This window comes from Polypterus senegalus, chromosome 11, assembly GCF_016835505.1.
Source record: "Polypterus senegalus isolate Bchr_013 chromosome 11, ASM1683550v1, whole genome shotgun sequence".
Classification (NCBI taxonomy): Eukaryota; Metazoa; Chordata; class Cladistia; order Polypteriformes; family Polypteridae; genus Polypterus; species Polypterus senegalus.
In genome coordinates this window covers 26,756,007-26,814,510 of record NC_053164.1, presented here as the reverse complement: position 1 = coordinate 26,814,510, position 58,504 = coordinate 26,756,007, and the positions used below count along the sequence as shown (strand labels likewise).

The 58,504-nt window shown below is 38.2% G+C and overlaps 1 protein-coding gene across 1 annotated transcript; it reads right to left on the bottom strand.

Moving 5' to 3' along the window:
• Nucleotides 1-17,246: 17,246 nt before the first annotated feature.
• Nucleotides 17,247-57,557, bottom strand: LOC120538764 (cytochrome P450 2B4-like). The gene is made up of 9 exons (XM_039768221.1): nucleotides 57,313-57,557; nucleotides 57,053-57,215; nucleotides 51,772-51,921; nucleotides 31,769-31,929; nucleotides 31,483-31,659; nucleotides 28,989-29,130; nucleotides 21,250-21,437; nucleotides 20,494-20,635; nucleotides 17,247-19,416 (listed from the first exon to the last, which is right to left on the bottom strand). Exons 1-9 carry the CDS (start codon nucleotides 57,481-57,483, stop codon nucleotides 19,235-19,237), a joined length of 1,476 nt encoding a protein of 491 aa, XP_039624155.1. The 5' UTR covers nucleotides 57,484-57,557; the 3' UTR covers nucleotides 17,247-19,234.
• Between the last annotated feature and the right edge of the window lie 947 nt (nucleotides 57,558-58,504).

Here is a 58,504-nt window from a genome sequence, read left to right as displayed (position 1 = left end):
GTATCAAAAATAAGGTAAGTGAGTTGGAGTTGTATGTAGCAGAGCACAATTATGATATTATAGCAATAACGGAAACCTGGCTAAATAACAAAGATGGGGATGAGTGTAACATAGAGGGATACACATTTTTAGGAAGGATAGACAGAACAGAAAAGGAAAACTCAGCACTGTCAAACAGAGGTTAGTGCTGCTGCCTCCTATGTACCAAGTTTGAATCACATGTCAGTTTGTGTCTGTTTGGAGCTTCCATATTCTCTCAATGTCAGATGAGCTGGTCATGTCACCCCCTCTAACACCCCATAGACATGCATGTTAGGTTAACAGGTGATTTTTAAATTGTCTTTGCATCAGTGTAGCATGAGTGGACCCTGTGAAGGACTTCTCTCATGTTTGGGGCTTGTATTTACCTTGTTACAAATTTGTTACTATATACTCCAATGCCTGTGACAATGAATTGTATTGTGAGGTTTTAGGAATGTTTTGTTGAATGGGATATGTGATCTGGAATCATTTGCTTGAGGTGCTTATAACAAAAGTGCATATAATGTGTTAAGTGTTTCTCTTTTCTTACTTTCCACAAACTCCTCACCATCCAGGATCAGCAATCAGAGGTTCATTTCACAAGCAAAGGCCCAACACAGTAATGTTTATATTCATATCTGCTACACTGCCAACCCTGTTCTGAATTCAGTAAATATAGACAACAATTTCTGCACAAGATTCATTTTCAATAGTAGACTGACCACATTGCCTGTTAGTTTTGGTACTAATTGATATATTTCTTTATATTGCAGGAAAGCGCATCTGTGCAGGTGAAGGTCTGGCCAAGATGGAGCTCTTTTTGTTTTTCACAACCGTCCTGCAGAATTTCTCATTTTGTACCACAGAAGATCCTGACAGTATTAGCCTATCACCAGATTCTAAGTTAGTTTTTAAAACTCTCAGGCCATATAAGTTTAAGGCAATTCCACGATAATGTAGTAACCAGAAAAGTTCAAGACCTTCGTTCAGCTATTCTTATTTTCTGGGTGACTTTTACCCATGTTCAGTTGTCTAGGTTGTTAGGCACAGTAGGAGTGAGGGTTAGTTTTATTGCTCACTAACTTGGTGTATGGGTGCATGCTTAAAGCGGTCCATATCCTGAGCTAGAGTAACAAACTTTTAAGAAGCATCTAAGTATCTAAGAAGTATCTTTTAAAAAGCATCTAAGTGCAATGCTTACATACCACTGAATGCCTTTGTATACTGGTTATTTATTTATTGTGGACCAATGTTTATCCATGTTGAGTGAAAAAGCACAACAATAATAAGCAAGTAAATGTTTAAACGCTGAGTAACTTAAAATACAAGATGAGATTAAACATGCGAGCAAAGACAGTGTAAGAATACTCTTAAGTTTAACAATTTTTAATTTTATTAACTGAACTTGCACTACTTCCACTGTCTGTCTGTCCTTTTGCTGTGTTCTTTTGTTTAAAATGTAATTTACTTTACTGTGAAAGGTGCTATATAGAATAATTACAGGTAGGAAACTAAAATACAAAAACTATTTTCAGATTGCATTATCTGACTACTTCGTCTCTGGTTAATTTCAGTTAGACAAAGCCCCCAAAACATATCATGCTCTGGATTTTTCAGGGAAATCGCAATAAACTGTATGCTTGCCTTTTGTGCAGCAGCTGAGGTTCTTCTGGGTATTCTGAAACTTCAGTGCAATCTTGCTGTTAAACTCCATTCAATTTTGTGGTTTCCATGTGAAAAATGCTAATACACATTTTTTTTGTAACCACATTAGTGGCATTTTGCCTACATATATAGGTGTCCCATTTGTTGGTTATGGTCCATAATGTCCCCAAGAACCTAAGTCTGATTCTCAGGTTATTATGTTTGTTGGGTTTACATCAGCGTTTCTCAACCTTTATGTATTTGCGATCCGAGTTTTCATAACAGTTTTAATCGTACCCCCCTAATGTTTTTTTTTTTTTTTTTAAAGGAGCCCACTAATACCAATTTGTTCTTTTTTAATTAATGATATATCATAGATGCACATTTTATTATACCTAATTAACTTTTATCGACATTTATCTATCTCTATATTTATTTTGTCTAGTATCAGAATGTAGTTTAAGTTAATTTGTTTTGGTTTCAATAGATGTATTTTTCATATTTTCGATTTTTGTTTTCTTTTTTTTCACATCTCCGTGCCCCCCTTTTTGTTACTTCGCCCGCCCAACAGGTTGAGAACCACTGGTTTACATGTCCTCTTCTTGTTTGCAAACATTTTCTAGAGATCTCAATTGAGTATTTTTCAGTTGTTGAGTTGTCAAGTACTGTGGATAGACTATAAACTTCGGACTAAAGTAGTGACCATGGGAACCAAGTCATCATAAACATTTTTTAGGGAGGAGGTATAGGTTAGCATAGAATAGGCACTGACTACCCCAGTCGTTCAGTAAAAGTAGAGAAACGTTGTAAAGTCCATACAGGCTGCATTTGACTACATCTTGCCTGAAGAAGGGGCCTGATTTGCCTTGACAGCTTGCATATTGTAATCTTTTTAGTTAGCCAATAAAAGGTGTCATTTTGCTTGGCTTTTCTCTACATTCATAATGGCTAACATGGTACAACACCCTAGTACTACAAGCTTATGTTTGAAAATATCCTCTCTATTTTTTCCTGTTTGAGCATAGACATACCGTCCTGATAATATATGGACATTGCAGCTTCTTTCTCACAGATCTTCTGTCTGCATAGTTGACTTATTATAATGGTCCTCTTTGCCTTCTTTAAATGTGTACACTCTAACCAGACCAGAAACAAAAGATATAAATAAGTGAAGTGCCAAGAGGATTGCCGTGAATCATACATCGGGGAAACCAAGCAACTACTGGCGAAGCGGATGGCACAACACAGAGTCGTTAGGCCAGGACTCCTTTTCACTCTTTCAGTGATGAAGATGTGCACATCCTGGACCGGGAGGAACGCTGGTATGAGTGAGGAGTCAAAGAGGCCATTTATGTGAAAAGGAACGACCATCTCTGAACTGAGGAGGGGACCTAAGGGTACATCTTTCACCATCTTACAATGTGGTGATTGCAGCCATTCCCCAACTCTCTGTGAATGGTACTCATGGCCATTGATCAATGGACAATTTGCATATAATTGATCACACGGCCCATTGTTAGTCAATGGTGCTAGTTTGGTCATTAGGCCAAGGTACTGTTTATAAGGTTGGGAAAAACCTGCAGTCAACTGAGACTGAGGAAGTCACTTGGATGTGTGATGTAACGTATTGGAAAAAAATATGTCCAGATGAACAGAATCAACTTTCTGGAAAGAGCTTTATACTCTTTCTTCATGTGCAGGCCCCCACTTAGGTGAATAATACAATTCCAAACAAGGCACAGAGCGGATACAATTTCATGCCAAGTTTAAAACACAGAAATAGTGTGTGTTGCCCATTTTGCAGTTGTCCTTAACTTTCCTTGTCTTAAAATGCTTTGCCTAGCAGTTCTAAATGTTGGGCCCCTGTACTAAATCTGGTTTTGTGTTAGCTGTACATGTGAGAGGAAAAGAAAAACTGATTTAAAATATTTGCACAGAGCACAGTGACATATTAAACTTATATTCTGATTACATAAGTAAATACAGGAAGTAGTATAAAGAGTAAATTCAGCATGACTGGGGTCTGATATAGCTATGATGGAAGCAATGGGGTTCATGTGAAATGACACCAGCAAATCATGTGATGTCTAGTATACAGTATGTCTAGGCTTATGAGTAAAAAAAATCAACATGTTGAAGGAAATCAAAGCAGCCTAGTATTGGCAGAAATTCAGAAGTCAGTGAACAGCAGGGAGAATCCACGTGAACATTTAAGTCACCTGAAAGATGATTTCTGAAATTGACAAAAATGTTATCCGAAGCAATTCAACAAATTCTGACCTGAAATTGGTGACAGAACAACAATATTAAGATTTATACTTAAATATTCAAAAGATGCAACCTCTAAAAGATTAAAAACTGTTATTGATAAGTGTTCATGTCAGCCTATAGCAAGATCAGCGCCCATACAATGCAGTCAGGGCTTAACGAAGTATTTGTAGCCAAGTTGGAGGAAAGCATGTTCAGGTGCGTATAGTCAAGCTTCACAGGTAAAATAAAGTCTAGTTTATTTTAATAAGTTAGTTAAATGAATAACAGAGATTTGTTTGGTATTGAACAGTTGAAAATAACCTTAGTAACATCTGGGGTGATTTTCCTAAAATAATGATTGATCTTTGTAAATAATGAAAAATTTAGTGAATGATGTAGGTTAAAAAAAAATGTTTTGAGAGTGATTCCCAAAGCCCTTCATTTTCCAGCATTGGGAAGGTTGCCAGTTCAAATCCCAGAAGTGACTCTTCTCAGTTGGGCTCTTGAACAAGGCCTTTGAGCAAGGTTTTGTCCTGGGTATGACGTTAATCTGCATCCAGCCATGCAGCAGGTCCTCCAATTTACAGAGAAATCTTGGGGGTTGGTGACAGGATTGGCACTCCAGCCACTGTAAAAAGACCTTACACTGTTTCAGTGTGATGCTGAGGTGTCATCCTAGGGTCCAAATCCAGGTGGTTTATCGTGTGGTGGGTGCAGTAACGCACTATTAATGTATGCTTTCAACTTCTGTCTCTCCTCCCCTGTAACCACATCAGAAAAGCACCAATCCCATGTATTCCTACTGTCAGTTGTATACTACATTGTCACACCAGACATGTGCAAATATTAACATATAAATTAAAGAAGGCAAAAGCACACATTTCTACTTCACTTGTTCTTCTGTTGAGGTGCGACCTCTCAACCATGATAACCCTGTGGGCAAGAAGGCAGCAAACTTCCCACACCAGGTGCTCTAATATGTACTTCGATCACTCAAGATATAAAGAGAAAGTATAAACATGTAAAAGCAATGTGGTATTTATAAGTGTAATAGAAAATAAAATAGATTGTAAAGGTCTGGATATAGTCTTCGAAAAGCTTATTGCAAGAATCAGCATTGTCTAAGGTGAATATTGGCATGTCTTTTAATTTAACAATCTATGTGATGCATAAGCTACGCTCATTGTCGTTCAGACAAAAGTGTCTCTCTTCCCCTTTCTTTGACGTTACTTGGTTTCTGACATTGCATTCTATATCATTCCTCTCCTTTGTTTCTCCTTCTGTCATTCAGCTTGTTGGTCCTTCAGACAGGCTATTCTCTTCAGATGGGAAATTCCACATGGGGGCTCTAGGACATATAACATTACACCTTTGTTTGGCTAGCTGTCCTTCTAATGAATGCTGCTCATGGTTTTCAGTCCTTTTTGCATCTTTACATTATTTTCCATTCCTGTTATAAACTCAACAAAACAGCTTTTAATCCTTTTAATCTACCTATAAATTATAAACTGACCGATGAATTAATTTATAAATTACTAGTACAATACAAATTCAATGTACAAGAGCGCATTCTTTCAATGCTAATTGTCCCTATAAGAGTTTTGTAAATTCAGTTCATCCTGGTTTGTTTGAGCAAAATTTAAACTTAATGTAAGCAGTCAGTAATTTCAAAATATGATGTTTTAACACACCAGGACAAAATTATTAGTTGAAAATCTAGAAATGGGCTCAAAACATAATAAGGATTCATTGCAAAAAAAGAATAATGGAGAACAACGAGGAAAAGGAAGCAACAGCTTACAAAAAGAGAAGTTGGGGGGGGGGGCAATGTTGTGCAGTGGCTAAGGTTTTGGAGTTCAAACCCTGAATTTGTGGGTTCAAATCCCACTACTAACATTGTGTGACCATGAGCAAATCACCTGACCTGCCTGTTGTAAGTCACCTTGGAGAAAGGCATCAGCCAGATAAATAAATGTTATGGAGCAGATAGCTTGTAGAAGCCCCTGAAGACTTCTGCTGGCACCAGGATTGCATCTTCTGCATGCCCAGACCATGCTCTGTAACAATGCGTGTGGTTTGGTGTGTAGTGTTTTAAGTCTCCTCAGCTACAGTTTGAGGATTTATGACTAGATCTAACAAGTATTTGTGGAAAGGATACCTACTGTCTCCCAGTAAGCAGCCACCAGCAAACCAGAATCCCTTGTCATCTGACACATACCATAGTTGAAGGAGATATAAGCATCATGGATACTTTTAGGCCTCTTAACCACAATGTCTGTAGATAGTCCCTGCTAGTTGCATATCACCTAGATATTTAGCACCAAGAATCCCTTTGACAGGAGTAGATGGGATTCAATAGCTTAGAAGTGTAAAAAGTGATAAAAGTTACATCCACTGCACCTACAATGCCAGATACACCAGTAGTGGCATGAAAACAAATTTTAATTTCATGCAAGATGTCCCTTACTCCTTGAAATTGCATGTAACTGCATGCATGACACAATAATCTGGCCACTGCATGCACACATTTGGACACAGCAGCCTTATGATGCCATATGCATCACTGATAGTCTGCAGGAATCCACTGGTGACATAAAAATGGAAAGCAGTTAGAAGCTGCACAATGAAAATGAGGGAACAATTTTGGTGTTCTCTTTTTTTCCAATTCATCCTGCACCAGACCAAGGTGGGTCATTATTTAACCCCTGGTCAGCCTGTATTTGTCAATTACTTGTTGATAACTGAAATGGTTCAAAAGTTTCATTTCCATTTATAACACAATATTTAGACTAGTGACTAGGCTTCTTGAAGTGTGCTGTCACAAACGGTGTCTCTAGTTGAGGTGCACAGATATCTGGATAGCTGCCATTACTGTTGCTGTTACTAGGTGTGTATTACCTTCTCACTTTAAAGGATATGACTGATGACATAGTCAGTCAGATTAATTAACTTATTATCCATCCATCCATCCATTTTCTAACCCGCTGAATCCGAATACAGGGTCACGGGGGTCTGCTGGAGCCAATCCCAGCCAACACAGGGCACAAGGCAGGAACCAATCCTGGGCAGGGTGCCAACCCACTGCAGGACACACACAAACACACCCACACACCAAGCACACACTAGGGCCAATTTAGAATCGCCAATCCACCTAACCTGCATGTCTTTGGATTGTGGGAGGAAACCCACGCAGACACGGGGAGAACATGCAAACTCTACGCAGGGAGGACCCGGGAAGCGAACCTGGGTCTCCTAACTGCGAGGCAGCAGCGCTACCACTGCGCCACCGTGCCGCCCTTAACTTATTATGTACTCACATTTTGTACAATTATTAAAACTACAAAGAGACCCTTTTGGACTGAGTTACAGTATACACTATCTTCTTATACAGTATAATACACTACTGTGGCTGTCCGTTTGTCTGTCCAGGATTTTAAATCACCTGTAGCTTGCAAACCGTTTGACCTGGAATTTGGAACACATATACTACGTGACGTCTACTATCTGCTTTAGGGGTGATGATTGACTTCCAAGGTTACTCCTCTTTTTATTTTATTTTATTGTAGAACCAACTCTTGGTAGCGGCCAGCTGGGCAGCCATGTGGCGCATGCGTACGAGCGCCGTTCTCATTCCCAACCACCTTCGCCATCACGTCCCCTACCTCTTCATATGTTAAATCATTCTTGAGGCAGATTGAAGACTTAAGTGCCAGCTTAAGTGAAAAATTAAGGAAACTTAGTAAGTAATTGCAATCACAAACACTGACTTAATCAGTTTTAACACGAAAAGATGCCAACGAAAGAAGAGAAGAAGCGGGCTGCTAGGGTGGAGAAAAGAAGAGCTGCTCAGGAAGCAGTAAGCGCATCAACCTCTGAGCAAATAATTGCAAAACATACAGAGAAAGAGAATAAAAACTAGTAATGCTCAAGTCAAGTGTATTCACTGCATGTTATCATACAGTTGCCGTTACTGGTATCATTATATTTCAGAATTGACCTATTATTATTAATATTGTCCAAGTAAGAGTGCCAGTGTGTTTTTGTGATCTATTTATGGGTACCTTACGCATCACTATGGCAGAATCATTGGCTAAAGTTCAAAAAATAATGACTGGGTTTGTTTACTCATTAATTTCCAAATGAGTTTACACTCTGCTTTAGTTACCAATGGTTATGGGAAACACTCACTAAATTATTAGTAATGTTAAATGTGAGATAACAAAGTACTTAGCATGACAAAGCTTTTGGGAAATCCACATTTGATTAAAAAAGTCAACTTTAGATATTCATCCAAGCAAATAAATGTGGGACTCTGCCTTTGAGGAAAAACTTGATCTGATCTTTTATTATACCAAAATGATGGAATGTAGTCATCAGGAATGTTGTTCACATTAAATCATGGGTCAGATCGCATAATCCACTGTGCAACGCAGAGTCTATAATCTTCAGACAACAGCAGACCCGAACAGTTCAGATGCAGTAGTTTAGATGATGTGCAGGTCAACACCATCAAACACTAATAACTGAATTTCCAGTGGAAAGTACGATTGTAGCACTATTCAAATTCCTAAATACACCCTGCAGATCTAGGTTATTCAGTCCAAGCTTAAGAAAATTTTATTGAATTTATCGTTCAACACACAGCCAAGTAAAGGCCAAATTATCCGGCAGCCTTGAAATCCACCACTACCCAGGGCTTGGTATTAGAATGTGGTAAACACAACCTATCCAAAACAAACACTGGGAGTGAATAACCCAGAGAGAAAGTGTAGGCTTTCTCACAAAGATATGGCAAACAAGAAGTAATGGGTCTGTGAAAGCTTGTGTTAGGCCAACAAAAAAATGACTACTGTAACCCCAGGTTTGCAGATCCAAATCCATTACTCTTGTTTACTAACTTTCTACTGTAAAAGTTGATCTTTATACAGCTGGCCAATACGGTCACATAATCCAGAGGTATACAGAGATAGCTTTCTAATCATTTTTCCACTTCAGTTTATTTTTGGTTCACAGTTGTTTATTTGAACATCCAGAAACAGCTCATGAAAAGCAGTTTACAAACACTTCAACGTGCATTTATTATTTTATACAGGTTTGCAGATAAATTGTTCTATAACTATAGGCACCACAGTGGTAACTGCATATTTATGGAATTTAATTGTTTGTTTTGTAATAATTTCACTACTGTAATCCCTCGTTTGGATAGGTTCCAAGGCCGGCTGCAATAATTGAATTTCCACAAAGTAGGGACACCACATTTATTTAATTATTTAACGTGTATTTGGACATTTTTAAACCCTCCCTGTACTGTTTACCATCTACCCTTTAGTCTATTAATAACAGGGACCTACCTAACATTTCCTGGGGCACCTCTTCCACGGTTTCCAAAGGTGTATCCGTAGTAGTAGTAGGAACTGGCTCTTTTTTGCGAGGCTGCAAAAACATTGTGATCGGCAGTTGCTGCCGCTGCTTCTTTTTCCGGTCGAAGAGCAACTTGTAGGCGGTCATGACGTCGTCGACCTTGTTGCAAAATTGGACCGATCAAACGGTGTTAAGGCTCAGCACCAGCCTTGGAAGAAGAAGTACATTTGGGAGCCATTGCAGGGGGTGAAAATTGAAGTGAAGTTCAACACAAAGAAACCACATAAAAATCACACACAGTACAGTGTAAAGTAAACCGCTCGGCGAGAAAGCTTGAAGCGAAACGGCCGCGACAGAGAGACAAGGGGAGATGCTGTGGGATCTGGGCATCAGTCAAAGCACCAATCACGGGCCTGATTAGAAAGTGGGAAGCTGTGATTTGTCATCTCCCTCCCATGTACCACTCACAGCCCGTGTTACAACGCACTTAGTCACCGAACTTGTTTTGTTGTTCTTAGACTAGGAAATACTCCTACAATATTTAAAAACCCGCGAAGTCGTGATACCGCAAAAAGTGTACCGCGAAGTAGCGAGGGATTACTGTATTGTAATAATTCTTATTGCAACATCTAATTCTTCCAAAATGTTTTTGTATATTGGAGATATATCAACATTTAAGGATGTCTCAAAATTATTGTAAGATTTCTTGAAATTTACTGAAACCTATTTTAAGATATCTTAAAATCCATTTTACATATCTCAAAATGGTTATTTCATGACATCGTAAAATTAATTTTGAGTATTGTTGCAGACAATAAATAAAGAAGAGTCTTGAGCCATTATTATAAAAGAAATGCAAACGTGGATGACTTTTATTTACATCATTTGGTGGAGTCCCACCACTCTTGTTAATGTAGCATGGCAGACTAAGAAACTTCACGTTAGAGTTTACAAAGCCGATGTGACCATCATGGTATTTGTTCATAACACTCCTCAGTAAGCGTTGTTAGTATTCAATGATTTTCATATCTGTAGTTGATAGGTATTGTTGATTTCCAAAACTAATGTTAATAATAATTGGCTCCAGCAGACCCCCGTGACCCTGTGTTAGGATATAGCGGGTTGGATAATGGATGGATGGACCGATGTTAATAATAGCATGTAATGCCTAACTAATTGTGTTTCAAAACAAAAAATCAGTGCCAATGACAGCATTTCCTGGAAGTTATGGAAGCCTTGTGATTTCAAGAAGAAGCATAGCAGGTCCCAAACTTTAAAAAAAGCATTTGACATTGCTAGAAACATCTTTACCTTATGAATTCAGTCTTTCAAGGTCAATCGGTATCTAAGTCATCTTAGCCACATCATCACATAATAATCTATTTTTTTTAAATAAAAATGACAGTTCTCCTCTCTGTACCATTCATAACCATTCTTTCATGTACAAAAGCACAGCTTGATTCACTAATTCATTCACCCGGTCTCCTCTGTCCCTTAACAATCAAAGTAAGCACAAATTCCACCTGATTCATTTTATACTTAACAATTCTACCTCAAGAACCCACAATTCACCCATTGTTAGTATTGTCAGCCATAACAGCAATTGAAATTATCAGTCAAATCTTTAGTTTTGTAATACACATGAAACAAGACACACATTTACTTTTGATATAATTTTATCAATTATAATATTAACAGTGATAATAATTACAAGAGGCAAAATGGGAATATTTATTAGAAATGACTGAATATTAGGGTCAGAGAGATGTTATGATTTATATTATTGATGCTCGTACATGAAGTTTTATGCATTCTACTAGTGGGCATGTGAAACATATAATGTATAGTTTAATTTCTCAACACTATTTTGGGCACAGTCTTTTAAAATACATTGATGATCCACAAAGATTCATTGGTGACAAGCTCAGTTCACTCAGATCTCTATAAATGAGGATTTGAAATTCCAAGTTTACATTTGCAGTTCAAATGAAACCCTGCATGTGGTTCAAAAATCCGAGCTGACGTGCACAGTTCCAATGAAACTCTTTGCATGGTTTCACTTTTTTGAATGCTGGTCCAGGTGAATTCAGGCCGTTCTGCCACAGTACAATGGCAGAATGAATGAACCTAAATGACGATGAAAAGAAGATGGACTATTGTAAATATAGTATATATGTGAGCTGCCATCCACAAATTATTCATTGCATTTTTGATGTTAATTTAATTCGAAATTATTCCAGAAATGAAGAGATGTCTCTTATGCGATCCTTTCATAGTATTTCTGGAAATTATTTGTCAATTTATGTTAAAAGTATATGACATCTAATTGGAATTTATTTTTGTGACTCTTTATTCTGAGATGACCTCCAGGTTTTAAACCTGATCCGGTAGCTCTGTGGCTAAGGATTTGTGCTGGTACAGTAAATCCTCGTTTATTGCGGTTAATCTGTTCCAGACTCTACTGCGATAAATACATTTCTGAGAAGTAGGATTCTTTATTTATAAAACAAATATTTTCACAGTTAGAGCACAGAAAACCTGTTTATGACCTCCTAAATAAATTTTTTTAACATTATTAGAGCCCTCTAGACATGAAATAACACCCTTTAGTTAAACGTTTTAACCGTGCTCCATGACAAGACAGAGATGCCAGTTCTGTCTCACAATTAAAAGAATGCAAATATATCTTCTCTTCAAAGGAGTGCCCGCATCAGGAGCAGAGAATGTCAGAGAGAGAGAGAGAGAGAGAGGGACAGAGAGAGAGAAAAGCAAACAATCAAAAATCAATAGGGCTGTTCAGGCTTTTAAGTATGCAAAGCATCGGCGGACAAAGCAGCTGCAAGGAAGGGAGCAATGTAAAGGTAGTCTTTCAGCATTTTTTAGAGGAGCATCCGTATACTCTAGGCCAGGGGTCCTCAATCCCAGTCCTGGGGCCTCATGTATAACGCCGTGCGTAGAACTCGCACTATAACATGGCGTAAGCACAAAAGCCGAAATGTGTTTACGCACAGAAAATCCAGATGCAGGAATCTGTGTACATCAACTTCCACATTCTTCCGTTACATAAATCCCGATCAGCGTGAAAACTAACGCTCGCACGCCAGCATTATGTAATGCCCCAAATCCTCCCAGAATTACGCCTATTTGAATATGCAAATCAATATAAATCGCCCTTAAGCGCAGCCTTCTGTGAAAAGACAATGGGAAAAGCACGGGGAAAATATAAGAATTTCAGGGAATACCAAGTGGAGGCAAAGGAAAAACATACTATTTGTTCAAATAAACCGTGGTATAATCAACAAAATGAAGTTGATCAAGTGACATAGCGTGTTGGAGAAACTTGAAAGCTCACATTCACAAAATCGCACAGTGCCGGAAATAAAAAAGAAGTCACATATCAAAGTTGCCGTGAAAAGAAGAGTTGTAGCCCACCGTCTGAGTGTCATATGAAAGTTTATTAGGGTACAGAGAAAAAAGGCACACGGTGGGGAAAAATAACAAAATGTCAACTTCAATCTCGACATTTCCACTTTAATCACGTAGTTTATTTTGTCATTTAGTAGAACATTATAAACTTCATGTTAAAATCGTTTAATTAACCAGTTTCTCAAATCACATCGTAATTAAAGTAGCACGTTAAATGCTTTGTTTTGTATTTGATCTTCTACTCGTATGTGATCTATGTGTGTGAATCACTACTTGCTTCTTAAACTGGCTCTCTTCCTCCAACTGGACACAGAGTCCATGACATTTGTGATATTACAGCTCTCTGAATAACTAAAATACTGAGATGTATACGTGATGTCATTTTCATGACGATAGGAGCTAAAGCACATTATTAAACATGTGTTTCATGAGCCTCGTGCTCATGACAAGCATTTATCTTTTGTCGTAATTTGTCGCTGCGTTTTTAGCTGTGTTGTTATTTTCTCTTTCTGTTTTATATTCAATATATATTGGCGTGGCCGCCCCAAGAGTCCTTGCTTTTCTTTCCCCAAGTAACCGATCGCCATACAATCAGCTCTGTAATAGACGTTAAGCCATCTGTAAGCTTAGCGCCGATTCTTCAAAACGTTTAAAGAAATATCTTCGTAGTACATGTTTAATTATTCTATCCTTCACGACACTCCCAGTGAAGAATATAGATTATTTAAATGAAGTTAAAGTTTTATCTGTATAATTTAACAAACATATTTCGCTGCATTTCACCTTAAAAATGATATCGTCATCATATGTAAATACGCGCTTTATAAAGTGGCCCAGGTTGTGAGATATTATAACTGTAGTGCAAGTTTACAGTGGGGTGATTGCACTTATAAGTACAAACCGTTTTACAAGGAGAAATTGATTGAGTGCATTTAAAGTTCTTGGGATTAAACTGTTTCTGAACCACGAGGTCTGTACAGGAAAGGCTTTAAAATGTTTTGCAGTGGCTGAGACAGCGTGTCCTTAAAGCTGTATACCGATAATTCTCTTTCCTATCAGCTGCTGCTGTGATTCACACTCAGATACAGTGATATAAATACTCCGAGTCATGCAGTGAGAGTAATATGGAAAAAGATGATCCGCTGTGGCAACTCCTAACGGGAGGAGCTGAAAGAAGAAGAAGAAGAAGGAGAAGTGAGAGCAGTTATGATATTTGGAATACTATGGCTGTTCCCTGGACCATTATATTGTTACGAGTTAATTACAATCAGATGCATTACACTAATAAACAATATGCGGTTAGTTTCGGTGTATTTATAAAGCCACGTCATGAAAATAAGGAGTAATCATACAAGAACAGTACCATTGCTTTGACGCTGGGTGCCGCCAGTTTGCAAAACCGAGCGGAGAACTTGCGTACGACAAGGCATGAGGTACCGTGGAAAAGTGCGTGGCTTTACGCCAAGTGTAGGTTTTATACATCGCGATTTGAATGTGGAAAAGTTCTTACGCAACATTTCTGTGCGTACGCACCGTTTATACATGAGGCCCCTGGAGAGCCGCAGTGGCTGCAGGTTTTTGTTCTGACCTGGTTGCTTAATTAGAAAGCAATTCTTGCCAATAAAGCACTAACAAGCTATGAAATTAAATTAACTCTGCTATGTCAGATCATTCTCATATCCTAGATTTTCTTTCCCCTTCTATCATGCAAATGATTTGAAGGCTAAAATGGACGAGTAATTCTCAGTCCTTCACTTTTTTCTCTTCATTTTTCTTCCAAGTATTTAATTAAACCCAATAGTGCAGATAAATACACACAGGTGTAAATGTAAATAAGCTAAATGGAGAAATGCTGCTCTCTCTTGTCATTTGCATGTTATTGATAATAAGGAGCAATTAAAATAGCTGTTTAAGACAAAATTAAGCAATAAGGACTTAAAATCACTAAAGTGAAGCAGAAGTGTTACTTCAGCAATAAGTGCTTTTTATTAAGCAACTGGGTTGGAGCAAAAACCTGCAGCCACTGCGGCTCTCCAGGACCGTGATTGAGGACCCCTGCTCTAGGCCAGTGTGCGAACAGCCACTCTGCTCACACCCCCTCTGTCAGGAGCAGAGAATGTCAGAGAGAGTGAGAGAGATAGAGAAAAGCAAACAATCAAAAATCAATACGTGCTGTTCGGGCATGCGAAGCACCGCGCAAGAAGCGTATAGTATATTATTGAGGAGTTTTATTTAATACGTAATACGTGCTCTGATTGGGTTGCTTCTCTGCCATCTGCCAATAGCGTCCCATGTATGAAATCAACTGGGCAAACCAACTGAGGAAGCATGTACCATAAATTAAAAGACCCATTGTCCGCAGAAATCCGCGAACCAGTGAAAAATCTGTGATATATATTTAGATATGCAAACATTTAAAATCCGCGATGCAGTGAAGCCGTGAAAGTCGAAGCGCGATATAGCGCGGGATCACTGTATTTGGAAAGTTGCTGGTTTAGATTCTGTTACTGCCAGGAGAGATCCTTCTCGTTTGGGCTCTTAACCTGAAAATTGCTCCAAGGGTGCTGTACAATGGCTAACCCTGTCCTCTGACCCCTAAAGGTCATGTGAAAAGACAATGTTCCCTCAGGGATTAATAAAGTATGTCATATCAAAATCAAAAATGACTTCACACAGAAAGTGAAGAGCAACCGCCTTAGTCAGTGAAGCTACAGGATGGAACGACCAGCATTATTGACAAATTCAACTGTGACTGTGTCTTTACGTCACAGCAAAATCATTCATTTTGATCATTGAGCTCCACAAAATATAACCAATACAAAGTGTTCATAATTGCAATATATTTTTACTTGACAAAATAATAACGTCCTGTGTTAATTTCCAGATTTAATTTTCTTCTTCAAATGTGCTCAGCTCTTTCATAGCAAAGTAAGGGGTTAACCTTTTATTTTCTTTGCACTCAGTTGTAATTAAATCAGGACAAAGAAAACATTTGAGAAGAAATGACAAAGTTTGGTTTTGATTTTTATTTTTTTACACCTACAATACTGGGGCTGGGGAACCCCAAACAACAGTCAATTAAAGGCAATCTCAAGAAAAGAGTTAGGCTAATAATAACATTTATGACTTTCGGCATAACAATGATAAAATGTAAAAGGGAAATATTTATTAGAATAGTCAGGGCACTATGAGCAAGACCACTTATTTTATTTTTTTAAAACCTTTGTCATATTGAGCATTGCACCTGTCTACATTAGTTATATATTATTTTATACATCAGACATTAGAAGCCACTGATTATTTTTTCTTGTCCTTTTCCAATCATTAGCAGCAAAAAATAAAAGTTTAACACACTATCATTAAACTGTCTTATGAGTTTGTGTAACGCTAATATAATTTGGCTAGAAGATGTTTCTAGACAGGCGAGTGTGACATGCTTTGGAGCCTCGACATAATTTCCGACACAATTGCTTCAAATGTGTCAGTGTTTCATGAGACCTCACACATATCACTATCCGAGACAATGCCAGTGATTGTGGACCCCTGAGCTCTCTCATTTAGCCACTTCAAATGTCATACCCACAACACGCTCACCAGCCTACCGTCATCTCTGCTTCTCACTGCAGCAGACAACTGATAATCCTGTTCTTTCCAAAAGCTCATTTATATCTTTATACTGCACATATTTCCATCCATTAATTTCTAGCTGGTTGTTCCATGATTGATCACACGAACACATCACTTCTTTCCCTTTCCAAATTCTACCCTCTCTTTATGTTCAGGGGAACAACCCAATCTCTGCTTGACTCGCTATCAATCTGCAGCATGTGTGGCCGCTCTAATCTTGCCTGTACAAGTGCTACTTGATTTTCAAACACCCCATCAGCACAATTCCCAGCTCCCAATGAATATATTATACTAGCACCTTATTAGAAGAACCGATGACACTGTGACATGACGTCCCAGGCTCCAGCTACACTTATGTAATGCTTTCATTTTTGTTTATAATAAAAGCTCATGCTATATAATTTTATCTAGTAAAAAATCATTAATCATTAATGATACATACTTATTCAATATCCTTTTAACTAAAAAATAAAACTTACAAAAATTTAGTAAGGCAATAATGAAGAATAAATAACACACTTCATTTAAATTATAGTAGTCATTTTTGAGGCACACTTTTTATTAAAATAAACCAAATCTATAATACAACTGAAAACGTCTTTTTTTTTATATTTTTATTTTTTCAAGAAATAAAATGTTACAATGGAAAAATACTTAATCAAATAATGGTACATAACAGTTAGAAAGATTTGCTTCAAAATCAGTCCAGAACAAAACAAAAGAAAAATATAAATCCAAAGGGAAAAAAAAAAAAATTCAATCTTACCAAAGAGAATCAGAAAGAAACAGAAAACACAACCATAAATACCCCATCCAAAAGTTTATATATATATATATATATATATATATATATATATATATATATATATATATATATATATATATATATATATATATATATATATATATATATATATATATATATCGTAGAACAATTAGTAGTATAAAAGAGTCAATCATGGGCCTGGAATGCCTATTCTAAAATTGTACTAATGCATTATTCCCATGTTTTAAAAAGAATTTGGTAATTTCCCCTTAAAAAGAATATGGTTGTTACTAATTTGAGATGATATAGAACATTGCTTACCCACTGACTTATAGAAGGTAGGTTGGGATTCTTCCAGTTGAAGAAAATATGTCTGTGTGCTGGTCGTGTGGTATAAGATATTGCAATCGGTTTCTCCCTATACAATTTAATGCAATCCAGGAGTACACCAACTATTGCAGTTTAAGGAGCAATTGTGACACCAGTGCTGTCTAAGAAGTGTGTTAAGATTTTGTCAAAGTAATGTTTATTTAGTGCATTCCCAAAAGATATGGCTTAGAGAGGCTGGAACTAGATGACAAAGCTTGAAATAATTTTTAATGTGTTCATTCTCCTTAGTCACCCAGTCCTTTACAATTAAAATACAAATGATTTCAGGTAGGTCACTGGGGTAGTTAAGCAACTAGACAGTGGTAAAGCCACGGAAATGGATGACATCTGTCCAGAAATGCTGAAGCCTCTGGACATTGTTGGGCTGTTATGGCTGACACACCTTTTCAGTTTTGTATGGTCATCGTAGGCTGTGCTTTTGGAGTCACAAACCAGAGTGGTGGTCCCCATTTTTAAAAAGGGGGACAAGAAGGTGCACTCCAATTATCGGAAGATCATACTCTTCACCCTCCCTGGAAAAGCTTATGCCTGGTACTAAAAAGGAGACTCCGCCCAGTCGTGGAACCTCAGATCCAGGAGGAACAATGTGGATTCTGTCTAGGCCGTGTAATGGTGGATCAACTCTTTACAATCATGAGGATTTTGGAGGGTGCACGGGAGTGCAACCAACACTCTACATGTGTTTTGTGGACTTAGACAAGACATATGAATGTGCTGCTTGAGGGATTCTGTGGGGTTGTGCTGAGAAAGTATGGGGTTCTGGGGCTCCTAATAAGGGCTATTTATTCTCTGTATAATCACAGTGAGAGTTGTGTCCATATAATCAGTTAAACCATCAGCACCATTTCCAGGGGTGTGGGATTCCATTAGGGCTGTGCTTTGTCTCCAATTCTGTTTATTTTCATGGACAGGATATCAAGGTGCAGCAGAGGATGTGTGGGGGTCTAGTTCGCTTGCCTTATAATCGTAACACTGCTTTTTTCAGATGACGTGGCCTTGTTATTGTCATCGAGCTGTGAGCTGCTGCACGCATTGCCACGGCTTTTGACTGAGTGTAAAGCAGCAGGGATAAGGGCATCTCCAAATCTGGGGCAATGGTCCTCAGTAAGAAAAAGGTGGACTATACTCTCCAAGTGTGAGGTGAGTTACCTCCTCAAGGGAAAGAGTTTATGTGCCTCAGAGTATTGTTCATGGATAAGGAAAAAGGAATGGTGAAATTGACAGACTGATTGGGCAGTGATTGCAGTTATGCAATCACAATACCAATCTGTACTGGTGAAGTCAGAAGGCAAAGCTATAGATTTACCAGTCGTTCTACGTCCTTACCATCACATATGGTCATGAGCTTTGGATAATGACCAAAAGAATGAGATTGCAGGTGGATGCTGCTGAAATATGCTTTCTCCATAAGCTGGCTGGGCTCTCCCTTGGAGTTAGGGTAAGAAATGCAGACATCCAGGAGAGGGATGACTACCAGACGCCTCCCCATAGAGGTTTTATGAGCACAACTAGCTGGAAAGAGACCCTGGGGAAGACTCAGGGCTCACTGGGATGATTATATCTTCCTGATGGCTTGGGAACGCCTTGGAATCCCATAGTATGAGTTAGCAAGTGCGGCTCGGGAAACTGATGTATGGGCTTCATTGCTAAGACTGGTGCCCCGTGACCTAGCTTTGGATAAGTGGTGGAAAATGGATGGATGGATGGATGGATTTGAAGTCTTTGGAATTTCAGCTGCTGACTGCACAGTTATCTTGGGGTGGCCATTAGCTTGTATGGATGGGGACTCTTAATGAATGTGGAGGAAATTGGCAACAAGCTAATATCAGCAGGGTCCTCTTTGGTGCAGAAAGAGAAATTCTGCAGGAGAGAACAGAAGAACAAGAAGATCTTCATCTTGGCCAGACCCTCACCTAAACAGATTCTCTTTCCTGCAATTTAAAGTGATGAAATGTTAATTAAGCAGCAAGTATGTCATGATTCACACAAACCTGCCATGTACTAACAGCATTAGAGCATCCAGCAGCAGTATACTGATACAAAGAAACAATATTAAATTAAATAGTAATAAAAATGAAAAAAAAATTAAAATAAAATTAATGTTATTATTTACAGGGAAATTCAAGAAATGGTAAAGCAAAGAAACAAGAAACAGAATTTTTATAAACATTATGAATAAACATTTAATTTGATGTACATACTGTGACGTGTCTATGTGCACAAGTGATATATATGATTTTTAAATTAGCTATTGAAGCTCTGCCTATTTTCACAGAAAAGGGGTCTCTATGTGCTATAATTTAGTAAGGCACCCAAAAAAGGGAACAGCCAAGAGTGCTTTGAAGCTATGCTGACAGAGTGTGGTATTGAGAAAATTGAAGCTTGTTATTTTCAAGATGGACAAAACATAAGGATATTGAGAAACATTAAATAACCTTTTTCAAACCTTCTTTTGCTACTGGCTCAGTAGAATTAAATACAATAAATTCTGATACCAGTGAACACCTTCTTACACCTTGACTACAGCTCCCTCCTGAAATACAGTAGGCCCTCTGTCAAAAGATGTTTGCATTATTTGTGGAGAACAGTGCAGTAGTAAGTGCTGCTACATTACAGCTTTACAAGAATTCTACCTTTGTAAATTATGAAGCTCATCTCATGTCTTTGTGTTTGTTTTTTCTGGTTTTCCTTTCACATCCCAGTGATGTGCATGTTACGTTACCTGTGTCTGTAATTTACACAGTGTGGCGTGTATGTGAATGTGCCTTGTTTAGACTGAAATCAGCTCAGGGAGGCTGATTTCTTATACCCAATGCTGCCAAGACAACCTCTGAATACCTGTGTCCCTCTAACTGGATAAGATGGGTTTACAAAATGAATAAATGCATGGAATAATAAATATTGCAAGGCAGATAGAAGTACTAACTGTAGCAGTCAAAGGTTTGAAACTAAAATATTCAAGTAAAGAAAAAACAAAAAGATTGAACTTGAATGAGAAATTATCGTACCTGTGGAAAAAGGCATGAAAGCTGGATTCAGCTTGAAGCAACCATTTTCATCTAAGAAGTGACCAGGATTGAAGGAGTCAGGAGTTTCCCACTTGGTTTTGTCATACAGCACTGAGTGAAGCACAGGCATCACCATTGTACCCTGGATCACCATGGGAAAGGACACAGAATGTTTAACATTACATTACTAAAAAATGTTTTTTCACAAATATTAAACATGAATTAAAAATACAGTCACCTGAAGAGATTACTGATATATACCCTTGGGCTCAGGGAGTTGGTTAGTGATATTGAATGTTGTTTTATGTTCTTTCATGCATTACACCTTTCACTGTCACTATAAAGCACCTTTTTCAAAATGTACACTCACAAGGTGCTTCGCAAAAAATAGTGAAAAGCAAAACACCTTGAGACGGTCAATATTAGTGTGATTTACTACAAATTATAGGAAAGGGAAAGCATAGGTAAATCATGAGGAAATATCTAGACACATGGATAAAGTCTTTAAAAGTCACAAGTCTTCAGGTCACTGCTCTGTGAGAAATAGCACTAAACACAGCAGAGTCCATGCCAAAGCAACAGCTATTAAAAAAGGCCCTTTAAAAGGAATTAAGAAGGTTTAAAACATGATTCAAAAAGTTGGGCTTTCAGTCTTTAATGTTTTTTTAGCTTAAATTACATGGAGATCATCCACGTGAAAATAAAATCAGTATTGGCTTGGTTTAATTTGTGGAGAATTAATTTGTAGAGTCTTACTGCAGGGATGGTGTATCCCCTGAAGATCGTGTCCTTTGTTGTTTCATGTCCAACATTTAAAGGGACAATGTCAACAAATCTCTGGATTTCATGGAGTACAGCATCAGTGTAAGGCATTTTCCTTCGGTCATCCATAGTGGGGAGACGGTCTTGTCCAATCACAGTGTCAATCTCTTTCTGGACCTTTTCTGAGTAGAGGGAAATAGATTAAAATTGACTTCTTATTATATATAAATTGTCAAAAGCACCAAAATGGTGAGGAGTTTATATATTGTGGCAGATCGCCGGAATCCTTACCCAGCCAGGACGTCCAAAGTGTGGAAGGACCAGGGGAAAAAGGATTGTCAGGACAGGTTCTTCCCCGAGCCGATAGATGGCAGCCCCCTTGGTTTCCAATGCATGGGGGCTCAACTCTGTTGGAAGCTGTGGCCACCACCAGGGGGCGCATGGACCTTTCCAGGACCTTATTTGGTCACGCTTCTACCACACCCGGAGGTGTGGCCAGAAGAAGCTCGTTAGGCACCTGGAGTCATTCCAGGTGCCCTATAAAAAGGAGTCACCTCACTCCATAAGAGAGCCAGATTTGGGAGGAGAAGAAAAAGCCTGAGGAGGAGTGGAGGGAGAAGGACTGGCGGCAAGAAGAGACTGAGTGGTACAGGTGTGGTGAAAGGTATTTTGGACACTAAAAAACTAAATAAATGGGTGTAATGTGGCAAAACCTGTCTTCTGTCTGCCTGCCTGCATAAGTTTTAGATTAGCTTTTACTGTTGCCTTGAAGTTTTCTTTATTTAATCCATTCTATTCAAATTTCCCTGACACCATATTCACTAATAACTCATACTGCTGCCAGTGTAATTGAAAACCTCATTACTCTGAACTGAAATGTGTAGATTAGAAAAAGGACAAATGGTGTGTGCATAGGGGACAGTTTAAGAGCTCTCCAGTTTGAAAAGACGTTCTTGTTAATTCTGTTTATACATGTTTATTTTTCCTTTTCAATTTCAAAAATTGACAGTACATATATATATATATATATATATATATACACACATATAAACATATATTTACACACACACACACACATAAACATATATATATATATATATATATATATATATATATATATATATATACATACACACACACATATATAAACATATATATACATATACATACATATCTACATATATACACACACAGCTATTTCGTATCAGTGCAATACGCTGCTTGTTAAAACGGATAAGTTTGCGTGGATATTATGAACTATCGTATTTGTTCAAGTTCTATTTAAATTTTAAATAGAAGGAATTTTTATTTAGTCGACAGAAATATCTTTGGTAGGAATGGTAAAACAGACAGGAATATTATTTGAATAAATCAACTCAAACCTTAAACAACTTATAATATTTTGCTCTCCATAAAAATATATCCTGTCTAAATTATACAAGTTAGAAATAAAGTAAACGTTAAAAGAACAAACATTCAAATTTCTTTACTCTTATGTAATTTTATATAAAAATAAACTTAGATTTTAAATATCCCAAAAGATTTTGCTCTCCATAAAAATATATCCTGTCAAAATTATACAAATTCAAATATGAACATGCTGCATAACAAAACCTAGAAATATAAATAAAATGTGTTCCTTTCAGCAATAACAAATCAAATCATTCAGTTGTCTTTGCTCATATGTCATTTTAGAGCTGGACGCCTGGCATCTTTTTTTGGCCACAGGTTCGTTTCTGTTTGGTGTGAGGTTCTGTGTTGTGGAGATTCTCAGGATGGATTGCAGGTGCTCATCAGTGAGGCGACTCCTGTGTGCTGTTTTGTTAGTCTTTATCACTGAGAAGAGCTTCTCACACAGATATGTGCTACCAAACATGCACAAGGTTCGAGCCGCATGTAGACGGACTTTTTTTGTTCTTCAAAGTCACCAAAGCGCCGTGCAAACTCAGTGCGCTCAGTTTATCAGCAAAGTGCGTATTTGGGAACACCGTAGTGACGACTTGGTTTAACATTACTTGGCAACAGGGAAAGTGGGGCAATTGCACTGGTGCATTTGTGTCTCCCATAAAAGCAGCTTCACTTGAAATCACTTTGTGATTGTGCACGGGTAAAACGTCCGCTGAAGTGTCAGATTCTTATTTAATTATGCTGCTTTCTGTATCTTCTGAATTGCATTCAGGTTACCCTGATGTTTTGTCTCATAGTGCCGTCTTAGATTAAATTCTGTAATTACAGCCACATTAGCTCCACAAATGAGACACACGGGTTCAGTAAACATATACTCAGCCTCCCATCGGTTTTTAAAGGCTCTATTTTCAGAATCAACTTTTCTCTTCAGCATCGTGTGAGCTAGCTTCGCAATAACTTGCAGCATCATAAGCTAGACTTGATTAACGCGGTAAGTGTTCGGCAAGGCAGCTGAAGCGCTGCATTATGGGATCTGTAGTTTATTGTGTTACCAGCGCTTCATATACCCGGCCATTAATAACAATAATACAGTATATAAAATGATCTCGCGGGCCGGATATAATTACACGCCGGGCCGGATGTGGCCCGCTGCCCTTGAGTTTGACACATATGGACTAAATAGAACTTGAAAAGATATATTTTTTCAAATGTGATCGCAATTCAGATAGAGTTGACGCACTACAGCCTGCATGCCTCAATAAGTCATCCTCCCTCCTTACTTTTTACCGCTCATCTAATGAATACACTGAGTATGGCTTTACCAAAACAATCATTGATGGCTAATAAAGTATCCATTATTCGAGTATGTAGATCGGGTATATATATATACATATATATATACCCGCGTATCGCAGCGAGAAGTAGTGTGTTAAAAAGCTAGAAAAGAAAAGGGAACATTTTAAAAATAACGTAACATGACTGTCAATATACAGTATTTGTTTTGTGAGTGTTACTGAGTGTTGCTGTCATCAAGGATTTGATTATCATTATTTCTTTCAATCAGGTTCGTATTTGTAGGATGTGTTGTGTTCAAGTTACATTCCGTGTTTGTCAATCGCTGTAAAGATGACAGGTTTCATTCATCGATTCGTTTCTTACTGCATCAATAAACAGCTCGTCTTCTTCTTTATCTGAGACCTGACACACTGCATGCACGGTTTTTTACACTGTCTTCCTTTAGCGGGACATTGACTTTTTCCAACGTGTGCTTTGTTTCCGCAGTAGTTGGATTTATGAATATGCTTGTATGTATCAGACGCTTCATATTTTTTGCTGCCTTTTCAATTGTGTAATTCGGTTTTGTTCAGCTTTTGGAACTGTTGCTTTTATCTGTGCACTGCGCCAGTTCACGTGAGCCACTCGTGTACATGCATCGAAGGTTCCCAGCTGTGCTGGTGCCATCTCGTGCTATGTCCATGGCTGTATTTAATGTTACCTTAGTCCTGGCACTTAAAACTTTCTCTCGCAGTTTCGCTGAGTTTGTGTCAAACACCACCCTGACCATCTCATCTTCCTCTCCATAAGCACAGTCCTTCACCCGTGAATATTTACCCGTGGCAGTTTGCTATTGGATTGCCGCTGACGGACGGCCTTATATGGGCAGGCACTAAATTACAAACGCCAGCGCAGCCTGTCTATGAACTTAATTTAAAGTGTAGGTTTACATCGTGCTTTGTTTCCAAAGTAGCAGAACTCATGAATATGGTTGTATATATCACTCGCTCGCTTCTTATTGTTTCGCTGCCTTCTCAATTATATAATGCATGTTTTCTTCAGCGCTTTTTTGAGGTTTTCCTGGTTTTCTATGTACTGCGTGATTACGTGGGAGGCGTGATGATGTCACACGAAACTCCGCCCCCACGGCGTTGAAGCTCATCTCCATTACAGTAAATGGAGAAAAACTGCTTCCAGTTATGACCATTACGCGTAGAATTTCGATATAAAACCTGCCCAACTTTTGTAAGGAAGCTGTAAGGAATGAACCTGCCAAATTTCAGCCTTCCACCCACACGGGAAGTTGGAGAATTAGTGATGAGTCAGTGAGTGAGTGAGTGAGTGAGTGAGTGAGTGAGGGCTTTGCCTTTTATTAGTATAGATTAATGGTAGATGATCTCTGCATAGGTGATTATGCAGCACAAAACCAATCTGCATTTTGAGGACCACAACAATATTATTAATTACAGTGAATGTTAAGTCTACTTGTCATAATCATTCATCTGTCCAGACAGTGCTTCTTAAAACAGGTATGCAGGTAACAATGACTTTAATTTTTGTGTATTTGCAGAAGTGAGAGCATGACAAGTGGTTTTGAACATGGATAGCAGGGAGAAGCAGGCACACTAGTGTGTGTCAGGAATCTCGACCCCAATGGCAATCATATGTTAGGGTTCACAGCTAATTAAATATGATTTAACAATGCTCTTTATTTATATACAGTAAATTTATGGGGATTGGGAATGCATAAGTTCAAGATGAGAATAATTCAGAAGAGGAAGTGGAAGGAAAAGATAGGTTTTATAGTACAAATAGCATTACTGATACAAAGTTTCAAAAAAGGTAGTGATTATAAATTTGAACCCTTAGTGTATTTTTTTAACATACACTACATTCTAAGAAACTTTTCTTAGACTGGAACATAGTAAAAAAAAAAGCATACAGTAATATAAAAATTGTGATGAAGCATGCTTTGCTAATGAGAAGGTTAACACCAGTTTGTTAGCATCATCATTTGTGAACACATCATCACTCCATTATATCACTACAAGTATGTGGTGGTACACAACAATAACATGTTGGACTGGTCTTAGAACACAGAGAAATGGTATAAAAAATGGCAGATCAGACTCTTCTTCCTTAGGAGACTGTGTTCCTTTAATATGGAAAATGACACCCTTAATATCTTCTGCAAATCTGTGATGGCCAGTGTGATTTTTTACACTGTGTTATGCCAACACTTCAAGAGAGGCCCACCAAATCAACAAGCTAATTTAAAGAGGAGACTCAGTTATGGGACACACTCTGGACTTCTTGGAGACAGTAGCAATGGAGGGGATTAAAACAATGCTGCACATCATCTCTCTGACACACTAACCCTGACAACTTTCAGCCAATGACTTATTCATCAGACGTGTATCAAAAATGTGACTGGGGCACCTTTATATGCCCACATAATGCCTCACTATAACTATGACGGCCAAGTCAGAAGTTCTATTTCTTTTAAAATTCTTCTTCCTTTTTAGTCATTCTGGTGTTTGTTCAGACCACAGTGTCTATATATATATATATATATATATATATATATATATATTCTGCATATTGTGGAACCTGGCCCGGACACAGACAGACGGACATCGTTTTTAGTCACCCAACACACGTTTATTTACACTATTTACAGTGATGAACCACACAACCCAGTGCCTCAGCACCAATCACCCCAAAGTCCAAGCCTCTTCCAAATGCCTTGTCCTTTCTTCAGGCCGCCTCTTGACTCTCCTCCCGAGCTCTGTCCACTTCCACCCGACACCAGCCAATGAACGGAGGGAGGCGGTCCCTTTTATAGTCACCCGGATGTGCTCCAGGTGCCTCCTGGCAATCTTCCGCTGGCACTCCCCAGTGTGGCAGAAGTGCCGGCTGTGAAACTGGAAGCACTGCAGGTGTCCCCAATTCTCTTCCCCCCAGCACTTCCGGGTGTGACGGAAGTGCTGAGGTCCAGGGCTCCCTAGGCATTGGGGCACCCCCTGGCGGTGACCACAGGCCCCTATAGGGTACCCGTGGCCCCCAAAGCTACCAGGGCAGTCACCCCCACGTGGTCTGGGGAAGGCTTAAGCCCTCCTCCTGTCCTCCTGGGCATCCCGGTTGGGCAGTAGCCCCAGCCACTTGCCACAACATATATTTATCTATTAATGTATTTATTTATTTAAAGAGCTGGCTGTTAAAAGCCCCTGGTGACAAATAAAGTTCTATCTATCTATCTATCTATTTAGAGACTTTTTGGAATTAATAACAAAAATGTCCACTTAGGGGAGGGAAACAAAATTTGTGAATAAAACCCAAAAACATAGTGTAAACTCCACAGTGACTACTGACTGACCTGGGACTTCAATTCAGGATTTAAACATTAACTACTGCACTACCATGCCATCAAAGTATTGGCATTTGTGCAAATGTGTCCCTGTGCTCTTGAGGAAGAATGTACTTTAAAGTACCAGCTGGGATCCGCTGTATTGATTTCTGTCATAACTTTAACACTTTGATTATGTCACCTCCTATTCTCCCCTTGCCACACTTAAACATTACTCCTCTTAATTTTCATTTTATACATATGTAAAACATGTATCATACCATCACATATGTTTTTATGTAGAGAAACCATGTTTTAGTGTAACTTAATACAATGAAGCTTCAGTATAATGAAGGATATATATTACACAATAGGAATCTAGATGAGAGCAGGCCATTCAGCAAAAGAAAATTCTTCCAAAATAACATTAAGTCTACTTTTGAAAGTCTCTTATGCCTTACTGTCTACCACACTACTTGGTAGCATATTCCATTTGTCTATGGTTCTCTGTGTAAAGAAAAACTTCATAATGTTTGTGTGACATTTTACCTTATCAAGTTTCCAACTATGTCTCAGTGTTTTTGATTGACTTATTTTAAAATAACAATCTCGACTCACTGTACTCATTCCCTTCATATTTTTAAACACTCCAATCATGTTTCCTCCTAATCTTTGTCTGATTAAATTGAAAAGGCTCAGCTCTTTAAATCTTTCCCCATAACTCATCCCCAGCAGTCGTGGAATCAGACTAGTTACTCTTTTCTGGACTTTTTCCAGAGCTACTATGTCCTTTTTTTAGCCTGGTGACCAAAACTGCACACAGTACTCCATATGAGACCTCACCAGTGTGTTATAAAACTTGAGGAAAGCCTCCTTGGACTTGTACTCCACACATCAGGGTGATATATAACTTAACATTCTGTTAGCCTTTTTAATGGCTTCTGAACACTGTCTTGCAGTTGATAGTGTCGAGTCCACTACGTCTACTAAATCCTTCTCACAAGGTGTGCTTTGATTTTCATATCTCCCATGCTTTACATAATATTGCCATTCATTTACTGGATTTATCCACTGTAAAGGCCAGCCCTGACACAGACAGGTGTAGGACACAAGTTCAAAGCACACAAGAGTATTTATTTTCTTTTACCTTGTGGGTAACACCTTCCCCGTTCCCACACGCTCAACACAGTCCCAAACCACACAGCACACAATTCTCTTCTTCTCTTTTCTTTTGTCTTCTGTCTCCTCCACTCCTCTTTGGCAAGCTTTGTCTCCCTCCTCCTTACTCTGGCCCTCAGAGTAGTGGCTCCTTTTATAACACACCCAGAAGTGCTCCAGGTGCTTGACGACCTATTTCTGGCAGCACTTCAAGGTTTGGTGGAAGAGCTGCTCTGTAGGGCTCAGCAGCAGATACAACATGGATCCCAACAGGGCTGCAGCAAAGTCCAACTCCCATGAAGCCCTGCGGGAGTACTAGGCACGGCTGCAACCCAGGGGGGCTGCCATCCAGTGCTCCAGGGGAGGTAACATTTTGGATAGACTGGCTCCCCCAGTCCTCCCAGCGTGTAGGTGTCCCGGCCCTCCGCCACACCACATATTTATTTTTAACACCATTGTTTATTAGCTGCACTTTAGGGACAAAGAACTAACCCAAAATTTTCTTAAAGTATGCCCTGGTCCTGTAACAGTATTTAAAAGGCCTTACCCTGAATGTTGCGGTATTTCATGAGTATCAGCAGTCCATATCGCAGTGTGGTGCCTGTGGATTCTGTACCCGCAGTAAAGAGATTTGAAACCGTGCTGATTAAATTTTCAAGGTGAAATTCTGTGGCAGGGTCTCCACATTCCTTGAAAAGGATGACAGATATATTCAAGTAGTTAAGAAAGAGCACACTATGATTCAGTTATAGCACATGAGACACATACAGTATAGTGTCTACAGATTAATTTATGTTCCTCTGCCATTGTTTAAGCACAAAAAAATAAAAATATATTATAATATACAAACCAAAACACCTACAAATGGTTATGTTGCATGTCATCTTGCGAATATGGTCAAGACTAAAGTAAACTTTACATATACATCCATGTATTTTCCTTACCTCCATATTCAATTCTAAATAATGATAACCAGAACCTATCGTCATTGAGCATAGCCATAGACAAGGTAAGAGACCATTACAGAGTACAGTCATCCACATTCTCACATGCACTTGTACAGTGCCACCTTAAAGAGGAAATGGTCATATATATTACAGTGGTGGTACATTTTTAGCATTGGCATATCTTTGCTACATCATCTTGAGTTTGACCTCTTTGCATGTTCTCCCTGTATCTTAATGGGTTTTCTTTCCCTGCCCCAGTGTTTCTCTCACATCCTAATGTGCACCTGGTTGACTGCTATTCTCATGTGAGTTTAGGTGTGTGAATGACTGTGACCAGTAATTGGGGTGATACTCCAACCAGGGTTTTTTCCTCCTTTCTTCCTGTTACAGATGAGATAAACTCCATTGATCATGTATATGATTAAGAGGCTCCAAGAATGACAAGTGTATTTTATATGGAAAAGCATCTAGTAATGCAAAACAAAAATATACTATAAAATGTCAAACAAAATACACTTGATTATACAATATAAGTAGAATTTATTACATTTTGCTGTTAATAAGAAGAAGGCAGTGGTCAGTCAATTATATCCAACTTTACACTGCTGTCAGAAATAACATGAAAACAGAACCAACCTGAAAGCATACCAGTGTGTCTCCACTTGTTTATACTGTAATCACTACATTTATTTCTAGCCACATGACTCAGGGATAACATGACATATTGTTGTTGTGATACTCAGATTTCCAAAGCACTTAAATACCAAACGCACTTCCAGTAGCACCCACCATGTGGTCACTGTCAAAAATCTTTGGCTAGACACAAGCAAAGTCTTGAAGAACCTTTTTAAAATAAAAGGTTTATGTTAACAAAATGTTCTTCAATACAATGAAGGTCTATGGAGAACAATAAACAAAGGAATTGCCGTAAAAAACAGAGGCAAATCTATGCTAACAAAGTCCCAAAAGAAAATCCAATAGCAAAGATCAAAAACAGAGTAGACGTTCAAAAATCCATAAATTCAGTAGAAAAGCATAACAAATTATGAACAGAATCTGTGACAAAGGACAGCCCTGGTGGAGTACAACACCCACTAAGAACAAGTTTGACTTACTGTCAGCATTGCGAACCAGGTTTTTGCTCCAGTTGTACAGGGGCTGAATAGCCCACAGTAGCAGTTAGCCTGTGCCCTATACTCCGAAAGCACCCTAACACGACACCTGTAGAGACACAGATGTATGCCTTTTTCATGTCCACAAAACACATGTAGAGTGTTTGGATATACTCCCACTAACCTTCCAGAATTCTTTGTGAGGATAAATGGCTGATCCAGTGTTCTGTGACTGTTCCTCTTGAATCTAACAATCGAACAACAGCTGGATCCATCATGTCAGTATGTCCTATATTATTATTATAACAGGCATCTGGGAATCAGGCTTCTAGAAGCCTTGTAAGGGATAATTGGCATTGTATCCAAACACACTTGTTGTGAATGGTATGGAAGTACCTGACTTATTACACAGACATAAAAATAGCTGATTGTGTCAGGTAAAAATTCTCAACATACACTTCCATCCATCCATCCATTTTCTAACCCGCTGAATCCGAACAGGGTCACGGGGGTCTGCTGGAGCCAATCCCAGCCAACACAGGGCACAAGGCAGGAACCAATCCTGGGCAGGGTGCCAACCCACCGCAGGACACACACAAACACACACACACACCAAGCACACACTATGGCCAATTTAGAATCGCCAATCCACCTAACCTGCATGTCTTTGGATTGTGGGAGGAAACCGAGCGCCGGAGGAAACCCACGAGACACGGGAGAACATGCATTGGGAGGACCCGGAAGCGAACCCGGTCCCCAACTGCAATACCACTCGCCACCGTCAACATACACTTTTATAGTAATATTAAATTATTTTCCTGGAATTCTGAAACATTTTACTCTCATAGTTTTTAAAAAGAAAGGATAATAAAAATGGTAGGGGACAAATTGATTGGAAAATTGATTAAAATATTAATTTTAAAACATCAAAGCCCCTATGGACCACTGCACTATCCTTCTCTTCTCATTGGTGTTCACCTACCTGCTTCATTTTGATGAGAAAGCAGTCTATGTAATCCCGTGGGCTGTCACTGATCAACGTCTCATTGTGCTTCGCAATAATTTTTGTAAAAAAATCCCTATTTCCTTTTTCATTCTCTAGCATTTGCTTGTAAAATCCAGGCATTAAATCAATGAGAGCTGGAAACATAGCATACAACTGGATGAAACAGAAAAAGACATATCAGATATACAATGACACACAAGTGATTTAGTTTGTCATCTCAGATTTGAATCATATATGGTGATCAGAATCTCAAAATCTTTACCTGTGCAAAAGGTGTGCTGGCCAACTGCACATTTTTGATAAGGAGAGTTATCAGATGGACAAACAGTTTATCCTCATAATCAAATCGTTGACCAAAGACAATGGAACAAATAACATTGGAAACAGCACGACCCAAAATTATGGTGGGATCACATAGGGAACCTTTTGGAGGAAAAAGTGCATCAGATTATATAGACATTTACTGGGAAGTGTAAAGAGTCCTTCCAGTCCTTGTATTTCAGACCAGAAAAGGGATGGGACTTCTATCTGTGGTGGTTTCTAAGTGATACCTATTATGTACGAATCACCTGATATGGGTAGTTGATGTTATACTGAGGGACTCATGGGAAGCCTTCATTTGAGCATTTCAATCCTAGCTTTGGTAACTGTCAGTATCGTCAGCCAACCCCTGGTCAGTAATTTTATGTTTACATATTAAATACTGCATTAATGTGTAATTAATTAATGTAATTATATTACATTGCATCTTGCTTTAAGAAGGGGACTGAGTTGCCTCGAAAGCTTGCATATTATAATCTTTTTAGTTAGCCAAGAAAAGGTGTCATTTTGCTTGACTTCTCACTACATTCATAATGGCTAACACGGTACAACACCCTAATACTATTAACAGTAATAAAAAGAACCATAAAGGATTCACACACTATGAATATGTGATTTCCAATTTTGTCATTTTGTGATCAAATATCTAATGAATATTTCAAAAATAGCAAATTAAACAAAATTGCACAGGACATTTATAACATAAACTATAATTCAGTGCTAACCCCAAACCACTCACCCAACCAGAGTCTGGAAGCCCTGAACCAACAGTAGCATTAATGAGCATTAGACATCCATGATCTGAAGATCTGAAAAGCAATAGACCAGCCCTCAATACTTTCCATTAAAGCTTTGTTCATACAAGATAAAGATAACTCCATTTGTAATAATTTGTCAAATTTACATACCCGCTTACAATTAGTGATAGCCTCAGGGGATTACTACTGTAAAGAAGGAAGAAGCAAAACTGCCTAAACAGATAAGATTCAGCTAGTAAGAGATGCAGGGAGGACAGATCTAAAAGAATTAAAATTTTAGGTAATAGTGGAATATGAAAAGTTGGGAAGGAAGACAAGGAGCAAGATACTGTAGCGCCTGCAACAACAACATTTATTTATATAGCACATTTTCATACAGATAACGTAGCTCAAAGTGCTTTACATGATGAAGAAAGAATTAAAATAAGACAAAACTCATTAACATAGAATATAAGTAAGGTCTGATGGCCAGGGAGGACAGAAAAAACAAAAAAACTCCAGACGGCTGGAGAAAAAAAAAATCTGCAGGGGGTTCCAGACCATGAGACCGCCCAGCCCCCTCTGGGCATTCTACCTAACATAAATGATCAGTCCTCATTGTATTTAGGGTTCTCATGGAAGGACTTGATGATGATGGTCATGTAGACATCCGGCTTTTAATCCATCAATGTAGGAACATCACGGTGCTTTGATTAGGAGGTGGTGGCGCAGGTTGCCACCACAGAAAACGGGAAAAAGAACAGAAGAGAGAGTAGGGGTTAATACGGATTTTGGAGCCAACATGAATAGTTATGATAATTAATTGAATATACAGAGCATCAGGATTAAACTAAAATGAAGTTATGAGAAAGCCATGTTAAAGTAATGTATTTTAAGCAGTTTTTTAAAGTGATCCACTGTATTAGCCTGGCAAATTCCTATTGGCAGGCTATTCCAGATTTTAGGTGCATAACAGCAGAAGACCGCCTCACCGCTTCTTTTAAGTTTAGCTCTTGGAATTTTAAGCAGACACTCATTGGAAGATCTAAGGTTACGATTTGAGATATATGGTGTCAGACATTCCGATATATAAGATGGAGCGAGATTATTTAAGGCTTTGTAAACCATAAGCAGTATTTTAAAGTCAATTCTAAATGACACAGGTAACCAGTGTAGTGAAATCAAAACTGGAGAGATGTGCTCAGATTTTCTTTTCCTAGTTAAGCTTCTAGCAGCTCCATTCTGCACTCATTTCAATCGTTTGATGTCTTTTTTTGGGTGGTCCTGAAAGGAATGCGTTACAGTAATCTAGTCGACTGAAACCAAAAGCGTGAATTAATTTCTCAGCATCTTTCAATGATATAAGAGGTCTAAGTTTTGCCATTTTTCTTAAGTGAAAAAATGTTGTCCTAGTTACCTGATTAATATGCGATAAAATTCAGGTCACAGTCAACACTTACCCCTAAATTTTTTACCTCCGTCTTGACTTTTAATCCTAATGCATCAAGTTTATTTCTAATAACCTCATTATATCCATTATTTCCAATCACTAAAATTTCTGTTTTCTCTTTATTTAGCTTAAGAAAATTACTACTCATCCATTTAGAAACACGAGTAAGAAATTGTGTTAGTGAATTGGAATCAAGTTACAGAATGGATTTTCTGATTTTTACACAACTATCCCTATAAGGACTGCTCTTCTTTACCACTTTAGATGGAAATATTTTTCAAACTTGCCATTTTTATAGGCACCTATGCTGCTGGTGATGGGATGCCAGCTCATACTACGCCATTATATTGCCCTTTCTCGTACACCACTTTCAACTTCTTGAAAAGGCACACAACTGTTCATAATGGCAGAGTGGCCTTCATTTCTGCTGAGATCATGCAGCCATTGATGAAAGTAGATCAACAGAAGTCTTGAGCACTTTGTAGTGGTGTAGCAAAGGTGCTAAGTGCTGCTTTGTCAGAAGACACAGCATGGATATTGAACGCTGTGCTGTTATGCAGGGCAGCATTAGGTGTTAAACACTTCACTACTATGAAGTAATCTGTCAATCATAAGTGATCATGCTTATCTCCTTGTCTGGAACTGCAGATATATCAGCCTCTGGGCTGTTTTCCTCCCATGAACTGACATGGAAAACCATGGTCCTATTCTGGATCTCAGCTTTGAGACATTTCCTCCATTGCTGCTCTGTAATGCCTCTGCAATCTGCCTTGCACAGATTTACTACTGGCCCTGCTTGACACAGCTCACCTGGGGTCAGTGGCAACTCGATTTGTCACACATTTTCCAAGCTGCATGAACCAGAAGCTCTGCTGGTATCTGTCCACCCTGGCCAATTGGCCTTAGTAGGGAGAGTAGCATTGGTGGAGCTGCGGAGGTAGCAGTCTCTCAGCTATCTTCTGCCTTGTACTGATGCTACAAATGGCACTCCAAATCCAGGATCTCAGCGTCGAGACTTCAGCAACTCCCCAGAAGAGCCAAGGAGTTCCTTTGCTGTCTCAGCAGAATTTGGCACTTGCTAAAATTGGATGGTAGGTTTTATCTGCATCCTGCTTCTGATACCATTGTAGCTCTCTATCCTTTTACTCTTTAAATTGCTTTTTAGGTGGCTTACAATCCTTAATACATTATCATTATCATTATAAAGTCCTTGACACATTAGGTGGAATTCTGTTTGAAACATTGTAAGCTCGCTGTTTTTATAGCTGCTCCTGTTGCTGGAGATGTACTGCCAGCTCATATTATGGGCGTTTTTTCTTGGTATAGTAATATATTGCTCTACTTTCCCCTATTGTATTATTAATATGTTGCCTTTGTCAGAATGCCTCAAATCTCACAGACTTACCACTGTTTATAAGGTATTGTACCATATAACTTCTCCCAACCTTCCCTTCTACATCTATAACCTCAGGCAATTACGTATAGTAAAAGACAAGCAGGAGCTAAATTACACATAAAATAATGCATTATTGATACTATTCATAAATAATAACAATATGCAAAGTACATTTGAACATTGGCAACCATACAACCTGATAAATGGTGATGTGTAGTTTCAGGTGGCACACAGACTTGTTAGTTACTTAAAAATCTCATTAAGGGATCATTTGTGGTCAGCTTTCTTCAGAACAGGCTGCATGCATGTCTCAATATGGCTGCCGAGCTGTGCTCTTCATTGTGTTGGATCAGTTTGGTAAGAGAGAGAGTGTGAGGTTAAGCAAGTAAATTTATAGATTCTCTGTCCTAACCCTAGAGCCAATAGGACATCATGATACTTAAAGTCTGATACAAGCCAGTTCCAAACACCCATACTTCAGACCAATGGAGGAATAGAACATCTTAACACCTGCCATCCTCCAAAACCATATGTTAAGGAAAAGCTTGGCAGTTAGGCAGCCTGGCTTTCCTATGGGGGTTGAAAGACTTTAGCAGTGAAACACTTGCCAAACTGGTTTAAGGCACTTCCTCCAAATCCTGTCGTAAAATTCAGAGACTCAGTCCTAAAGGGGGGAAGGGGTTCTTAAACCATCAAACCATTGCTGTTATTATCAATAATATAACACAAATATTACATTGCTTTGCCTGAATTACAAATAAAGACATACAAAGTATTTATCAAGTTATATGCAAAATCACAACAATGGGTTAAACATTCCTGGCTGATGCAACTTGTCAGCACCATTACAATGCAAATGTTTAAAAGGAAAAACAGGAGGGCAGAAAAGGCACTATTACACTTTCAGAGTAAAACATGTCCTGCATCTATAAAGGGTGAGTTTGTTAACAAGCTTACAGTGTGCACCTTCAAGAATAACAATTAAATGTTGTAATTTGATCAATAAAAGTTGAATACGTCAATGCTTGACCAAGCAGGTAAAGCAAGAATGTAAATTAAAAAAAGTAAAATATGTTTACACTGTGTAGAGACTATCTGCCCCAAGTCCAATAAAGTTTGACATATGCTTTCATACTCCACCCTTTTGGTTCTAGTGGATCAGCTTATCTTAGTCCCGTCAATCTAAAACAGACCAGCAAAGGTGAGTTAAACCTAAGCATCAGGAGGTGGTCTAATAGCAGAAACCACAGGCAAATTATTTTGACACAGCAGATGGGGAGAGTGAGGAATCCATGAGATTAACCAGTAGCAATGACTAGCTGTTACTTGATCAAGAAGGTTGTTTGGTTCTGGTACTGATTGTTGCATGTGATCTGCTAGCCTGGAGATAATGTGCAAGGTATTTGGACTTTACATGTAGCATTGTGAGCCTGTTACTGTGCAGTTGCTCCTCTGGGAGGCTAAAAGCAAATCCAGTGCTGTGCAGTTTTGATAATAATAATTCTTTGAATTTATATAGCGCTTTTTTCACTACTCAAAGCACTTAGCAACTGCAGATTAAGGGCCTTGCTTAAGGGCCCAATAGAGCAGAGTCCCTTTTTTTTTGGCATTTATAGGATTCGAACTGGCAACCAGTGCAGATCCCTAGCCGCAGAGCCACCACTCCAAGAAGTGGTCCATTGAAATCATCTGAATACTTATTCAGAATCAGAAGAGGTGGAGTTAACAAGAGTATCTAAAGATGAGACCTACATTAATGCTACACAGAAAACCTATATGCAAGGTTTTGCCTCAAAGATGACTGGTCTTTTTCTTCTGTAATGGTGTGGCTGAGGATTATGAGAGTCACATGTGGAGAAAGTGATACAATAAGATAAGACCCCCACCATCCTCTGGATAGCCATGGATAGGAATTCTGTCCACTCTCCCAGTATCATTGAGTGGACAGTTTGAATAATGCATTGTGCATTGTTGTTAAAGCAGACATGTTATATTGTGTTCCGCCAATTTTGTTGCTGTAGATGTTAAAATGTAGGGAAGCAAAATGTGGCACAGATCACCTTTATTTATCAGATTTTTCTGCCTTTACAGAGAGAAATGGAAAATGTATAGAGAAAGAATTAATAATTGAAAAATATATAAGAAACAGTTGGAAGGGTATATTTGGAAATAATACTGGTAAATGCATTTCAAAAGCTATGATTTAAATATCTTCTTTGCAAGGATGACAATGGTGACAGATCAGATGTTTCAGATTTGTTACACTTTCATAGTCATAATTTAAATCTAAGGATAGCTTAGTCTGTTCAGTGAATTTTGGAAATTCAATTAGTTAATATTAAAATACATAAACATTAAATAAGCTATTGTCAAGAGAAATTGTGATGGCATTAATGGTGGAAAGCCTGGCTGACGAGATGCAAACTAAAACTAAATTAAAAACCATACAAGTCTTTCAAGTAGCAATCCGTGCTGTATAAAACATATTGATCACATTATTAAACATCACAGTGATTTTATAATTACTAGAAGAAACAGAAGCTTTCAAAGAAAAGGAAATGACAATAGTAAAAGTCACAACAAGAAAATCCAACAGTTTGACTTTTCATTTACATTGTTGACTGACACATTACAACATCTGAGTTACAAATGGTCTTTTTTTTTTTCTTTTTCCATTTGGAGCACAGGCAAGTGAGGTGACTTCCTCATGGTCACAGGATTTGAACCCACAACAACAGGGACTGACAGCTTAAGCCTTAACCATTATGCCAGGTTGCCTGCCTTTTACTTATCACATTTCTGTTGCATGCAGTTTTAAAAACTAGAAATGCACCAACAAACAAAATGGAAGAAAGAGTAAATACAAAATAGTGTAAATCCTGGAGTAGAATATCATAAATCTTTGGCACATCAAATTTTATTTATTCTGGAAGATGCATTAACATATAATCCACATTTGGAAACTCCAGCAAATCACAGTAATGGAAAATATGGGACATGCAAGGAAAACATACCCCAGGGACACTAAGAGGGGTTGTGCCAGGTATTTAAGACCAGGTAGTACTGCTGTGGAGAAATAATTGGGTGGACTTACAGAGCAGCCGAGTGATTCTGTGTTTTACTAGCTGGTATGTAGTGGTTCTTTTTCCTAGTTATTTATTTTTTATTTTTTAGTAAGATGCATAATGTGTTTAGTTTCTTTTAAATTAATTCTGGCACCTTGCTGTTTGGGTCCATGTAAACCCTGAGCAAGCCATTTTACCTTTGAGCTTAAGGCATTGTTCTAATTTTATTAAATTTTATCTATACATAGGCTGCTTGTTTCTTTTTAGATAGAACATGGATTAAAATGTATCTAAAGTTTATTTTCAATTTATCTGATGATTACTGTGGTGCATGTGTGCCTGTGTCCCATTGTCTCTTATGGAGTTACTAGTTTTTAGTACTTTGGCTGACTGGACAAATCAAAGTCTTCTGGGCTATTCAGATAGTTTAATGTTTTTTATTGAGTTAACTTGATTGATTGTTTTAAATGTTTCAGTTTAATATTGTATGGAAGATGTTTGATTAACCTGGGTAGTACCAAATGTTGCAAGTTGGAATTTGACTTGTGTACCAGGCAGCCTGGCTTTGTAGGGAACATTGGTTTTGAGTATATTTTGTGTGGTATTTCATGTAGTTTTTGTAGTTTCTCACATAGTATCTGTGTTTGCTTTCAACAGTTGCACTTGGAGTGTGCATTTCTTTTTCTTGATTTCACTAAACACTTTATGAATGATTTATGACAATGTACTGGAAAACATATACATATTCCACTTTCAGAAAATGCTGCTGAAATCAAAAATTTAAGTAAAAGGTCCAAACTGGATGTATTCAAATGCCCTCCAATCCATACTTTCCAATCCAAAAAATGTCAAAACTGGAAATGCAGGCTTACTTGTAGCAAGGCTACATAACTTGTCAGTCGGGTTTGCCTTCTGGACTGTCCCTCACTTGATAATGTGGCTCGGAGGGTGTTTATGAATAGCCCTTAAGGCACCTTTGAGGACAAGCCAGTGCTGGGAGGATCCCGCCCGGTAAATATTCCAGCGGCCAGATGTCAGCGTCCTGTTACCGTGAAAAGATGTTTTGGCGGGAAACTTTTCTTTTTAAGGGGAATGTCAGATCGAGGAAAGGGGGACAAATAAGGAAGGAAAAGGCTGAAAGCAAGGAGGCAACTATCTACGCTTTAAGAATCATCAGGATCTGACTTCACCCAGGGACGTTTGCTATTTGTGGGTGGCCACCCCGAAGAAATAATCAGTGTGACGAATCCCCGAGAAGAGGCCAGGGTCTGGTGTTCGAGTGCGTTTCTTTGTGATAGCCAGCGGAGAAGCCATTTTCGCCAGAAGACTGTTTTGTTTCCTTATGCCATACGGTAGGAACTGAACTGCAGGTTTCTTCTCCATATTTATGGACTACTTTAAATCGTTCTTTTAATTTCTCTGAGAACAGTTGTTTTTTTTATTTTTCTTTATTGTCTATGTCAAACCGGGGGTTAGAATTTGGCCGCTGGGGAGGGCGTCTGGGGATGGGGATTCACTAATAAACATATTTGGGGATTTTGTGGTGACATGACTGGTGAAAAAGCCAAGATGTGGTGGTGGCATCATGTAACCAAGGGATGATTCTCACTTTCAGAAGTTTAACACATGGCGTAAGACATCAAAGTTCAAAGGAACATGTAAGTCTGGGTTTCTTAACTTGGGGTGTGAGGGTGGTGGTCTGCATCATACTGGTCAAAAGTTTTAGTAGTAATAAAGGCTCACTTTAATAAATAGGCAGCAAAGTAGCCAACTTTATTAAACAAATGGTAACAGATAGAGAATTAACTTGTTCACTCCAACGCTGATGATTCTGTTTTGAGCTGTCTTCATTTTATGAAGGTGGGTGGATACAAATTTTAAACTGTTTTTTATTCTTGAAGAGATTAAAAACTCTATTTAATTGCTTGTTCACAACTGAGAATAGGATGAGAGTGGGACATATTGAGGGTGCACATTGTGAGTTGGCAAAGCACAATAAAATATGGATTTGAAATTTGGATATTTTTTAATGTTGCCATTACTTGTCTCATCTATCTTTACTGTCTAAAGTTTTGGGGAAAAATGCATTGCAAACCAATTGCAATATGTCTGGATGTAACTACGTCTCTTCCAGTTCCCCAAAATCGAGCAGCTACTGAGTTGGAAAGGTAGGATCCAGCATGAGTCAAACATATAACAAAAGAAATGTCTCAGTTCAGTAAAGTTAATTTAAAAAAAAAGGTTCAGTGGAAATTCAAAGCCAAACAGTTCATGCAAAAATAGAGAAAGTTATTACACATGCAGGATAAAAGGCAATGAAAATGTTTCTTCTAAAAACTTATCTTTTTCTTGTTAAACTTCAATTACTTTGTATACTTAAATGTTGTGTTATTTATCTGTGGAAAACTTATATATGCTTTACTTAATACATTCAGTTTGTTCTATAAGCATGACACATGCAGAATGGTCAATATGTTCAATAGGATACCATATGATTTGAAAACTGTTTGCCCTCCACGTCTTATCAACTGCAAGATGACAAACTGGGACTAATCTGTAGCTGGAGGAACAAGAAATAATTAAAAATGTTCCATTTCAATTTACTTTGTGGGGGTTATAATAAAATCTCCCATAGACTATGCATTAATATAAAGGCAAAAAATTTTAACACAACTAAAATAATATTTCTGCCAATTTAACCTTACTAAATAACAAATGGCTCTTACACAGGATTTCAAAACTGTCACAGCACTGAGATCTGCTGTTGAACTGTGATATTCAATCTCATTCTGTACTTTTGATGGATCTTTCAGCTGCTGCAGACACTGTTAATCAACAGATTTTGCCGCATTGTGTAGGAATATTGGTCACTGCCCTTGTATTGGTCAAAATGTGATTACTATATTGTGGTGAATGATTTTAAATCTACAGGTATACCTCTTTGTTCTGGCATACCTCAAGCCTAAATATTGGAGCTCTTTTTATTTCTTGCGTATATACTATACACAATATACTAATAGTATTCATAATACAAGTTTACAATTCCATATTTATGCCAGTGGTGTTCAGCTTTATATGGTGATAAATAAGGATGCTTTAAATGATTTGGAAATGTTTAGATTTCCTCACAGAAAATTAGATCTTGCAAAACATGAAATCTCTTCCATTTAAATGTAGAAAAAGTTTGTGTATGATCAGGTAAAGCTGTAAAAACCCTGTCTGACAATTGTTTAATATTAGGGAATAATATCAATTTTAGGTCTTTTGTGAATAATATGGGTGTGGTGTATGATCCAAAACTGCTTTAATGCTCAATTAAAAGCCACTTATTAATTCACAACTTCCATTTAAGGGACATTGTACAAATTTGTCCATATCTTAGTTTCACTGTAAACAATACTCTAATGCTTTAATCCTTTTTCTCTTGGGTTACTGCAATAGTCGGCTCTACCATTTCTGCCCATCTAGGAGGAGGAGGAGGTTAGGAGGACGTGCTGATACAGCGCATTGCCACACCTAGTTGAAGTAGAAAATGTCTTCCTGCCACCCCCTCTGCTTTGAGTGGAATCATCCCTGTCAGACCTGTACATAGGAATCTGGAGAAATGAGAGAGGAGACAGAATTGAGTGGAATCATCCCTGTCAGACCTGTACATAGGAATCTGGAGAAATGAGAGAGGAGACAGAACTGCAGGAAATATGGAAGGCTTGGGTACAAAACATTGAATTTAAAATTTGAGAAAATCAAGGGGAATGTTTGATTACTTCTAGCAATGTCTGTTTCCAAGATTCAGAAAAATGATGTGCTTGAGGGGTGACATTTCAGAGAACATGAAAGAAGTGGGCAGTATTAGCAGGCATGTAATATTTTTGTAAAGAGAATATTTTATATTATTTACATATTTTACATTATCTATTTAAATCTAAGCCATAATTTGTGTAGCTTTGTATTTAAACTTCCAATTAAAAAGGTACCTTGTAATGATGGTGACAATCTAACTTTATTTTCTATCAAGGCAGCTCCTTAAAGGTGTTTGATTTAAACTAATGACATTTTACAGACTAGTGATGACTACACTTAAGTTTCATTCAACTTTGCTTTTTGTTTTATTTTTTTTTAAACAATTGCACATATTCATATTCATTTGCATAACTTTTCAGTGACCAGCTATTGAGAACTGCTTTAGCATGCCAAGAGGAAATTCATTGATGGTGGTGATGATGAATATTCATCAACAATCATGAATGATATTCGCCAGATTTATAGAAGTTTTAATGTAAGCTCATTTGGGAGATGATTGTAGCTTGAATTAAACCAGCTTGTAGCAATATATTAAAGAGCTACTTCCCTGTTGTCATTTTGATCAGTTACTGTAATTTTATTTTTCCAGAAATGTCTTCTATACTACACCAGTTTGAGAATCATCATTATTGTTCTATTGTTGGATTATTTATGTTGTAGACTGTTATCCTCATCCAAGTCGGCATGCATAACGAAACATAAAAAGATGAACCTACTTCTGAAGAAAAGTGTTCCACATAAAGAAAATCTGAGAAGCGGAGTGTGGTGCATCCAAGGATTAAGAAGACCATGTGTAGGTTGTTAGATGTTAAGATCAAGTATGCAAAGACAATACCAAAAAGAATAATTAGATAGTTGTATTGAGTTTGAGCATTCTAGAGTCTAATTTTTTTTTGGTGCAGAGGGGGAACTCCCAACCACCCTGTTTCACCACAATAGACAACAGTCTATTTGGCCTACCTGCTACAGTTTGCCCTGTATGTCTGATGAAATGATCCATTTCTTCAAATGGTGCAGAAAATAGCTGTGTAATAAGACCCTGGTTTATGCCGTTTGAAAAGTGTACTAATTTTTAAATTTTGCCTTTGATCTTCAATGCACTACAGAATAAATTTCATTCATATTTAGCCATTTTGATGAACTATGTGTTAAACAGTCCTCTTCACTCCACGGATACTCATCTTGTGATTCCAAAATACAGGTATAAAATCTCTGATGCTTGAGCCTTCAGCTGCTAAAATTTACTCTGGATCAGCATTAAACAGCTGCATTGTTAGAAGTATTCAAATCAAGATTTGAGTTTTTTTTTCTGAACTTAATAGCACTGCCATAGTACTAGAGTGCTGTACCGTGTTTCTTAGCCATTATGGATGTAGTGAGAAGTCAAGCAAACTGACACTTTTTAAGCAAATAAAAGATGACTTAGCACTGCCATAATTTTTTTGCTTAAAAACCTACAATTAGCAAATCAACTCTATAAAAGCAGATCACTGTTATATGCGTAAAGGAAAAGAACTAAGGAGATAAAAGAAAAGAAACTGGAGAGGCATGTTTGCACAGCTAAAGACAATGGTGCCTTCATTAACCTGGTTCAACAGACCTGAGGCCTCACGTAAAAATGGTATGTCCACACAAAAATGTTGCGTATGTTTGTTTCCATACTCGCTTTCAGATGTATAAAATTTAAGCTCAGCATAAAGCCACGCACCTTTTCACGGTAACCCCTCACCCAGGCGGCACCCAGTGTCAAAGCAGTGCTACTGTTTCTGTGTGGTCTCCCTTTTTCAGATTCACATCAATGATGCGGGATTTATTAAAAATATCGAAATTAATTATATATCATTTAAAAATTCAAGGCACTTGATTGTAGTCATTTTGTAACAATATAATGGTGCAGGGAAATAGGCCAAACTATTCCAAACACCATAGCTACTTTAGCGTTGCTACTCTCAGTGCACCACTCAGAGTATTTCAACCCATTGTATCTGTGTGCGGAATTACAGCTGTACAGCAGCTGATTGGGAAGCCCTGGAGGACGTTTATAGCACACGCTGCCTCAGAAAAGCTACAAGCTTCTGTATGGTTTTCACTCTGCCATGTCAAAGCCTATTTTAACTTCTCCCATTCAGCAAACGCTTCAGAGCTTTTTCTGCATGGACCTTGAGTTCTGAAACAGTTTTATTCCAAGAGATCAACATCAAGTGATCCTGGCAAAACTGTTTGTATAATTATGTATAATTACAATTACCTCACTGTAAATTTACACTACAACTGTATTGCACAATCTGAGCCACTTTATGAACCATTTCCACTATCTGGACTATATATACATGTATATTGTACTTATGCTTTCATATTGTATATTTTTCATTGTTTTCTTTTGTATTATTATTTTATCATTTTATAGGAAACAAAGTTTATAGGGAATTTGCATATTGAATCACATTGTACCATTCAATAACAATAAAGTAATTTAATTCAACAGAAGAACGTGTGTATGTACAGATGATTATGACTGGCTTCTAAGTTGATTTAGATTTCCAAGAGCAATCCTCTTGGAGCTGTGGCTGTTAGAAAAATGCATTAAACTATCTAATGCATTAAAAATCTATATATATTACATTTTACAGGTAAATTATTAACTTGATTTAAATAATGGATATTCTTAATAATTAAACATGTGGGAGCATGGTGGCGCAGTGGTAACGATGAGCTGGTGCCCCATCCAGAGATTGTTCCTGCCTCGCGCTCTATGCTTGCTGGGACTTGAACAACCCAGGATGGATGGATGAATGGAATAATTAAACATGTACAGCTAAGATTTTTCAATGTTCCTTAAAAGTTTTGAAGAATGGATGTTTTAAGTTTACAGCTGCTTTTACATTTATTACAAAGCTTCTAATGTGGCTGTGGGTTACATGGAGTAAGAAAATGGAAGCACAGGAATTGAGGAGGCAGGAACAATCGGAAATGGCGCCAGCTCATCGTTACTGTGTCTCCATGCCCCCAAGTTTAATGCATGCTTTAATGCATTTCATCATGAAAATGATATCAAATATACATGCGAGTTTCTAAAATGTTCAGAGAGCTGTAATATCATGAATGTAATGTATTCTGTGTTGCAATCACTGCCTGCATGCTCCTGTTGCCAAAACAGAAAGCAAGTTTAAGAAGCACGTAGTGATATAGAATATGAAGCATTTAACGTGCTGCTTTAGTTACAATATGATTTGAGGAACTCTAGTAAATTAAACAGTGATTTTAACATGCAGTTTACAATGTTCTACTTTAATGACAAAATAAACTACAAGATTAAAGTGGAAATTTTTAGATTAAAGTCAAGAGTTCAACCATTTTTTTCTTCACTGTGTTCCTTTATTTTTTTTCTTTTCTCCGTGCCCTAATACGCTTTCATATTACACTCAAACAGAGGAGTACGACTTGCCTTTTCGAGTTGATTCTGTTATCTGACCACTTCTTTTTTTTGTGCAACTTTCTGAATTTGAACTTTTGAGTATCATTCCATCAGTTTCCTTTTGCTGCTCATACCACTGCCTAAGCCACCAAAACTTATTATTTTCCTTGCTTTCACTTTACTGAGAAGGACCTCTATTTCACATTTGGTGAAATTCTTTTTTCCATATGCTTTTCCCATTTTCTTTTAACAAAACACCAAACTGAAGGGGTTATTTATATTGATTTTTATATGCAAAATTCTGGTAGGCCTGTAGGCAAGCATGTGCGTTAAATTTTACGTTCGTTTAGATTTACAAAGGGGAAGCGAATGGAACCTGGCATAAGCACAGTTTTATGCATCTGGATTTTTTCTGTCCATATGCACATTCCCACATTTGTCCACATGCCATGTTTTAGTGTAAATTCTATGCACTGCGTGATATATGAGGCTCCTGGTCTGCTGTTTATGAAAGCTGATGAGCCACTGCAAGCGGTTCTGGGTTAGGTTTTTAACTACATTTTAAGTTCTATTAAAACTGTTTTTTAAATTTAGTCTACCAATATGTGTAATTACATTCTATTATTGCTGTTACTTTGAATATGACAGATCTAACAAAAAATACTTCATAAGCAAAATATGATAACTGACTCTTTGAAGTAAATAAAAAATCAGTAAACTGAGTAACATAACCATAGCCGCCTGTTACATCATACATAGATCTCGGTTTTTAAAGTGTTCTTTTGGTTTTAATCTTTCTCCATCTATTTTGAATGGTTGTCATCTATACTTTGTTTTTCTACATTATGCGATTTTGATCTTTCTTTGTTCTCTTTTTTGTGAGATTCCGATCTTTACTTTGTCCTACTTTGTGAGATGATCTTGTGATGTCTTACTTTTGTTTTGGATTCCTGCTATCACCTCTGACTATTTTTCAACATTGCATTTAGTTCTAGACCCTTGCCAGACATGCCTTTGCTACATGATTTTTTACTTGTTTTGTACATTTGCTTATTGGATTATGTTTTTTTCACTAGGTATTTATTTTACTCAATCTGTTTCATCAATGGTTTTCCTAAATCTGTAATTTTCTATAATTTGATTTTCGTACAGTCACTCAGCTGTAGTTTGCCCAACAGAGCTTTAAAAATATGCAAGATATAATTAAAGACTACACATATCCAGACAATAGTCCTTTGGTTATTACCATGGAAGAAAAGTTAGTGGTCACTAAAGGCAAGATATACCAGATATACAAACTGCAGTCTCTATTGTTAACCAAAGTCTGACTCCTTTCTGTCTTTTCTAGATTTCTAAACTTCTTCATCCAATCTAAATTATTTTTATATTACTGGGCAGAAGTGCAATTCTACTTTAAAATATTGTTTTACAGTGCATCCGGAAAGTATTCACAGCGCATCACTTTTTCCACATTTTGTTATGTTATATGGATTAATTTCATTTTTTCCTCAGAATTCTACACACAACACACCATAATGACAAGGTGAAAAAAGTTTACTTGAGGGCTTGCAAATTTATTAAAAATAAAAAAAAAGTTGAGAAAGCACATGTACATAAGTATTCACAGCCTTTGCCATGAAGCTCCAAATTGAGCTCAGGTGCATCCTGTTTCCCCTGATCATCCTTGAGATGTTTCTGCAGCTTAACTGGAGTCCACCTGTGGTAAATTCAGTTGATGTGACATGATTTGGAAAGGCACACACCTGTCTATAGAAGGTCCAACAGTTGACAGTTCATGTCAGAGCACAAACCAAGCATGAAGTCAAAGGAATTGTCTGTAGACCTCCGAGACAGGATTGTCTCGAGGCACAAATCTGGGGAAGGTTACAGAAAAATTTCTGCTGCTTTGAAGGTCCCAATGAGCACAGTGGCCTCATCATCCGTAAGTGGAAGAAGGTCGAAACCACCAGGACTCTTCCTAGAGGTGACCGGCCATCTAAACTGAGCGATCGGGGGAGAAGAGCCTTAGTCAGGGAGGTGACCAAGAACCCGATTGTCACTCTGTCAGAGCTCCAGAGATCCTCTGTGGAGAGAGGAGAACCTTCCAGAAGGACAACCATCTCTGCAGCAATCCACCAATCAGGTCTGTATGGTAGAATGGCCAGACAGAAGCCACTCTTTAGTAAAAGGCACATGGCAACCCGCCTGGAGTTTGCCAAAAGGCACCTGAAGGACTCTCATACCATGAGAAACAAAATTCTCTGGTCTGATGAGACAAAGATTGGACTCTTTGGTTTGAATGCCAGGCGTCACGTTTGGAGGAAACCAGGCACCGCTCATCACCAGCCTAATACCATCCCTACAGTGAAGCATGGTGGTGGGAGCATCATGCCGTGGGGATGTTTTTCAGTAGCAGGAACTGGGAGACTAGTCAGGATAAAGGGAAAGATGACTGCAGCAATGTACAGAGACATCCTGGATGAAAACCTGCTCCAGAGCGCTCTTGACCTCACACTGGGGAGACAGTTCATCTTTCAGCAGGACAACGACACTAAGCACACAGCCAAGATATCAAAGGAGTGGCTTCAGGACAACTCTGTGAATGTCCATGAGTGGCCCAGCCAGAGCCCAGACTTGAATCCGATTGAACATCTCTGGAGAGATCTTAAAATGGCTGGGCACCGACACTTCCCATCCAACCTGATGGAGCTTGAGAGGTGCTGCAAAGAGGAATGGGCGAAACTGGCCAAGGATAGGTGTGCCAAGCTTGTGGCATCATATTCAAAAAGACTTGAGGCTGTAATTGCTGCCAAAGGTGCATCGACAAAGTATTGAGCAAAGGCTGTGAATACTTATGTACATGTGATTTCTGAGGTTTTTTATTTTCAATAATATTGCAAAAATCTCAAGTAAACTTTTTTCACGTGGCCATTATGGGGTGTTGCGTGTAGAATTCTGAGGAAAAAAATGAATTTCATCCATTTTGGAATAAGGCTGTAACATATCAAAATGTGGAAAAAGTGATGTGCTGTGAATACTTTCCGGATGCACTGTATATTTGTGCTTTGTGCAACATCTTTCACTACTACTGTATGCACCAATAAGCCACAACATTAAAACCACCTGCCTAATATTGTGGCGGTCTCACTCATGCAGACAAAACTGCTCTCCAGAAGACCTCTAAAGGTGTCCTGTGGTATGTGGCAGTAAGACGTAAGCAGCAGATCCTTTAAATACTGTAAGTTGAGAGGTGGGGCAGTCATGGATTGGACTTGTTTTTCCACTTTAAATCTGGGAATTTGGAGGTCAAATCAACATCTTGAACTCTTTGTCATGCTCCTCAAACCATTCCCGAGCAAATTTGCATTGTGGTAGGGAGCATTATTTTGTTGAAACTGACCACTGATGTCACTCTGTGTATGTTATCAGTAATAATCTTTAGTTAGGTGATACATATCACAGTAACATCCACATGAAAGGAGCTTTTCAGGTAGAGCATTACCCAGAGGATTACACTGTCCCAACCTGGTTGTCTGTTTTACGGAGTTTATCATGCTGCGATCTATTTCCCAGATAAAAGATAAACACGCACTCAGCCATCAAGTCAAGTCGGGGAGCATGCACTGATACAGTGCATTGCCACACCCACTACATGATAAAACTGCTTGGGTTTCTTGTTGGCCCCCCTTCATGCTGAAATGCAGTCCAGTCCCACCTTCCGGAAATGCCCCTCTATCTGCCGCAGCCAGGTGTTACGTGGGCGACCCCTTGGCCTGGTCCAGCCACTCAGGTTCCCAACAATGAGGATCTTATGAGCTGGATCACCCTTGGGGAAATGCACCACATGGCCGCAGTGCCGTAACTGATGCTCCCTCACAATGCAGGTAATGTGCCTCATTCGGGACTCCATGAACAACTGCTCATTCAACACAAAGTCAAACCAACAGTATCCAAGGATTTTCCGGAGAGACAAAGTACCAGTCTTTGTCTTAGTTCACTGGATAGTGTCCATGTCTCGCAACCATATAGCAAGACAGGAAACACCAGGACTCTAAAGACTTGTACCTTCTTCCTTTTGCATACATATCAGGAGCGCCACACACCCCTTTCCAGCGACCTCATGACCCCCCATGCTTTCCCAATCCGTCTACTGATTTCATAGGAAGAGTCAGCAGAGACATGAATGTCACTGACAAGGTCGAAATTCTCTCCGCAAACGGACACACTGCTAATGGCTGTGTCCAAGAGGTCATTAAATGCCTGCATCTTGGTTTTTATCAGGACACTCAAAAGCCCAGACACTCAGACTCCTTGCTCAGTCTCTCGAGTGCCCCGATCAGAGTCTCCATTGACTCGGCGAAGATCACAGCATCGTAAGTAAAGTCAAGATCCATGAATCTTTCTTCACCAACAGATGCCTCACAGCCGCTGTACCCCATGACCTTGCCCAACACCCGTCCATACAAGAATTGAACAGAGTAGGAGCAAGAACACACCCCTGACGAACCCCAGAACCAACTGGGACAAACACAGAGGTTGTGCCTCCACTCTGCACATCACTCACAGTACCAGTGTATAGGCCAGACATGATATCCAGCAACCTCGAAGGGATTCCGCGAACCCTCAAGATGTCCCACAGGGCAGCTCGGTCAATTGACTCGAACGCTTTAAGAAAATCGACAAAGGCTGTTTGCTTTCCATAAGAACCTTCAGGCCATTCACATGATCTAAAAAAAAATGTGATTCATCAGACCAGTTCACCTTCTTCCAATGTTTCATGGATCCACATGGTAATTGTAGGCACTTCTGATGGTGGATTAAGGTCAGCATGGACAATCTGACCAGTCTGCAACTATGTAGCAAGTTTGTTGTGTTCTGATGCCTCTCTCTCAAGATTTTCAGCAAATTGTGCTACAATACCTCTACTGTGTGATTAGACTAGGTGGGCTAGCTTTTGCTCCTCACGAACATCTATGAGCTTTGGCACGTCCCTGGTTCACTTGTTGTTCTACCTTGGACCACTTTTGATAGGTACAGCCCAATGCATACCAGGAATATCTCATAAGATTTGCTGTTTTGGAGATGCTCTGACCTAGTTGCCTAGCCATCACAATCTGGCCCATGTCAAAGTTCCTCAAATCCTTATTGTTGCCTATTTTTCCTGCTTGCTTTCAATTGCTGTCTAACATATCCAACCTCTAGACTGGTGCCATTGTATTGAGATAATCAATGTTACTCACTTCACCTGTGAGTGGTTTTAATGTTGTAGACTGATTGGTGTATAATGTTGTGATGGTGTACTGTATCATATATTGTGCTGTTTAATTGTGTTGTGTTTACCTTGTTATGTGTATAGATTTAACACCAAGAGAAATTTCTAGCAACTACATTGCCTGGCCATCAAGTTCAAATTGTGCAGTAAATAGATTAAATAAACCTTATTAATCCCAAGGGGAAATTTAGATGTATACAGTAGCATAAGCAATAAAAAACAAGAATACAGATACACAGGACAATAATATAAGCATTAACTTTGGGATATTGAGAGGAAGGATTGAATTGTCTGATAGCACATGAACAAAAGAAAACTAAAACTAAAACCAAAACAAAATGCATATCTCAGAAAGCTGAAAAGAAAACGAAAGTAAGAAAAATGAATCTAACGCCCATATGAGAAATGTTTTCTTTTTAAATATATATACAATAAAGAATACTGCAGAAAAAATGACATTCACAGTGTATGGTCCTCAAGTCTGTACTTTAGTCTCATATTCATCTTTTCACATAGACTACATGATTTATGAATATATAATGAAAATTAAACATATTAAATCATTGTGCCAAAATTTCATTGTATTTAAGGGGACTACAAAAGCAACTTAAATGCAGTATTTGAACCCAGGGTTATTTCACAACATGGAAATATATTTTACATTCAACATATTCAAGTTAAAACAATGCTCAAATATAGCTATGACTTTTTTTTAAAAAGTGGTGTTGGCATCTAAATTTGTGTTATTTACGTTTTTCTAAACTTTCAACTATGTTGGTCCATCAAAGAACCAGGTAGCCAGGCTCACCTTTGGTTTTTCTGAATTCCTCAAGGAGGTATTTTATTTCCTCTTGGATCAACTCCTCAATGCTGCGCTTTCCCATTCCAAAATTACGCAGTGCGGAAACTGTGAAGTGGCGGAGTTGTTTACAGCGCTCTCCATTGCTTAGGATCAAGCCTACAAAAGAAATTTGGAAAAATTAATAACAATTCATATTGTTTAAAGCCTCTCCTACCCCTGTCACTTGCAGAAATTAAGCATTTTGAAGGTGGAAAGGAGTACTAATGAAGGTCCTAAACCAATAGCACTTTGACTGACTGCATAGATTAAATTACAGGTCCAGCCATATATTTATTACATTTGAAAGTTCTCCTTATTTGTTCATGAGGTTTTTCTAAAGCTTCAATTTCGACATCTCAAAGCATATTTGGATGAGTGGTGACTTTGAATTGACTTTATGTGAATGAGATTGCTAATTCCTGCCATGCACCCAGTGCTGTCATGATGAGCTCTAACTCTCTGTGACCTTCTAATAATATTAAATTGGAACATGCAACAAACGGATAACCATGAAAATAGACTGTTTACAGCACATGCACAGGACAGACCCCCAATGGCACATGGTCTCATTGCAATCCTCTTCAAAATGTACACATCTGATAATGTTAGCAACATGTATATGAATGATAGTAAAAATATACAAACAATACACAAATAAAAACTGCAGATGAAAACCTGAAGATTTATAACATAATCATGACAATTTATAGGTGAACCAATGGGTCAGCTTCTAACCAATCCCAATACCTCCTTGCTGTCATCAATGAGTAAGGCAAATTTAGAAAGTCTTTTCCGTAATGTTGATCACCACTCCTAATTGAGCAAATGACAGAGTGCTATGTATGTTGTTCTTCGTCAAGACAAATGGCTGCATTTTCCAGCTGTTTGTAGGACAGGCTTCAACTCTCTTTAATCCTAACAAGAAGAAAAATCATGCATAGAAACTGTAGTGTACATAGCTTTCGAAGGTAATTAGGAGCCCTATGAATTTTGGATGGGTGGAGTCTTGCACCTGTGTTTTGAAAGACGATCCAACACCACAATGAGGGGAAGAGTACTCTATAAATGCTCTGGCAAAGTCAAAACAGACTAATAATAGGGTTGAAGATGATAATACAAGACTTGCATAAAAATGACAATCTTTTGAACACTTGATTCCAGTTCATAGTAACAAGTTTTGTGGTTTCTTTTTTTTCTCTATCTTCTTTTTTACTGTCTTGTCATGTTTCCAGATTTTAAGACTTTCACCTAAAATATATTCACACATCACAAATAACTGAATTCAATCCCATGACTGTGTGAAGCCAGAGTTTATCTTGGCAATATTGAGCAGAAATCTGGATCTACTCTTTGGTTGTGATGTGCCAGACCAGTCTACAATCAAAGAAGCTAACTTGAATATCTTTGGGATTTTGGAGAAAAAGCAATCAAGAAATGCTGAGAAACTTCAGATTACATATAGTAAGCAGTGTGGGATTTCAACACAGTCCTAAGTGTATTGACTACACATCACAGCAGTTAGTTTCAATAGAAATGGAATCAGAAAATGGTGAAGTAAAAAAATAACTAGCCAAGGTCACACCTCGTAAGACAAGATTTAGCAGGACGGCCTAGGGTGTGAAGCAAGAATTGTGAGAATCTCAGAAACCAAAAATAGTGAACAGAGCCAAACCCAAAACATTAGACAAATCTTAGCAAAGGAGTAGAAAATAGTTTAGAAAGATAATCTTATAAATTCTCAAACAAAAAATGCTAGGTATGTTGATGATAACCTCTCTGTGCTGCTGGCTAAGGAGTCGTCATGCTGACAATGTCACCCAGCACGATTTTCAAGATGTGTCACCTGGCAACGCATGTATGCATCCCCGACTACAGGTGCTCAGAATAATGGTGCTATATAAGGGTTAAAATAATGCGTTATACATTATGTGGTTAGAAAATTAATAATAATTAATCTGTTTATTTTGATAACATAGGAATACTGGATTATTTACATATGACACAACATGTAGTTTAAGTGAATAAAGTACAAATGTAGAACTTTGGGGGAATTCCACATGGCTGGGATAAGCAAGTGTTGTCCATGCAGAAAGTAGTCAGAGGGCTGATGGGATGTATGCATATACAAAATCATTCTCAAGTATCCACTTAGTGCTAGGGTTAATAGATTGTTCAATGTCTGCTCAGCTATATCTAGCTTGGTCATCTGTACACATAATATTGTGTAATGGCAGCATCTAGGAGCAAAGTTATAGATATACTGCATAAATACAGAGAGGGGACACATACCACAGTTCCAAACTGCCTCTTGAAGTAACTTCAGCACAAGAACTGTGGATGGATAGATAGATAGATAGATAGATAGATAGATAGATAGATAGATAGATAGATAGATAGATAGATAGATAGATAGATAGATAGATAGATAGATAGATAGATAGATACTTTATTAATCCCAAGGGGAAATTCACATAATCCAGCAGCAGTATACTGATACAAAAAACAATATTAAGTTAAAGAGTAATAAAAATGCATCTAAAAACAGACAATAACTTTGAATAATGTTAGCATTTACTCCCCCAGGTGGAATTGAAGAGTTGCATAGTGTAGGGGAGGAACGATCTCCTAAGTCTGTCAGTGGAGCAGGACGGTGACAGCAGTCTGTCGCTGAAGCTGCTCCTCTGCCTAGAGATGACACTGTTCGGTGGATGCAGTGAATTCTCCATGATTGGGAGCTTCATGAAAGCTGCACACAAGCCTACTACCATTACGCACAATGTCAAGCATCAGCTGGAGTGTTGTAAAGCCTGCCACTATTGGACTAGAAATGTGTTCTCTGAATTAATGAGTCATATATTACTTTCTAGCAGTCTGATATATGAATCTCGGTTCAGGTGATGCCAGGAGAATACTACCTTCCAGGCTGCATGTGCCTACTGTAAAACTTATTGGAGGAAGGTTAATGGTTTGGGCTCTCTTGTGCTAGCTCCCTGGGTTCCAATGAAAGGTATTGCTAATGCCACAGCATAAAAAAAAAAATTTTGACAATTGTGCATTTCCAGCTTTGTGCAAACAGTTTGTGGAAGGCCCTTCTCTGACCTCACAAATGCTCCTTTGGCTAAATGGGCACAAAGTCCTACAGACATACTCCAAAATCTCTGGAAAACTTCCCAGAAGAGCGGAGACTCTTATCGGCACAAAGGAGAAGCCAATTCCTTATTGATTGGGCATAGTTTTGAAGTATATCAAGTAAGGTCATATGGGTGTGATATTCAAGTGTCCAGAGACTTTTGGCCATATAGTGCATGACTTCATTTGAATAACCTTCTGGTGCTTGAAATGTCTGATTTCTCTGCAAATAAACTTATACATGTTTAGATTCCATAAAATGCATCATCTCGTGAAAACGACTTTGTGTTTGCTGACACTAGCAATCACTGAGAGGTTTAGTAATCTTTTGCATAACCTAATCCAGGTCCTGCAATAAAAAAGCAGATGACTTTCTTCAGTCCTCTTAGTAGTGGAAAAACGTGTGAAGTAGACTGTAAGTTCTGTCTACAGAATGGTGCAGCTTATCTCTGCTGAGGAGTGGATATGTAAAACAGAATTAATAAGTTAAGGTACAACTTGGGGGCAATTCTTCTTGCTAATTAATAAAAAGAACTTCGGAGGCTAGTTTAGCACCTTTTATGAAAAAAAGTAACATACATGTATAATGTAAAGCAATACACCAGCTTTCAGAATAAAACAGGCACTCATAACAAAAACAAGATGGTGTCATGGGGGAACTTATTAACTTTTAAACACCAAAATGTGTCAAATACCATAAAAATAGTACACTTTAATTCCTTGGCTTCTAAAACATCAAAAATGAAGTTTGCTGTTTCTAGACGACAAGAACAATTTGTAAATAATTAAAAAGAAATTCCAGGTCATGACATAAGTGAGATGTGAGGAAGAAGTGGTAGAAACTGTGCCACTATGCTGCAAATTAAGAATTACCAAGGTTAATAGTTTTACCTTGCTTAGTAGAAATTCCCACCATGACAGAAAGCAAAATTTCTTCATTGCAAGCCATCTAATCATCGCTGCTGATCAACCCTATAATGGTGGTACGATCAAAATATACTATCTATCTATCTATCTATCTATCATATAGTGCCTTTTCTATCTATCTATCTATCTATCGATCTAGTTTAATAATTTAAGGAAATCCTTAAAAAGTGAAGTGTCAATTTAGTTATTGCAGCCAAGCCAAGGAGTACCTGTATGCTTAAAATCGAAACAACAGGAACATCATTTGAAGCACAACACCAGCTAAGAAAACTGCATCAAAAAGAGGCCTGCTACTTTTTATAAATGACATGTTAACAGTGAACACCATCCAACCATCTATTTTCTTAATCCATGTATCTACAGTATAGGTCAGGATCACAAGGCAGCTGCAGTCCATCCCAGGAATCATCAGGCACAAGGCAGGAACAATACCTGGACAGGGGATAGTGCCCATCACAAGGTGTAAAAACACACACACACAATTTGAACAATGACAGTTCACCTAATCTGCATGTCTTTGTATAGTAGGAGGACACTGGAACATCCCGCAAACAAATGGAGAACATGCAAACTCCACAAAGGGAACATCCGGGATTTGAATCCCGGGCTGCTTTTTGCAACAGCGAGCGCATTTTAACGAAATAGGCTACAAGAAGGAATGACATCTGAAGGTGCGTAGCAACTGACTTAAGCAATCCACTTGACTATACTGCTTGAGGTTTCCTCAAAGAAAAGCTTTTTTTTTTTCATCTTTTTCTTTCAGCTCAAACTCGTTTAGTGTCTCGGCAATTACGTCTAGCTGCGCAAAACAAAGTTACTTTATGGAACGCGCAATGCATTCTGCCATTATTTTAAGAAATAATAATAATAATATCATTATTGTTGTTGTTATGCATCCATCTATGATCTAAACCCTCACCCTAAACCCGAAAGGAATATTTCTCTGGATAGGGCAACAGAACATCGTAAGGCGACGTTTAAAGTCTGAATCATCTGTTACCCGAATTTCTTCTTGCGATTACTATGATTTACTGTATTATTATTATTGTTATTATTATCACATATGGCTGACGCCTTTACCAAAAGCGACTTGAAAGATCAAATGTTCACTGACATTGGTACAGATAAATCATTCTGTGATACAAAAATAGGGATCAAGCTTTGTGGTTCCAGGTCTAGGGAAGCCTCTTACCATAAGGTCCAGTGATTTTCTCCAACAATGGTATCACAGGCCTCCCAGCAAACACGTCTGCCTGCTGCACCAGCGCTTCTTGCACTGCGTCGAACCCGAGCAGAACCACTGCACGCTGACGGCCCAGGTGCACAGTCATCACAGGTCCATACTTCTCGCTCATCTGTCGGGTAGAACGCCAGTGGACGATTTTGTATTTGCATTATATAAAAATGTGTTTTAGAGCGAAATTAGTCAAACATTAAGAAAGGAAGACTAACCTTCAAAAAACTGTCATGAGGTGTTTTTCTGTTCACCTGCAGCAAGTTACCGATCAGTGGCAGCGGGGTCGGTCCAGGTGGCATCTTGGCGTAACGAGCCGAATCTACCCTGAGGAAGAAGAACAGCAGAACCACGACAAGCACACACAGAAGCGTGCCGACGAGCTCCATGCTTGAGAGTGTTACAAAAAATCTTCCCGTATATGAAGGGGCAGGCCGATATGTAAACACTAATAGAGCTTGTCTGCTATGGAATGCGCTTTTGTGTCATGATGGTTTTTATTTATTTATTTTTTTCTCTGTGTCTGTCATAGCACGCAACACAGTAATTGCGCAGTTGGAGTTTATATGAGAACTGGTGCAGCTTTCTGCATTACCTACTACAATTCTGCCCTGTTGTGCATCGGTTTTTTTTTTTTTGTTTTTTTTTTGTAATTTTAGAATGGTCTAATTGCCAGACTAATTAAATAATATTGTTTTTTATTTAATTAGCTATTTACTTTTAAATGAATTGTCACCTGACAATGCAGTATATGGAATGGAAAGCATTAATTCCCCTACTTGTTAAACTGCCTTCTTGATAATCAACAGATTATTATTATTATTATTTCCTGCTGTAATAAAATTCCTGCTCCAATAAACTACCTGTGCTACAGGTTGTGATATTCATTATGCAGAGTGCAATATAAAAGAAAGGAGTCAGTGACTGAGAATAAATGATTGTGGAAGAAAGCATCTGCTTTTCTTCCATCCATCCATTATCGAACCCGATATATCCTAACAGGGTCACGGGGGTCTGCTGGAGCCAATCCCAGTCTCCTCCAGTCTTAATTTTGTAATTAATATTTAGATGAAATGCTTACCTATAGGAAGAATCTTCTTTTGTCTGTTAAAGATTTAGGCTTTATATCCACTCCTCTTGTTCTAAAGATAGTGGGTTTTGAAAACTATAAAATTGATGCTTACAGACAACATTATCATTTGACTTTTCATTGTCATTCAGCCTGTCTGCAGAACCTCATTGGGTTGCTTTACAGGCAGCCTACACTTTTGGTGCTGATGTGGACCTGATAAACATGTGCCAGAAGATGACCTCTGCAAATTTGGAATCATTTTCAGCTAAACATTCCATTCAAGTTCCCGTGGCTTTTTAGGGAAAAACAAAAGTATTATGAGTCTCATTACACACAAA

What these genes read in the sequence shown, in the direction of transcription:
- LOC120538764 (XM_039768221.1), bottom strand. Translation starts at nt 57,483, where the DNA reads ATGGAGCTCGTCGGCACGCTTCTGTGTGTGCTTGTCGTGGTTCTGCTG. An exon ending in GGAATTCAGAAAAACCAAAG is followed by an intron (nt 31,930 to 51,771) that starts GTGAGCCTGGCT and finishes TTCCTCCAAAAG; the next exon opens with GTTCCCTATGTGATCCCACC. An exon ending in GGGGATACACCATCCCTGCA is followed by an intron (nt 20,636 to 21,249) that starts GTAAGACTCTAC and finishes ATGGTGATCCAG; the next exon opens with GGTACAATGGTGATGCCTGT.